General features: G+C 40.2%; 1 protein-coding gene across 1 annotated transcript; it reads right to left on the reverse strand.

Annotated features, from left to right (window-relative positions):
- Window positions 1-14090: 14090 nt before the first annotated feature.
- Window positions 14091-46580, reverse strand: ENPEP (glutamyl aminopeptidase). The gene is made up of 20 exons (XM_068187397.1): window positions 45680-46580; window positions 40667-40808; window positions 37704-37835; window positions 34497-34617; window positions 32228-32382; window positions 31486-31599; window positions 29717-29851; window positions 25849-25914; window positions 24371-24436; window positions 22926-23077; window positions 21617-21696; window positions 19861-19988; window positions 19687-19742; window positions 18698-18848; window positions 17876-17949; window positions 17671-17772; window positions 17390-17560; window positions 15474-15614; window positions 14605-14683; window positions 14091-14350 (listed from the first exon to the last, which is right to left on the reverse strand). Exons 1-20 carry the CDS (start codon window positions 46306-46308, stop codon window positions 14186-14188), a joined length of 2859 nt encoding a protein of 952 aa, XP_068043498.1. The 5' UTR covers window positions 46309-46580; the 3' UTR covers window positions 14091-14185.
- Between the last annotated feature and the right edge of the window lie 25509 nt (window positions 46581-72089).

Below are 72089 nucleotides of genomic sequence, written 5' to 3' on the forward strand. Positions count from 1 at the left end.
ATAAACCAGGACTGGATGTTTTGATATAAAGCATTACCAGAAAATTTCAGTCTGCAACAAGTAAAACCCAACCATGTGGATTAGTAGAGATTAAAACTATAGAAAGTCATTTTCTTCCAGTATTCAATCATGTTTGAAGGTAGCCTTATATCTGCACTCACTTGCACCTACCATTATTTTAAAATTTTCCACTGAAATTTGAGATTTCATTTCTCAACAGTAAAATGTCAGCAGCAGCTAAAGCAAGGCTTTTCTTGCAGGTCGTGACAGAGATGAAAATTGCACAGCCCTCCTCTTCCTCTTCCCTTCCTTGGGGTCAGTTTCTTACGCTGTGATAAATGGCACCTAGATCCAGGCGGATCCCGCTCTATCGCCAGCACGGCTTCCTTAAGCATACCGCTGTGCTCTCTGTACCAGCACGTGGCCGGAGCCTGGGGGAGCATGGAGCACACTTCCATCCAGCCTCCCGAAATGCAGCGAGGGGAGGGTATGGGCTGGGCGTAAGCCATCCTTTGTGTGGGTTTCAGATCTGGAAAATAACAACTGATTTTTGTTTCAATAAGGCACAGAGCCAACAGCATCTCCAGTTAGTTAACGGTGATGCTTGTAATTTTGGCTCATAACAATAATTTAGGTCTAATACATCTGGGAGGTGGCAGTGATGTTATTTCACTTACTAACACACAATTTGCAGCTCTCATCCTGCAAATTGCATCACACAGTTGGTGCTCCATAGAAAGAAGGCTCCTCTTTAGTGGACCAGATGGCAAGTTTAGAGCTTTTTTAAATCAAAAACCCACCAGAGCAAACAGACTCGGTGATGTTGCATACAGAGACTGCTGAGCACATGAAACAAAGACCCAGCTCCTGCTCACACAGATGCACAAGCTGATCATTTGGGCTTTGTGAGGAGGGATTAAATCCCGGTAGCTGTGCCTTGCCTGTGGGACAGCGTGCTCCACGTTACTACACCTCAGGGAGGTCACTTTGGCTCCCTGCTAGTCCACAGACCCCCTTTCCTCCCTCCAGACTGGGCAGGGGGCAAAGCACAGGGATCACATTCCCACATTTCACTCCAACACAGAGTCAAGACGTAGCTGAGCCAGACAGCAGAACCCGGGAGCTAAGCAGTACTCAGGGTCAGACTGCATAAACACAGTCAGTATTAAATCTGTATTATTTGCTTTCACTGCAGTGCCTTGAGTCTCTGAGAACCTTACTGTGCCAGGCACTGTATGAGTCCAGAACAAACTTACCCCAATATAGAATTTGAATAAGGACAGTATTGAACCGTGACAGATTTAGAGCACAGCCTTTAAAGATATCATTAAAAATGTTTTAAACCTCTGGTTTTTTGGAACAACACCATCCCCTACCCCTTTAGAGAGGAGATCTTGTCAGGCACTAAATAAATGTTTACAGAAAGGTGTTTATGACTCTACATTAAATAATAGTTTTAGATGGAAATGTTGACAGAGTCTGAGTGCTAGCAATGCTTCTCAGAATCTCGATGCATCTGGGAATTTATTTCCTTTTACAGCCTATGATAAAAAAAAGGGAATAGCTTATCCATGTTTTAAAATGTCACATCCAGGGCCAACCAAAATGATCTGTAATTCCTGAAAACAGGAATTTCTACTGGAATCAGGAACAGAACATCTACTGTAGATTTTTCAGCAGGAAAAACATTCTAAAAATCATCTCCATATGTCACACAAAATCCTTTTTCTGTTTACAACTCATTGTTTCAGAAGTGGGGATTTTTAACTATCACTGTCTTTTCATTTCTCTATTCCCCTTGTTTGTCTTTGTATCTTAAAATGTGTATTTGCTTGAGAAAAGTCTTCTTAATTTTGACCCACTGGTGGCCCAGCTAAGCGCTGAGCTAATATTGACTAATATTTCAAAATAAATTGCTCCCTCTAGTGAGATCACGGCAGTACTGATGTCTAGCAGATGTGCCTGAAAACTGCTTGAACGTGTTTCTCTGTACCACTATTAAGCAGCTGGGTCATTATGGACTTGATTCTGTGCTTCTTACATAAAACTCCAAGATGATCCCAAGAGGAGACTTGCCTGAGCAAGGAGTGCATGATAAGGCCTTCTGCATTTAAGATAATATTATTTACAAAGGCTTATGCCTCCTACACCATTAAAATCTTCCCTTAAACAACACGCCAATTAACTAGCAGACCTTTCGAGAAGCACACTAGCTTGCCAAATGCTAAAGGCTTTGCTATGAATAAGTTTCATACAAATAATACTGTTATCACAATCTCCTTCATTTCTTTCAGCTCCAGGTTGCTTGAAAAAAACCCAGACAAACATCCAATTTAAGGTAGACCTCATTTCAAAACATGATCGATCTGGATGCTTCAATTTGTTCCCTGCATCCAGCAGCTTTTAATGTAAAAAAGAATCATTAATATGGCATATTTTGTGCCATCTTCAAAAGTCTCCTGAGGAAGAAAAAAGATACTTAAAGTAAACAGCATTGGCATTCTTTTTGTTGCCTTCTAGCCTGTCAGCATGACAGAATCAGAAATAAAGCATTTCATAAGGAAAAGGTTGCCCTTTCTGTCTTTGATAAATAGTCAGGAAACACTTGGGAATAAATCCCAGAGAGGCCAGGACTAGGGCACTGGGACGCTTCTCTGCTAATTTGTGGGAGGCATTCATTAGCAGCATTACCGAAGCCGGCTGTGCAGTGGCCACGAGTGCTGCAGGCAGCAGCTGCCTCCCAGAGCATCCGTGCCACACGGTCTGGGGAGGCATGTGGCACCTGAGGACGGCTCCGCCGAGGCGGCGTCACCTCCCAGGACACGTGGAAAGCATCTCCCCGAGCAAACCCACGCTCGCAGGGAAGTAAAACCAGAAACTGGTGTCTGTTCGGAGCCATCCTTCCCTCTGCTCCCTTCTGCCTGCTGGCAGGACGGGGCCCGCCTGGAGCCCGTGTGCCGGGGCAGCGCTGGGGGCTCTGGGCAGAGGATTCCCAGCAGCACGGCCGACCTGCTGCTGAGAGCAGCAGCGCTGTGAAGCCCTGCTGGCTGCTACAGGGTGATTTCATTAGCGGCACAGCCTGATTTCATTAGCGGGGTGATTGGATTAGCCTCCGATGAGTGGCTGTAGGGAGAGCAGCCGGCCACCCACCCCTGCCCTCCCGGGTGCACCAGCGGTGCGGGGGGCTCGACCCGCCCAAGGTTTGGGTGCTGCCCAGCCTCGTGCAGGGCAAAGTGCGCTGCAGATCATGCGGGGTGGTGGCAGGGCCTTCCTTCTCCCTCCCATGGACCCGCCTGCAATGTGGAGACACAAACTCTTGGCAGGCTCCTGGATTCCTAAGGGAGATCTATCTTCCTCATGATGATGACCTTAGGAGAGCCAGGGACAGGAGATGAAGCCAGAGCCACCCCGGTGCTGGGGGGGTGCAGCTGCCGGGAATGCCAGGCCACAGAACCCCACTTAGCAGTGGCCCAGTGACAGGGCCTCTCCTGCACTCACAGGAGAGGCTTTATACTTCAAAACAGTGAACCAGCAGCTTAACTGGTGTGAGGCGAAAGTGTGGAAGAGGCCTCAGGCCCTTCAGACTGCATAAGAGCAAGGCCACCCTGCCGTGGGAGGTAGGTGTAGGGGAGGCAGCAGACATGCCTGAATACCAGGATCTGCTGTTCAAACCCTTGTGCCTGCAAGGGCGAGCACTGTCCCACCACTGGGTGTAAGGTTTTGTTCTCCATAGCCCATGGGAAGCAAGCCATGAGAAGCTCATCCCTCTGGCAGCTTCTCCTTCCAGCCTGCCTGCCTGGCTGGCTGAGGGAGAGGGGCTGCACTGCTTGTGCCAGGTGCTGCCTTGTGGTGCTGAGAGGACAGGTGCCTGATGCCTTGCTGCTGTCCTGCCTGGGACAACATTCTTGAACTCTCCCTGGCTCTCCAGCCTCCCTCTGTAATGCTGGAAAAGTGTTGCTGAAATGCTGAGGCCACAGATGCTATCATGACTGTGAACCTGGGTTCATTTTCTATAAGCAAAGCTTAGCTGACTGTAGCAATTCTCCAGAGTTCTGGGCAGAGCCATATCTGCAGGAGAGCAGCTGCCACAGGCAGTGGTAGATGAGTCCTGCTTCTGTAAATGAAGACTTAAAGGCAGGTGTTCAGGCTTCTTAAACAAATATTTCCTAACTTCTTTTCAGTGAGGAATAAAAGAACATAGGACTCCCCAAAGCAATGGATTAAAAAACCAAACATAAGCCTGTTTTGGAAATGCTAAGGCCATTGTTGTGGGCTACTGGCAGCACTGTGAGCAGACACTGCCTGGCTTTGCCATTCCCAGCCACACCTCAGGCAGCCAGAGCTTGTTTGGGTCCTGCCATGACCCCTCAGCATTTTGCTGAGCATGAGAACCCCACACAATCACAGGTGCTTGTTTCCACAGTCCCTCAAAGCACAAGTGAGTGTGTGTGTTTATGTCCAAAAAGACAAGTTTGCAAGAAGATTAAATATCTTCTTAATGTCTCAGTTACTATCAGTGAAAAAAGCTAAAAAATACCTAATTCAGAATGATGTTAGGGAGTTTATGGGCATTTATGATTGCTGCAAATTACACGTGCCTGGTTTTGCTAGGAAGCCTTTTTTTAGTTGTAAACAAATGCTTGAGGTAAAATAGCCATCATGCCACAATCCAGCACACCTGTATACAGATGTGTATGGAAGCTCATTGTGACTGTCTTGTGTTCTGAGTGTTTGGCCTTTTGATTCATCATGGCAGTGCCCACTGCTTTTTGAAACATATCTTGCATTTTCACTAGTTTCTAATGACGAGTGGCATTCTTCAGAGGTTGTCATGGGACCACGCTGTTTAACATCTTCATCAGCAACATGGACAGTGGGATTGAGTGCACTCTCCGGCGGTTTGCCAATAACACTAAGCTGTGTGGTGTGCTCAACACACTGGAGGGAAGGGATGCCATGCAGTGGGACCTTGAAAGGCTTGAGAGGTGGTCTTGGGTGAACATTATGAAGTTCAGCAAGGACAAGTGCCAAGGTCCTGCATCTGGGTCATGGCAATCCCAAGCACAAATACAGGCTGAACAGAGAATGGATTGAGAGTGGCCCTGAGGAGAAGGACTTGGGAATGTTGGTGGATGAGAAGATAAATATGACCAAGGAAAGTGCGTTTACAGCCCAGAGACCCAAACTGTGTTCTGGGCTGTATCCAAAGCAGTGTGGCCAGCAGGGTGAGGGAGAGGATTCTCCCCTTCTACTCTGCTCTCAGGATACCCCACCAGGAACACTGTGTTCAGCTCTGGGCCCCCTGTATAAGCAGGGTGTGGACATGTTGGACCAAAACTGGTGTAGAGTCAAAAAGATGTCAGAGGACAGGAGCACCTCTCCTGTAAAGACAGATTGAAAGAGTTGGGGTTGTTCAACCTGGAGAAGAGAAGGTTCTGGGGTGACCTTTCAGCAGCCTTCCAGTAGGGAGACTCTAGGAGGAGCCTACAAAAGAGATGGAGAAGAACATTATACAAAGACATGTAGGGACAGGACAAGGGGGAATGGCTTTAAGCAGAAGGAGGGTAGGTTTAAATTGGATTTTAGGAAGAATTTATTTATTGCAAGGGTAGTGAGGCACTGGCACAGGCTGCCTAGAGAAGCTGTTAGTGTCCCATCCTTGCAAGTGTGCAAGGACCTTTGAGCAACCTGGTCTAGTGGAAGGTGTCTCGTCCTGCAGCAAAGGGGTTGAACTAGATGATCTTTAAGGCTCCTTCCAAAGCAGGCCATGTTATGATTAAAATGTGACATAGAATTAAATAAAATTAAGTGACATAGGAGCTTATTATACAGGTTGGTTGTTAGTTTTTTTATACCTATAAATTTTAGCCTTTATGATTACCATTTTTTCTAGGTTAAGTAGTTTTATGCAATGTTACTTAGAAGCCCCTGTGTGCCTAGTGACTGGTCTCTAAGACTAGCTGGGGCTGTTTTGTTTATTTTTTGAAGATGTATTATAAATTGTTAAGGAGGTGTTTCTGCACGCTGTGTTAAAGCCAGTATAATTAAATGTAATGGCTACCAACTGTCACTAGAGGCTGCTCTTAATACACTGTGAAGAAATAAAAATAGGGAAAAAATTCACTACACGTCCTCTACCTCCCACAAAGTAGGTGTTTTTCTTTCTTGAACAAGAAGAAAAGAAGTTCATCACCATGATGCATCTTCATGATTATCCTATTTATTTCCATTACTAAAGATGTGTTTAACCATAAAATCAATCTAGCTATTACAATTCAATGCAAGGACAAACCATATTTCCCAGACCACCAATTCTCATTGTTTTTCTAGTGAACACAGCAAATAGATCAAAATTTTTGTATTGCATTTTAAGAAATATTTGAGCAATAACTCCTAAAATTATACTCAGAAATTTATGTTTTGCTTTAACATATGTTTTTGGGATATTTCCCATAGTAAAAACTTAATGATACTTCACTAATATGTTTTCTGATGTTTGCTTTTTTCCTGTCCTTAATCTTTCCCACCTGATTTGTCTTGGACAGATTGCATTAATCTCCTATACAAGGAGTCCCGACTAAAGAACAAAAATACCTTCAATATTTTGCAAAGAGCTCCTAAATATTTTCTGCAGAACTGTTAGCCCCTAAGCCAAGAATGTTTAAATAAACAAAACACAAGGTCTGTGTGTGTCACTGGGACACGGGTCTCAACTTGCTTTGGTAACTTAACTGCCTCTCTGATTCCCTGTCCTGCATACTGTTTCCATGTTCACCTCGGCAGCCCGGCAGGCACCCCAAAAATGTCTTTTTCCTGACTAAACCCACACATCTATTAGAGCGGAAGGGGCAGTTTTGATTAAATGAGTTGTTCTTCATTCATTCAAAATGCAAAGATGGCCAAACCTTTCTTGGTCTGCTCAGTTTTCTCCTAGCTGTGCATCTGCAGCATGAGTAGGGGACATGAGGGGGGGTCTGTCCGGGGTTCAGCACAGAAGGCACCATATTGGTGTGTTAGTGTAGCACCTTGCTTGCATGAATACCATCCTTTGGCCTAGCCCTGACTTTCTGCCTGGGCCATGCTACTGCCAGCTAAGATGTGCCCTTTGGTGTTGTACCTGATTTCTCCCTCCTACAATCTGATTTTATCTGTGGCTGACCTTGCCCTTGGTTGCGGTGTTTCAATGTTAATTATGTGTTGGCTCTGCTGCTGGCTGTTCTTTTTTGTAATACTTGGTGACTGATTCGATGTTCATTAAAACCAGCCCCAGCTTGCATCAGCCCTTCTCAAATTGCTTAATTGTGTGCTTCTGTTTTGTGGCTAAGATGATACCTGAGGGGCTAGATTGCTCTGGTTCACCTCCTAGTTTGCAACTGGCTGTCTTTCATACCTGGAGCTTGTCTTTCCTCTGTTGCAGTTGGGCCAGGGAGCTGAACAACCTGTCTGTGAAGCCAAGAGTTATGTTATTTTGGGGCATTTCGTGGAGGAACACATTTTTGTTTGTTTTTCTCCTGAACTAAGGAGAAGGAGTGTGTTTCTATGCAGCTTGAAGGAAGCTTTGTTTTCTGCTGAAGAAATGGAAGCCTGAAGTCTTGTCTCACCTGGCATAGAAATATTCTCTTGCAAGGACTGAGCCTTTTGGTTTGGAGTCCTTGAGGTGGTAGGGTAAAATAAGGGCTGCATTTACAAAAGCATTGGAGAAGAGGAATGCCTCTTACATGCAGTGGTTGGAGATCTTGTGCAGGAAGTGGACTTCATGAATTATTGTTTCTGCCGGAGAGAATTTTAAACCACATGCCTGCCCTTTCAGGCTATTACTCAAACCACTGTACTACTGAATGGTGCTCCTCTACATTTCTAATTACTTGGGGCCTACTGATACAGATCTGAGCTTATTAGCAGCCTCTGTTTAAGGTATCCATATTTATTTAAAGTAATGATAAAAAATATGCTATAATAAAATACTAATAAAAATTACAATCCTGTGTTCTCAGGTGCTCATGTGAAGCAACAAACTAGGAAGTTACTAATTACTTCTGAATCTGGCTATTATTTAGGTACCATGGGAAAATTTAAAAGACCAGGCCCAGTAGAGTCGTGTGGAAGAGTTCACGTGCATTTCTGTGGAGGAGGCAGAACTGAGCCTTGATCTGTTTGCTTTCTTTGCAAGTGCTCCAGCCCAAGAAAAAGCGGGTGGGATGACTTTTCATCAGGGTTTATGTAACTTCAGGTCCATAGTGTTTTCTCCAGTTGAATTTTCTTAAGGAACCTGGGTGGGCCATAATTTCAGTTTGCTGAAAGTGACTATTTGCTAAAATAAATGAATCCAATCGGGTTTTGGCTGCCCACCAGACACCTGGAAAATCTTCCTCTTAGGCAGTCACAATAACTCCTTTGGCTTATGAGAACCTGACCTACAGCTTAACACCTTTTTTGGCATGAGGTACCTCAACTTTTGCTCTGGCTAATAGCTATGTTAGCAACCCTCCAAAATGCATCCTGCAGTTTTTTGGTTTCAGGATTCCTCTTTGAGAAAGACAAAAACCAGCCCTAAGCTGCAGAGCTGCTACAGGCTCTGTAGCTCATGGGTTTGCAGTTCCTGCTTGGAGAGGCTTCCTTGCTGACCTGTGGTGTACAAATGCATTTGACAGTAGGCAAAACAGTATGGGAGCTCTGGAATGGCAGAACCTCATCACCCACATCTGGCCTTGCACTCCTTGGAAGAAATCATATCAGTGACCAGTCCCTCATTCACTGCAAACAGCTAAAGAAAATATTGGGAAGGATATTTAGAAGTCAGTTGGCCATGTCATCCATCTCCAAAGGAAAATGAACCTCAATAGTTTAAGCTGGGTGAAGGTTATGTGGCGGATATAACATTTATAACTGCAACATCTATTTCACATTAACTTTTGCTTTTTACTAAAATAATGACCATGTGCCTCCAGCCTTCCTTTTGAAGAGTTAGGCTCCAGTCCTCTCTCATGCCTGGATATCTTCCTTTCCCTGGGTACCTGTTTCTTGAGACCATCCATGTGTGTTGTTTCAGCATCATTAAACCATCAGCAAGCAGATGTCAGCTTGGTAGCAGTCTCTGGATATCAGTTTGTGAAGAATAGAGGGTCGATATGGAAAGGTTTTCTGCAAGTGATGGATTACTGAAACTACTTACTTACTGGATTACTGAAACTACTGAGTGCTACTTACTAATGGTACTTTTAGATTTTAAGTGTTGTTACAAGCACAATAGACATTTCTGCAGCAACAGAAGTTGTGTCATTTTCTTTTACACTATATTGTGGCCATATTTTTCAGGATTTGCTCTTTCCTTATGACTCTTTGGAATATACACTGGGAAGCTAGAAACTCTCAGACTTACCTGAACCATATACGTTTCAGATGCTTTATAAATATATCTGTAGTTTTTTTTCTTTTTTTTTTCCAAAGCTCATCTTGGAAAAATTCAGGTGTCTGGGCAGCCTTGTGAACCACTGTAGTCCCTGTGAGCTAGAGAATATTTCCTTAGTGTCATTTTCCTATATCTTTCTGTACCGGTTTTCCACATACAGGCATACATTCAACTGCCATAGGTGTGGATGTAAAGTTGAAATACCTCCAGCACAACTGACTTCTAATGGAATACTGGATTCTGTGTAAACACTTGGGAAAACAAACTCAACCTTGTTTGACTAATTTTCATAACTGGATACATATAACCCAAGCAAAGCTTTAATCTGTCAGTATGGTATTGTTGTTGCTAGCAACAGGGTAAGTTCCTGTCCTTCAGACCCTGTTTATCTAGGTGTTCCTATGCCCAGCACAGGCTAGCTTTTCCCTCTCACCTTGAGTCCCAAAAGCTGCTGGGAGATGCCATCACACAAAATGCCAAGAAATGGTACTGGTTATTGTGGGAAGACTTGAGCATACTTCCCAGTCACGTTCCATTTCAACAGACATACTATATGTTTAAGGTGGGGGGGTCTCTTTTTTTTTATGTTTGCATACTCATAGGGATCTTAACTGCTGGTTTAGAAACTGGCTGAGTTGGGGAGTTGTAGACACCTTGGTGTTCTCATTGGTGCTATTCATTTTTTTGCTCTGCAGTAATACAATGTCTTCAGTTGTTTCTTTACCTGAATTAACAAGATAAAGAATTTTCATGCTCCTATCAGGCTTACAGCCTCCTGGGGCCCACGGGCTCAGGCTCTATAGGACACACAGCTGTAGCTGATATGAGACAGATTTGCAGAGCTGGTGTAAGGCAACACTGCAAAAGTTGTAAGTGGCCCCTCTTTAACTCCACCACATTGCACTTCGATTACTCAAGACCGTTTCTCTGCCTCACTGCCTGCAATAGCTTTTGGTGTGGTACAATAGGAACAGCAGAATCTCAAAAAGCTGTGTGGATCTAAGGGGCCAGCTGGTTCTGCACTCCTTCACTCGGCTTTATCAGTAGAAATTCCTTCCTTGCTGATCGAATGACCGAGGGAAAATTATCTCTTTTTAAAACAGTTCACATTTCTTTGGATTCAGTTTCAAATTGGCATTCTTAAGCTTATCACAGACCATTTATAAATGCACCAGTTCCTGACTGAAAGATTTAGCATGTACCAGATTTGTTATCCATCTCGGACAAACAGTCTGAAAGAGGCAAATGCCATACAGTACATTCTCCATGAGCCATTTAAAGGTAGCAATAGCGCTGCATAATCTAGAGAACATTATTTAAAATTGACAGAACCTTTACCCTATCATAAAACCAGCTGCCTTCTGGGGCTTTTGGACTTTCTTCCATGTTCCTTGGCCCACTAAAGATCAGTGTAGAAATCCAGTTAACCTTTCTGTAACATCAAAAGTGTGCAGGTACTAGTTAAAACTCTCTCTGATCCAGTGTGGCTCAGGCACAAAAGCTGCAATTGGTCACAACTTCCTGAACTGAATGAGAATCAAATGACAGGTGAAAATTGCTTGGTTCACTCTTTAAATCTCCTCCACCCAGGTCCATGAGTTCAGTAGTTGTTCAAGCTTGTCCTTGGCTTCTCTTTCTCTCTGTGCTTCAGTAATATGTTTCTGTTCTCTCTCTCTGACCTTTTTTATTCTTTTTACTACAGTGATGCACAGTGCTACCAATATGTGTCTTGTCTGAAACAGTATTGTCTGTGTGACTTGGGTGAAGGCTGCTTTCACTGTAGCTTTCCAGCATCATAGAAAGTCTCCATTACTCCCTGTGTTTTCCTTGATGAAAGCCTACTACTGTAGCTGACAAAGTTTGCCAGCCTAGTCCCACTTGGTGGTAGTAGAGGTTACATGTAACAAGGGATAAGAATATCTTAAAGAAACTTCTTAATCTTGTACCATTCCCATAATAGTCAAACTTCTCTTTCTACAGCAGCTTGTGGCAGAAATATATGAATAATAAAATCAGTTATTTTTGCCAAAATTTCATTAAATCGTCTCTGAAAGGGAAGATGACTGAGCTGTGTGCTTGGATATCTTCATAATGGTTTTGCAATGTTGCACATCTTGGCCATCTGAAATTAAAAACCTTCAATCAAAATATACTGTACACAGAAAAAATTTCAGAGACAAGTGTACTGTTGATAGTCACAGTGATACAATGCACTGTTGGCATTACTTTCTGATGCTATCAAACCTGTTTGTGACCTTGAAACCAAAAGAGTTTTTGTTTGGTTTCCACTCCTTCAGTTCATCAAAAGTGTAAAATAGTGAAGGTGAGTTGTCATATGTTGTACTGAGCTGGCAGCTGCCCAAGGACAATCTGCTCCCTGTCTGCTGCTGGTTGTTTTGGGTGTGGGCAGCTGCTTCACTTTCACTGTGAAGTGTGATTCTTTATGTGTGAATCTGAGCAACAAGAAAAACTGGAAGGAATTGCCTGGCCCTTTGCCACCTCCTCACCTTGAAGAGTAGCTGGTGTCTCTAGCAAGTTGTAACCACTGTTAGTCAAAATCCTGCCATGTTTTGTTTGCAGGAGGCAAATGACTGACATTTTCCTTTGACAAGTCTTGTGTTTTAACCCCAGCTGGCATCTCAGCCTCACACAACCACTGGCTCACTCCTTCTTGGTGGGATGGGGGAGAGCATTGAGCATGTAAAAACAAGAAAACTCATGGGTTGAGATAAAGATAGTTTAATAATTAAAAAGCTAATTAGAGAAAAAGCTGTGGATGCAACTAAAGCAAAACAAGGAATTCCTTCACTACTTCCCATGAGCTGGCAGGTATTCAGCCATCTCTATGAAAGCCGGACTCCATCACACATGATGGTTACTTGTGAACACAAACACCATCACTATGAATGTTGGTCCCTTCCTTTTTCTCCTCTCCATCTCTGTATGATGCATGATGAGCATGCTGCACTATGGTATGGAAAATCCTGTGGGCAAGTTGGGATCAGCTATCTCAGCTGTGTCCCCTCCCACTTCACGCACATTTGCTCTCTTTGTTGGTGGGGTGGTGTGAGAGGCAGGAAAGGCCCTGACACTGTAAGCACAGCTCAGCAGTAATGAAAACATCTCTGTTTTATCAACACTGTTTCCAGTACAAATGAAAAACATAGCCCACACCAGCTACTGTGAAGAAAATTAACTCTATCCCAGCCAAAACCAGCACAACAGGACAACCGACTTTATTTGTCTGGTCTTGTCACAGCTATTTGGGTGTCTAGAGAGAGGCACAAAACAGTACCAGCCTTGAGTGAAGTGTTTCCATCTGGGACTACATACGTTGTTCTGTTGTCCTCTGTGCTGTACCAAGGCCCAGAGGCAAGCACATAGCCTGTACTGAAATTTCTGTACCTTACAGTCATCTCCTCTTCCCTTTGAATAGCATTGCAGAATGAAGGTAAGAGAAGTGCTTTTCCATGCTTCTGTCATCTGATCCAACTGCAGAGTTTCCTAACAGCTGTGCATGAAATCTCCCTGGGCTACGTACTATGGGGTGCTCTGTGATCCTGCTCCCAGGACATCTGGACAGACATTAGCTCTGGCTGGTTGTGGTCTCTGCTCAGGAAACCAGGGAGAAGGCAAGGAGGTGCTCACATTTACTGCTTGTCAGGACACAGCACATAGAAATCAGGGAACACCAAAACCCCCCAGGTTCCAGCTTGGGAGAGACAGAGTAGCCCTGATGCTTTCTCCAGCATCACAAGGGCAGAGGGACTTGGGACTGAGAATTCTTTCTTTGCCGTCTGTAGTCCTGCAATAGACTCAGTTGCAGCAGTGGGACTCATCTGATCCCTCTGGGTGCATTTCCCATTTTTTCTGTGTTTTCTCAGAGGAGTTAATAGATTTCTCCCCCCTCAGAAGTCACTGAAGCTATTACGTACAGCACAGCTCAGCTATGTAACAGCTGTTCTTCTATAACCCATGAAGTTTCATAATTTCATTAGAAAGAGACTGACATTTCATGTAGATTTTTAAATTTTATTTTTCTATAAGAAAAGAAACAGTAAATAATGCATGTCTTGTTTGCAGTATTGGCTGCTACAAATTATCTTTTTTTGTTTTTTTTAAGATTTAGAAATAAGACAAAAATAACCAAGACAACCCTTACTCTAAGCTACAGAATCCCAACTAATAACATTGAAAAAGAAGTTGATAATATTGATCCCTTGTGTACTAGTAGTTAGGCTTCAAAAATCAATTGAGAGGAAAGCTTAACTGGCCTTTCTGTAGTATCAGAAAGCAAACCTAAATACCAGACATAGAATTTTTACAGCTATAAATATAGGGAATAATTTTCAGTCAATGTCAAAACTACTGTTTAATTCCCTTTCCTTCAGGAGAAAGCTCCTATGAGGTGCACTTGGAAATGAATCCCTGAGTATACTGGACATACTTCTGTGCGAACCAAGAAGTAGCTTTGCAGAGTGGCGTGCATAAGGAGTGAGAACAGAGTGATCAGCAAGGACACCACTTCTGAGTGGTGTGATGGCACCAGTTCTGCCATCACTTCTGCTTTGAATGACTTTAAATCTTTGTCCTGTTTGTTCAGGCAAATTCAGTTCTCAACATATAAAGCTATTCCTGTTAAGCAACTACACTAACATTGCTCTGGCAGTGGTCTCCTGAGTGTAGGAAAAAATATTAGGTCTTAGTCCTCTAATGTACCTAGGTGAGAAATCCACATTGCTAAACATCTTTGAAGATTTGAGTGCCTGATCTTTTTCACAAAGTAAGACTTTGAAGCCTTACTGTGCTTTTCAGCCATGATTGTATTTCTTCCTTATTTTCTTTTAGCCATTTGATGTTGCTCTTCACTTGCTCCAGTGTCTGACTCCTGGGCATTTCTCCTGCCCCAGCATTAGGGTATTTTTCAAAGAAATTTTCCATCTGAAAAGAGAAAAGGAATTGATGTGAAGTAAATAATGCTGCTATTGGGCAAGCGGCTTTTTACAAAGCCACAGTCAGGGGTAACTCTGACTGGGATAGATCTATAAGCCCATGCTAGTAGCACTGGAATAGTTTTACAGTTAACTCCTGCTGCTTTAAGCATTTAGAGGACCAAAAAAAAAAAAAAAAAGTTTCCTGTCCAGAAGATAGTTAAATATATTGACTTAAATTCAAGAGAATTGATGTCATCATACCTGCCAAAGCTGGAGCTCAGTGTTGAAGGTTTGGGCAATAGTTACTATTCGACCAAGGTTTCTGTCATTTATAGTGAATCTAGAAAAACATTTTAATAAATTATATTTGATGCAAAACCATAATTATCTGAAGCTTAAACTTCTAATTTTGTTACAATAAAGCAGGTACACTCAAATTATAGAATTTTTCCAAATAGTTGAAAAATAGTACTCCTACATAATATCTGAGCTGTTCTTAAATATGTTTACTAATGGAGTGATCTTTTATGGTGGAATAATTTTTTTCAAGTAATTACTGATTGTCTCACGCTGGAAGTTAGGAATATTGCTGCTCAGCAATACAAAAACTGTCCAGATCACAGCTCTAGGCTTGCAGGTGTTTTCCTTTTGTGCCCTCACCAAGTACTCAGAAAGGAGATGGAAAGAGAGATAGGTCACTTAAATATTGAGGAGAAAAGTTAAAAGGTTTGCAATTACTTCCACTGCTCATCTGTATGTCTGCTGCTTGCTGTTAACCATTAGAATAAAATTTTAAAAAGCCATATTTTATACTCTGTCTACTTGGTATGAAATCAGTTGCAAGAGTGGAGATTTGATTCACTAATTTCCATGCAATAACAAGTTTTCTGTAGCCTTGGTAAAACTTTTTCTCCTTGATGACTATTTACCTTTCATTTAGGGAAAGAATGGTTTTCAAGTTAGCAACAAAGTATTTTTCCACAGCAAATTGATGTAATTGTGTTGAATAAGCTTTCAGTTTTCATTTTGCAAAGGGCAGTGATTATAACTGTACAATGAAAACACAGAACAACATGGCATGTAACAAGATTTACAGGTGGATGTCGTTTCCCATGAGTTCATTAGAGTACCTCTCAACTAAGTACTGCCAGTTCAGTCGTATCCAGTCCCAGGCCATTGTTTTCCCATAGGTGTTATATGAGATGTATTTCAGGACCGTGAACACATCTTGGCTTTTGATGAGGCTGGTGTTGTAAATATATTTCAGATATCTAAGGGAAATGCCATAAGAATCAATGAGAGCCATTTACAAACAGGAATATTATTTTTTTTTCCTGGAGCATTTTAAAGGTAAGTACACAGATCTAAAATATAACTTGTGTCAAGAGATCATTGTATTGAAAGAAATCTTAGTTAGCAATCTATTTAGCAAAGTAGGTAGAGTTTCTGTCTCTACTTGAAAATAGCCAAACCCCATTATTATTTCTATATTTTAATGCAGTAGAGAAAACAAGACTGGACCAGTTAGTAGTTCAGCCTGTTAAGCCAAGCACCAAAAAAAGTAGTAGTCCAGACTTTTCTTACAGGGATCTTACAGGGACCATGAATACATACACAGGTGGTTTGCTCACATTGACATCTGTGCTGTTTGTTTGGAAACTTTTATCCATACAAAATTAAAATTCATTTGGGCAGAGCATGGCTGCAAGTGCTGCAGTTTTACTTCCAGTTATGGGACAGATGGTTTTGACTGATGGAGTGAAGCACACATGTTTGCAGGGAGATGAGCAGCATGGTCATGGATTCACAGCAGCAGCTGCAGAACACCCTTTCAAGCTGTTCTGTGTTGGGATTAAGGATTGTCTTCTTTTTCCCTATATGTACTGGACAATTTTGTTCAATCTGTTTGCTCTTCCATCCTTGTTTGTTATTTTAATAGTAAATTAAGAGACAAGCTTTCCCTGCTTTAGGAGTGATTTTTTGTTTTCTGCAAATATAGTCTGATCTAGCTAATTAATTCATATCTTAATAATGTCAGCCATTAGCTATTTAATGGCTTTAGGTTATGGCTGTTGCAGTTACAAGAATTTAGGAATGCAGCTGCTTCCTACCATTATTTCAATTACTCTAATTCTTATATTTACTCTATCTGAATCTCCTATACTTCCTTGTTTTCCCTCCTTTAAACTTGGAACTCTTTCAAGCAGAGGCTGCTCCATGTTATGATATTTAGATAGGGCTCCAATACAGTGGTGAATGGCCCTGGTGTAGATGGTTGCTTGCATGAGTGCTACATGATACAACATGCAAAGTTATCAGATAAGCCTAAAGTAGCCAGTGTGCCTATGCAGGGCGACAGCCTGGTGAGATACTTGCCAAGTCAGTCAGTCTGCTGGACCACTCTGGGGCAAACTCATCATTGCCATGGCAGCATGAATTCAACATTTTTGGTTCTAGCTTGAGCACTTCTGCACAGCACCTTAGGGAGCATTGCAAGTTCACGTGGATGCCTTCATAGGACTGTTAATAACAATTTATCAAGGCAGTTTGCCTAATTTTAGCTAATTAGAAAGTAGACATCTAGGCTAAGCAAACTGGAGGTAATGGAGGATGACTGACAACACCCAAAAGCAATTCTTTCTATTGATTTTAAGCCCCTTTCATGGTCTGGGATAAGCAGTGCTTTGTCGGTCTGGCCTCTCTTCACTGATTAAAGAGGAAATGAATGACTAATTTTCTCCCGATAATTAACTATTAAGCAACTAAAATTGCACAGGGTGAACACACTGTTGGAAGAGCTGAAGGTTGTTGATTGTGTGCAGCAACTACCATGTCTTCAATATCTTCCACTAAAAGAACAAGGCTTTTCTCCTGCCATAGTACAATCTCAGAGGTGCATGTTAGATAACTGGTCTTGAAAATGTGTTGCATTCCTCATGCTGTAATCTGACCAAAATGACAGCACAGAAGAAAGGATGAGGCGAATGAGCAAACAGCAACAAGTTGCTTCTGTAGGAAAAGAGAAATCTGTGTGTGTTTAAATCACCTGTCCAAAAGGGTGATGTTCCTCACTGATGCCAGGCCATATAGCAGCTTTTCTTTTTCTTGGGCTAATGAAGTTTCTTGGTATTTGTTGAACATGTAATTCCATGATGTCTCATTGGCTGAGTTCTGCATCCCATAGCGATATACTATGAGTCGGAGATTTGCAGCAATACTAAAACAAAGAAACAGTACTTAAATATTCTTCCCCCTTTCCTACTTGAGATCAGTGGTACCCAGTCATATGCTGTGTTCTCACAAACGACAAAAGATGTGAGCACTCACGTTTCTCCTTGTAACCACCTATCAAAGAGCTGAGAAGCACTGTTCAAAGATTCTGTGTCATTCATACTGCAGGCAAAGTCTAGAACAGATGCACGAAGAAGCCTTGGAAAGAGAGAGAAAGAGAGTGAGACAGATATTTTCCTACAGCTAACTCTTTTTTGAATGCATCAATAACATGAGAAGGAAAAAATAAAGATTGTCCCACCTCTGCAAATGGTCTCCAGAATCCTCCCAGCCCAGTTTATCCACAGTTGGTTTTACCAGATTGCGAAAATATTCCTGAGGTAGAAAATTGGTGTTGGTTACATGTGTAGATTTCTTTAAATAATAATATATTTAATGTCATAGTTTGTTCTCCTTCATTTTTTCCCAGAGCTAGCATCTCTTGAATTAAAAGTAACATGAACAGGCACACACACAATCTTTTCAGATCTCCACAGCATGCCAAGTCTGAATGTTTGCAATATTGATGTGCAGACAGGACAAAGCCAACCTGCTTCTCTTCAACCTTGTCTGTGCTCCCAGATGAAGGCTGGGGTACAGCAAGGACATGCTGCCACAACTGCTTTCCAGAGATGATAGTTCAGGACATACTTACTTTAGTGACCATTAAATCATGTTCAGTATTTTAGGTCAACTAACAAACCTACTCACTGCCACATAGAGATATAGCTATCCTTTGTGCTAAGGACAGGCGTTTGAGATTTTGCTGTCCTATACATCTTTATTGAATGCAGGACAGCCTTGACTAATAAATACCTGTAACATGCCTTATGATGACCGATTATAAGAATAATTAGGCATAATGTCTTTTCTACAAGTGCATAGTCCTGAATGCAGAATCCAAGTAATTCAGATACCACTACGAAGCAGCGTTTAGAGGGCTTTTTAAGAGAACAGTAAAGTAAATGTTAATAGTTCAGCAACACTGAAAATCACCTGAACTTCACTATTATTCTTGTGAGAGATTCTGAATTATCAGATTCAGTGGTCCCAAGCCAGATTGGCTTTTATTTTGCTTCATCACCTGAAACAGGGGATAGAGATCTTTATCATCTTCGAGCATATCTGCAAGGTAAGTTACAGCTGATACAGCTCTATTCCAAGGTAAATACTCTGTTTCGTTTCTTAGGTATTTTGTGAGTTCCAGGGGAACAGAGTAATTCACAAGTCCAGGTCTGTGGAAGGAGAAAACATAACTTCTGTTATTTTAATGAATTTGAAGAACTTGCTTCTTCAAAGATATTAGATTTACTATTTACTTTAGAAGGCCTGAAGTAGTAAACTTTGTGAGGGAGAAACTAGTCTGGAATGTAACTTGGAATGTTTTTTCCAAAGAGATAACCAAGGATTGCTGTTGATCAATGCCTAATTGTAGGAGTTGTGCTGTTGTGAGAAGACTGCTAGCATTGTGCAGCAGCCCAGTGTGCCTAGAAGTGGGCAGTCCTTAACTGACTGACATTATTATCACAAAAAAAGAAAGGAATTGCTGGTTAGTGACATCCTGAAAGGCTGAGGACATAGTCTTAGAGGCTGTTACAGATTGCCTAAAATTTATCTGTGTCAGCATGGCTGGGCTCAAGATCTAGAAGTTTCCAATCAAGTTTCTAAACAAACTACTAGCTGAGGTGGTAGCTACTCAATGCCTTGGTATGCATTGTAGGCATGCTTCTGCTTTTCTGGATACCTAACCTCTTCTGGAGTGCTTCCATTGTTGTTAATTATATGGAGAAAACATCCTTTTCTAAGACCTGTGCAATTAAAGCCTGCTTTTTTTTTTCTCGCCATAGTACTGAAAGGCAGCATTTCTTGTGATTGCAATGGTAATGCAAGTTGACAATGCATACTTAAATGCACCCTTTTTGGAGGACAAGATAAAGCAACAAAGAATTAAAGCTCATACCAAAGTCAGAAAATTTCTTTCAACCATCTGCATTGCATGAATTCTAATTATTAGCAACAAAAAGTGAAAAATTCATATTGAAATCTCTAGATTTTTGTAGAGAATTAATTTACCTTGCTAAAGCAAAAGCATCATCCAAAATCCCTGCGCGATCAGCAGCTGAAAAACTCTGTATGAAAAGAGGAAAAGAGGGATCAAGAATATACAGATTATTTGCAGAAAAACCCCAGCCTCTACAGACCTTTTATAAGAGACCCACCAGACAGGTTAGAAATTACATCACTCACTGTGTGGTTTTGGAGCAGAAGACGGCTTAAGCTGGTCCAGTTTTGACTATCATAATTCACCCGAAAGAATCCAACGTGGTCTGGATTAATGTTCAGAAAAGTATCAGGAGAAGCTGATATTCTAATTCCTACAAAACAAACAGTCATCAGTTTGTGCGCCTTATATGATGCAGATCTCACTGGAGATTCCTTGATTCCAAAAGTGTTATTTGGTTTTAATGGATATCAAAATAAGGTCCAACCCTTAATTTCATTTATTTCTTTATTTCTAAATGGCTCTGAGTAAAGATGAATTATTATGGATTTTGATGAATGCCAGCACTTGTCTTAAAACAATGAATTGCAGTAATTACTTGGGTAGCTAGTTTGTTAAATTTGAAATGGAGGTCATTGTAAGTAGGATGAGGATGGTGAGATTTAGTGTCATTGTAAGAAGTAAAAAATTGTAAAGAAGCAATTATTGTAAATATATATTTTTAAACATTTTTCATCCTCATGTGCACTATTAAAGTTCTTATACTTTATCCTCCATTAGTTTCATTTTTCAGTTTGTTTCAACTAACTTTAACTTTTCTTTCCAGTACTCTTCTTTGATTCAATTTTTGTAGCTGTTGATAAAAGATTTGAGACTTTATCCAAGCATTCATGTTTAAGGATTTTCCCATTTAAAATAAATACTTGAAAAATGTTTTTTCTCAGAAGTTTGGCCTGGTCCAGTTGGTGATGCTAGTTATGAAAATTTTTCTATTTCCCGTTGAAAACAATGGTTTTGAATCTGTGTTTTGAGGGTGGCTGTAGTTAAAAGCATGTTTCTGTTTGCATGTTACATATAAAATATTTCTAAAGGGAATTTTCCCTACAGTTGCCGTTTGCCCTGCAAGACAGAAATTTCACGAATGTAGAAGTAAGCATTTAATCAAGACTTTGCAAGTTAATAGCCCCTTGAAGCCCTCAGATCATGTGGAAATCAGAGAAAGAAAATTTCTTAATTTCTTTGTGTTAACTTCTGACTTGTATCATGAAATAAGATACTTTTTGTTCGCTTTTGCATGGATACTAAAAGCAAGCAGGTTAAAAAAAAAAAACAACCCAGAACAAAAGACAAATTGAATTTAAAATAAGTAACAAACAAGTACAAGAAAATATAAGCCAATTGTAATATTTCTGAAATTCAATGGGATGTAATTTAAAATCTGAAAAAAGTCAGTAATTTTTCCCCACAATTTTGTCCACTGAAGATGTATTACAAGAAATTCAGATTTGACTGCATAATATAACAATGATCAAAAAGAACCACGTAGGAATTTTCTCATTTCTGAAATCAGCATAAGAAAAGATGATTAATCATTTGTAGTTCTTTTTCTTTAATTGAACTCAAGTGGCCAGTTTACCATGCCACACAAGCATTCATCAGCCTCTGACTTCTCTTTTCTTGGACTGGACAATGGCCATATCTAAGCCAAATTGATTTTAGTGCATTATAATTAAGAGTATGCATAGATGTTTCCTTGAATAGGACTGTATTTAAACAGATGCTTAAGCCCTATACGGAAACTGAACCTAAATTGACATAATGTTTGTACAGGGGAAATAGTAATCTTATCACTGAAATTACTAGCAACTGCAGTACAACCAAGCTGTGTGCTAGCTTCCACATCTGAAAACTGGAAAGTATGAAAGTTCATTCTGTGCTCTGTTTTTTGCAAATGATTTAAGTTTCATCCATTCAGTATCTTTAAAAGGAGAAGACATTTACCTGTAGAATCTGATGCATTGTAGAACATATAATCTGATGAATCACCAAGCTTAAATTTGACTGGTATATTCCATTTGTAACTGAAATTATTTAATGGGAAAGAAAATCAAATTACATTTGAATTTAAATGGTAAAAAAAACACCTGCAATATGTCTTTGTTTGTTTGTTTATTTTAATGCTTACATCTTGTTTTATGAAGCTGACATGTGCTTATGAACATATACATTTACTAAATAATGTCAGGACATATACATTTACTAAATAATGTCAGGCAATATTCTAGCAGTATACAAAGCAATTGATTTAATACAAGATTATTATATGTCAATAATTGGTGTCAAGGTTAATGTTGATGTGTCTAGGGCTTTGTGCAGATACTAGTTAATCTTTGCAATGCTGACTTGAAATAAATGGTTAAGTATTACAAAAGTTTTTTTACAGATGGAAAAAAATGAAAGAGTTTAAACAACACTGTGATACAGTTATTAGGGCCTCTTGCCTTTTCCAGCCTATTTTTCTTCTCCAAGACAGCCCTAATTCCTTCACTAAAAAACAGTGGGAGGCAAATGCGGCCTTACCTCTTGCTCCTCAGCTCCTTGTATACCTTTATTGGGTAGGTGCAGATTCCTCACTCCAGGGCATGCCCAGGACAAAGATGAGAAATTTGGGCAGGAATGGAGCCACGGCACAGCCTGACCAGGACTGTGACCAGGCAATCAGGGATGTGGGACAACAGAGCATGCTGTGAGCCTAATGTCAACCACCTGCATGGGGCTGCTTAAATTATTAAGCCCTTTTGAGCAGTCAGCTGCTCTTCCATATTAGTATATTATACTTCATCCCAGGGAGATTCCCCCTTGGTGACAAATGCTATGGGAAATACATGTCATCTTTATAACCCTGGGTTAAATTAATGGTCACCAACTTCCAGAAAAAAAAAAAAAAATTAAAGTTATGGTATCTCCTCCTAGCTCCAGGAAGAAAGATTTATTGTTTTGTATCTCCTAAATAAAATATCTTAATAGATGTATACTCTTCTGGTTTTACTATCTTTTTATGGAGCTTACTACGATGGAATTTGAAGAATTCAAATTTGAAGAGAGGTATTGTGTTTCCCAAGAGAAAAACTGTATAGGTTATTTGGGTTTTGTTTGTTTATTTGTGTTTTTAGTGGGTTTTTTTTGTTTGTTTGTTTGGGGTTTTTTTTTAGTTTTTTTTTTTTTAACTTGTTTTTGTAAATGCATTTAATGAGGCACATTTTACTTAGTTTCTACCTGGTTTGTATCTACATTTGCAGTAGGAACTCACCCAAGATCAGAAGGGGGATGAGAAGCATTTGCATTGGGATCCAAAAGAAAACGTTTCTGTGTGAATACTGAATTATATCCCATCTCCAAAACAGGGTAGCCCATCTGCCTAGTCCATGTGTCCATGACTTCCTTCACAGGTTTATTACTTGCCTATGAATGACGGAAGAAGGTTGCAGTGAAAATGGAAAATCAGTCCTAAAAGGAAAGAAAGTCTCTGGTATTAATAAAAAGAAAGAGGCAGAGGAAAGAGCACGTTCAGGAAAAAAAATCCTCCATTAAATCTTTTTATGGTGCCTATCATTGAAGAAATAAATATTTATTTATTTCCAAATAAATAAATTATTTGGAAACTGGAACATCCACAGAAGAAATGAGAAATGTGTAGGCAGGACACTGGCCAGTAACATGGACAAGAAATACTAAGGAACCTTTGAGGGCTCTTGCATGCTCAAAGATCTCTCCATTTTTTTCTGACAGAAAAACTGAACAGGACAGAAAAGACACAGTGGGGTTTTTAAAGCCAGAAGCCTCCTTGCAGTGTGTCCTGTTTTGAGTGTGAAGGAAGAGCCAGTATTAACCACCAGCAGCTGCACCAATGTAAAATTTTGATTCATTCTGCGAACACTGAACATCTGTCCTAGGAACTGGAGCTGGAGAAAGCTGTCACTACCTTCCCATAGTGCCACCTGTGAGAGAAGTGAGCTAGGGTCACTTCCAGTGTTTCCTTCTCCAGGTGAGGTAGATGATGTGAAGATGCAAGGCACTAGAGAGAGACAATAAGAAGTTCTGCTGAGTAGGAAGAAGTCTGGGACCAAAGAGAAGACTGGAACTAGAAAAGAGAAACAAAAGCACAATTTAGACTGTGTGCATGTCCACAGGGTTGGAAGAAAAGGAAATAATATCAGGGAAGAACCTGGCAGTATGCCAGTGTAATGGGGGGGTAATGAGATAGATGGAAAAAAATAGGCCAGCCTCAAGGAACAGGAAACATCAGAAAATGGTGGCACAGATGATGACCCAGCTGGGACTCAGAAGCTAGAGAGGGATATAAGCACCAAAATTACTTGGGAATTGATACTCCTGAGGGCTTTCAAACACCTGAATTTGGAGAGAGAAAAGAGACAGTATGGGGTGCATGATGGTGGATGAGAGGCGTTTACACACATGAAATGAGTTTGAGTTGCAGGGGGAATGTTTCAGTAGCAGGTTGTTTGTTAGCAAGCCCTCCTTTCTCGGTTCTTATCCCACTCCCACAGCCTTATGCAAAAAATAAAAAAAAAAGAAAGAAAGAAAGAAAAAAAGAGAGCTGTACTGGGAGGCTGCCTAGCTTGTGATCTCTCATTGACAGAAGAGCTACAGAACATTACAAGTTTGAGAAACTGAAATCAGTGGGTGAGATATGAAACATTTAGTAGCAAGGGTTTGGGTGGATGCAAAACATACCTCTTCCAGAGCTTCCCAAAATTGTTGTGTCTTGGCATTCTGGAAATGGTATTTCTTCAAATATGCCTAGAGAAAGATGGAAAACTATGAAAATGCTACAGTATAAATAGTGTTTCTTGTTTGCCTATGAAAACAATACACATATTCAGTTGTACAGGGATACAGAGAGTACCTCTCAGTTGCACAGAGTATCCATACATGGGTGGTAGTACTGTGGGTGGGAGATTAAATGGGGATCAGTATTCAGCTGATGAAATTCCTTTGCTGTCCAATGCATCCCATAACACCAAAAGTCAGCGTTTTCCAGAGCGACTTCTTAGTAAGAAATAAATTTGTATTTGAAGAGTTCTTTGTGTTTTGTTTAAATGGACACCACTATACCCTGTTGCAAATTTTTGACTAATGCAAGAGGCTGTTTAGCAGGAGGAAGATATTTAATGAGATTTCACTACCTGTGGACTAAGAGTGGAATTAGCAAAGTCTAGTCACCTCTAAGTTTTGATCAAAACGATTGTTACACTGAATGATGGTGTTCAGCAAAGAGTTTGCAATGCTTAAACCTTATTCCCATCCTCTGTCTTCCCTGGCTGCTTGGCGGGTGTTTTCCTTCCCTGTCACCTGCTCCCGGTGGTGTTCAGTCAGTAGATGGTGCTGTTTGTTTCGCAGTTGGCCACAGCTGCCTACCTTAGTGCTCCTGAAGCCTCTGAGCAGAAGGGAAGGGTTAGGCTCTTGGAGACAAGGTGGCTGTATTTTCCCGTATTAGGTAACTGTTCTGATTGATTATGTGAAAGGGGAAGTACAGGAAAATACAACAATATTGTAGCAGCCCATAAATAGCAGCTTTTCATGAGAGAGGGAAGTAAGAACAAATGTGGTAAGCCTGCGCTGCAATGCCTGTTTCCAATGTCTGTTCAGAATAAAACACAGACAACCTTTCTCCTTCTGGGATGGCTCCTTTCTCCTGTTTTGTCATTTTGCAGCACCACGTTTTTTCCTCCATAAGAAAGGACTATGAACTGTGCAATATAACCCTTTTCTTCTCCCTACTGACGTTCTAGGGCTGGGTGTCCCTGCATGAGGGCACGGGTGAGCTTATGCCTCTAAGAGTGTTCCTACACAGCAGCCTTGTGTGGGTTGGAGGATCGTGGCCTTAGGAAGCCACAGACACACTTTACAGCAGAATGAGGGGATCCCAGTTGACAATAGGATAACAGTGGGTTAGAGGAGGTTTTTCTACTAAAATCTGTCAGGAATTTAGGTCCTCACTGTCTGGTTATCAAATCTTTATGCAGTTCACATTCCTGCCTCTGTGGGAGCATGGAACTTCTTCCCCTCCATGTTGTCCACTCAGTATTGAAATGCACTAAGTACTTCTGCTACCAATACCAGGATCTCTGATATTCACTTTTTGAATAATGGCTTTGCTATTGTCACATGAAGATGGGCTGTATGTCTGGTGGGTTTGGTGCCACCTTTACCTGACAGCCTTTCTGGAAGAGCTCTGGTGTAATCCAGTCTTGAATCATTCTGAGGATCGATGCACCCTGAGAACAAAGGGAAAGGGGAGAAGGTCAATCCACACTGCTCTAACACTGACTTCCATTCATCTAAAAGGCAACGTGGGAATGAGTATTTCATAAGGCAAAAATAGAAATCATCCATCAGACTAAGGATGTGCTTTTTCTACTTCCTTTGTGGGATAGCATGCCTACCTGGTGGAGCTTAAATCTGGATGTGAGAATCAGTCTTTAGTTGTGATCAGACACTTGTTCCTCTGTTCAGCTCCTGAGCCCTGCTGCTGCAGCTTACTGTCCTGCCACTCTACCAGTTTGTGTGAGCAGAGCTCCCTGTTTCATGTTGAACAGGACAGAGGTGAGGGCAGCTGGGGAATACCCCTGTCAGGGGAACAGCCTGAGAGGGGCAGTGACTTCAGATGAACACACAGCAGGAAGGGAACTCTAAAAATGCTGCAAGTCTGCAGCTTTAGAGGTTAGGTATGCCCTCTGAAGATAAGGAATGAGATTTGCTGAGGACTAGTGTAAGAGCTCTGCCTCTGAAATGGGGCAGATTTGGGATCAGAGGAGTTACTAACTTGGGCATCACAGGAATAAAACCAAACAATTAGGACCTTGAAAGAAGAAAGAAACAAAAGACAGGAGAGAGAAGTAGAAGAACCATGTGGAACAAAGAACAGAGTGTACACAAAATGATGAAGAAAAAAAAGGAGTGCAAACTCCATCTAAGATGCAAAATACAATTTTAGGATTAGCATGTTTTCATTTTCTGAGCTATATCACGGAGCAGTTGAGAGCCTAATGCTATGAATGGTTTAAAAATCCAGTTGTCCCATAAAACCAAGAATATTATCTGAATTCTCAGTAAATCCTGTTTCCTCTATTTATGTGTCTGAGAATAACAACTAGATGAGTCATGGCAGAGGGACTGTTTGAACAGATATGCCTCAAACTGCTTTCAAGTCTATTGTTGGAGAGTCAAAGTGGTCAGCAGATGACTGTTTTCTGATACAGAAATCTGATGTGTTTGCCATGGAATATGTTCACAACCAATTCAGTAACATTTAGAACAGATATCCATTAGTGGTAATCCTAAAGCTGCTTAATGATCAATGGTGATCATAAGGCCACGAGTATGCACTAGGGAACCTCAGTTCCTCAGCTTTGTCTCTCAGCCACTTCTTATCTGGTATCACCTCTCAGAAACCATCCCCTCCCATTTATACTAAAAGAACACCAGTATCTTAATAACTTTTCTTTCTTACAACTCTTTGGGGAGGCTCAGGAAAGTGACCTTAATTTGACTAGCTGACGTTCTCTGATGGGGGTATAGCAGGGAGTCTTTTATCAACTCCCACATAATTTCATAGTAATTGCCAAGTATATGACAAGGTTTGTTTGTGGCAGAAATGTGGAAGATTAATCCTAAACTTCTGTAGCTGGGAAGTTCCAAAAATGTGGGGGTCCAAAAACAAATTTCTAAAAGTACTTATTTAAGACAAAAAACATCACTGTTACTTTAATAAAACCTTTCAAAATAAGGGAGAGGATTAAACTGGGAAAGAGATGAGGTGCAAATACTTTAGAAAAGCAGATAAAAACAATTATATACATTAATTATTTACTTACCAGCTCTACTCTAGTAGAGCTTTCCTAGGCATATAATGCCCTATCAATCCCACAGCAGTTAGAGGATCTTGTACAGAATACACTGCAATGACTCCATAAACCCTTAGGCAATTCATCAGAGTCTTAGGATTGGATTGGTCTGGTAAGACTAACAGACAGCATTCCAAATTATGCTTTATTTGTTTAGTGATGAATATTATCATGAGAAGATGGTTTTGAAAAGAAAAATACAAAAGAGAAGCCAAAATAAAGCCAAAAAGAAACAAGCTAATTTTGTCATGCATTTATATATAAATACCAACAGTAATTTGAGCTAAATCTACGCAAAGACTTTCTCTTTCAAGCCAAATTATAACCCAAGCCAAATTATATCCCAAGCAAACTGTTCCCAAACAATGCACAAGTCCTCAAGTGTGTTTGCTTTAAAAAAATGAGTTCATGTAGTAATTATCTAGGCACAAAGAGATGAGTAAAAACTAGGATTTTTTTTTCTCCATTGTTTTTACAGACCCTGCAAAAGTATGTCTGTTGCTTAGCTCACCACTAAAATACATTTTGATCCAGAGTATTTGATTTAGCTCTGTATATTTTGTGACTTTTGTTAGTTTGATTTAAAAACAGTGTTACACAATGCAGGTTTTTACATGGTTTATGGTTTGACTGCGAGGCATTTATGATGCAATAAATACTGGTTGTATTGTTGGATAGAGGACTTAACAATTGAAAACAGAAAACTGATGGAAATGGATGGATCAAGTCTAGCTAATAAAAGTAGTATCTGTAGTTACAGATTGTAGCACAGCTGAAGCTAAAGTCAATGCAATATATACTGTATGTTTAGCTGATAATGGGAGCTTGGAGGGAAAGCAACAAGCGGTATTTAATAATGCTGGATTTTGCGCGTTCAGTGGAAGCTTGTTACGGCATCAGATAGAGAACACTGACAGAGTCATAGAAGAAGCTGCCAATAAAAATATAAAGTATCAGGTTCACAAGCAGCATGGGAGATGGCTGGTTGAGGAGAAGAGTGACAGGGGTGTTTTCTCCTGTGTTTCTTTGGGCTTGTCTCTTGATGCACTGCAGAAAACAACTGGAGGGAACAATGTTGTTGAGGCCCCTGAGTCAAGAGACTCCTTGGTTAGATATGGGGGGATACCTGCTTTGTTTCACGTCTAAGGCTTGTCTAAGGACAAAGTGGCTTTGGCTATATCCTATATGGAGGGAGACAAGCTGGCCTCAGCCCCCTAGGCTGGGTCTTCAAAGTGATGATCCTCAGCATGGCTGCTGGTGTCCCTCACGCCTGGACCTCACAGCACTTTCCCACAAGCGCTGATCTCCAGGCTGCCGCCCCACACGGCAAGTACTACAGAGACCATGGGCTCCCAAAGGCCTCTGTGTGCCCTGGTCACAACTGTGGTCGATGACTCCAGCATTCCAGTGTCTCTCTGCTCAAGCAGACCCAAGGTATCCTTCCAGGTAGCTCCTTAGGGAGTCTTTATAGGCACAGGTCCTCACTGCCACACTCTGGGTTGGGATGAGCAAAAATCTTATCAAATACTTAATGGAGTGTCTACTACCTCCTGGGCTACAGACTACTGTATTCCACTGCATTCCTGAGCTCCACAACTTTCACTGAAAGGTGGAGCTAACTTATTTCCCAATTTAAGCCAATGCCAGTAGAGGCTGGTGTAACCCATCTTTGTTAAGGTTTTTTGGGTGGCTAGGATACTGCAAGCAACTTGACATAAAAAGTCACTTTTCTGTTTTCATTGCTTGGTTCCCTGCCTTGCTTCATCAAAACAGAAGTTATACTGGCCCGCAAGTATGATGGGGAAGTGACAGGAAGGATACCTGGACACCTGCCCTTGCCTCCTCTGCCCTTGTGTTAGATTATGAGACTTGACATAACAGGGCTGCATCAGCACAAGGTGATGGGAGAGGGATGTGATTAGTACCTGGTTTAGTTTAATTTTAAACCCAGCACTCTAGTGGCAGAGGCTGGTGAGACTGTGCTTTGCCTGCATCACTGCATGCTGTGAGCAGGCCTGCATGGTGCGCAGGGGCTGCAAAGGCTCTGGCTGCACTGCTCCTCTCACAGCTCAAGTGAGTTGGGAGTCCTGATTATGAGCACCACTGACTTTTATCTCCTCTCCAAAGTTGCCCCTTCCTTTGCATCCAAAGTCACAACAGAATGATATCCTACCTTACTGTAGGATATCCCATCAAACACAGAGGTGATTTCGGCTGGAGATGACACATCGGCTACAATTGGGTGGGAAGACAGCAAAGAGTCATCCTTCAGTACAGGAAGCACATCCTCAATTAAAACCTGTTCAAGCTGAGAAAAAGAAGATATTAGAATAGAAACAAAGGGCAGGAGTATATGCCTACTTCTCAAATAAGTAGCTTGAACTTCACCTTCTCTAGGCAATTTGAAATAGAATGAAGTTTCATGCCTCTAAAGAAGGACTTGCAAACTCTTGCTTTACATTGAGAGGGGAGGGATACAGCTTCTCCTTAACTAAGATAAATTGCCTTTTTCAGATCCTGTTTTCCTGTGTGTATCATAACACAGACATACCCATACCACCCTCCCTTGCCCCCAGCAGGCAAAAAGAGTAGTCTGTGTTACCAATTTCAGAAGTGTGACCATATTTACAAAGCATTACAGTCTCCTCTTCCAAAATAGGAGCTGGGTAGGAGGGAGGGAGGAAGGGAGGGAAGAAGGAGGCAGGGTTCCCCATCCCAAGGTTTATAATTTTTTTTTTAATTGATTTGAATTAAAAAAAAAAATATTAGGTAGCCAGCAGTTAAAATCCCCTTATTTCCTAATCAATATTGACCAAAAAAAGACTAAAATTCAATTTAGCTTTCCTCTTCTAATACTCACTAGGATAACATTGAAATGTCTTAGATCTTAGATCAACATAGTATGTAGGTAAAAAAAGGTCTTTAATATTTTAAACTCAGTAATTAGAACATTTCTTAGTTAGGACCACAGATCTTCTGCTTTAAAGTGTAGAAATGACCCAGGGATTTTTTTTATTCTTAGCCTCTCTGCAGGGAGAGAGGCAGGGAAAGCAGCAAGTAGGCACTGTCTGTTCTAAAGTCACTAGGTTCAGGAGATAGTAGGTTTCAACAGGTTCAATGTATGCAAAACCTACTCTGCTCCCTTCCACTGGCATATGTTGTGTATGTCTTAGCACCCAGAACCTCATTACACCTGGACAGCTGGGGAAAATATGTATGCTCTGGGCCATCACATCTGTTTGGGAGGGGAGGAAGAAAGGAGCAAGAAAACTCCCATTATTCACAGAATATAATGCATATTTAAGGCTAACTTCTTTGCAACACCTGTAAAGCATCTGGAGTTGGCACAGTTAGCACTTCGGCTATCCACTGTCATTACCTATTTTTGCACTGTACAGAATAGAGGTTGTCTGAGTTGGAGCATTTGAAAGGACACTTACAATGCCAGCAGAAGCTGAATGGAAGTCAACTGTTTTCTTTGATAATAGCCCAAGCTGTGGAGACAGGCCCAGGTTCCCAACACCTTACCAGATCAGATAACGATCCTAAGTCCCATGAAGAGAGTACAGCCCAAATAAATAAATACAGAAAAATCTCCATCTTTCAGAGCTAGACCTTTAAGCAGCCATGCAAAACTGTTAAGGCTCTATCCAGAACACATCCTCGGTGTTATCTGCCATAATAACCGAACACTTGACACACTTGTTAAAAAAGAATGACTCTTCCCTGCAGACCGAATCTTCACAAAGTTTACTTCAACTAGCTTCAGACCATAACATAGGTAGGTGAAAAACTTAAACCAACTTTTTCTTTATGTTGCACCACACTATGTTAGTTTCCTATAAATATACTTTAGTCTTCATCATCCTTGTCCAAATTTTACTCCCTTGCAAAATGTTCCTCCCAGTCCCTGCCAACCCTCCACAAGGCAGAAATAATTACCATTTCCCAATCTGGTTCTGATGCATTTGTTCCCAGGAACTCAAAATAACTGGCAAATCCTTCATTTAACCACAAGTCATCCCACCAGTCCATGGTTACAATATTTCCAAACCACTACAATTATAAACATAAAGACGTAGGTTTAGATAAATGGTACATGTACGTTTCAGTATCTCACATCTGCATATAGAACATTGATTTGCTTACTTTTCTTCCTGCTGCCAGATGAAAATAATCATAATTCTGGGGTTTGAATAGGAATGAAGGCCTTGCCTTGTGTTAAAACATCACTTTTATTATAAAACTACATATTACTCGGCAGATTGCTAATGATTCATGTGCCACTGAAAATATTTTTAGTTTCTTCCTCTTGATTTGATGATTTCTGCTTTTAACAGTATGTTTTCAGACAGCCTCTACAGTGTATAACTGTTCTTGTTTGCCTGCCCGAAAGAGACATCTGCACACGTAAATTAGTTTCTCTAAGACATTTTAGACAGATTTTCATAAACAGGCTGACAGTCTGGGGCCAAGCATCTAACTTCCTGAGAAAAATTCCAAGGCAGTAGTCATGGTATTTTAAAGCTCTAACAGGGATCTGTTTTAACATGATATTTTGCAATCAGATTTTGAGCACATGTAGAAGATCCTGAGATTAAGTTGATGACAGTATTTTCAATTTTAAAATGTTGTGACTATACATTTGAAACACTGTAAAAGTGACTCATGTCCTAAAATATACCTGATGAACAAGCTCATGGGCTATCACAGCAGCTACTCTCTGTTTGTTGGATGTGGCTGACTCCTCAGGATCATACAGCAGGTTTGTTTCTCGGTATGTGATCAGTCCCCAGTTCTCCATAGCACCTGTCCCAAAATCTGGAATAGCTATTTTATCTGCATTAAAAGAAAGAGACAACAATTACCACTGTATCCTTTAAATCAATTAGCTTTTCCTCTCACCATGTATTTACAGCCTGTTTTGCTTACTATTTATGATTCTGGCTAACTACTGGGGACTGCAGGCTATGATCTGTGTTCAAGAAGAGAACTGGACTAAAGCAAGCGCCCTGGATCTGCTGAGATTAACAGAGGTAGGATCAGTTGCACTTGCTGAGGATCTGTCCTGGGAGGTGATGCTATGCCATCTCCCGGGAATGTGCTTATCATACATTACTTAATTTTGGCTCCAGAAATTAATACTACTGTCGGGGGATGTGCTGTAGGCACATGAATAGAATAATGAGGCATGACATTGTTTGTCACACTGTTGTATTAAAAATATTTATTGACACGTTAACTGAAGTAAATCTCCTCTGCAGTGAACAACAGCTGCTTCTATGCCTGGCAATTTGTGGGGGGTCACTCATTTATGGTCAGTAATCAATACAGGTTTAAATGAGAATTGCAGAGTCAACTAAACTGGCATTTTCTTCTGCAAATAATGACCACAGGCTTTCTTTGTGGGTTACTGAAAAAGTACAGATGGATTTAAAATTGAATAGAATGAAAACCCCTCACCCCACTCCAACAGAAGATAGGAATGACTTATTTTAAATTAAACAACTTGACTACAGAATCAAAGCTGATAGTTTGGCAAGGGCTTCAACGACAGTCAAAAGGAGGATACAAGGAGAAAGGTAATGACAGAAGCCATAAATCAATGTGAAATACGATATTTAAATAAACCATTATGCAGAAACATATCTAATTCATCAGGTTTGAACTGGATAACTTCTAATAATGAGGGAAAAACATGGCAAGTCAAGGTTAGTGATCCAACAAATAGACATTCTGGGTAAAAGAGTATAGAATCTACAAAAGTATCTATCCTGTGACACTGCTGACCTGAACATACCAGCCCATCCTGTCACACAGACAGGCCTTTATCCAGATGCTGCCATGGTAAAGTCATCAGGCTTTCATGACAGCGAAAGTTTGAATATAGAGCGCAGGTGAGATATAGGGGACCAGTGTGTGAAGGAACAGCATATTATACTGGTTTCCCTAATTCAGTTGTCATTGAAATGCAAACATATTTACAGTAAACTCAGGTGCTGTTTTGAAAGGAGGAGGTAAAAGTCTTTTGTTAAAGTAATATAGGTTAGCATGATAGATACAGGTACAAATAGCCAACAAAAGGTTTGCACAGCATTATTAATTGTCTTCAAAGTTTTGGGGATTTTTCCCCCCCTGTATTGTCTTGACTTGTTTGCAGCTAGTATTTTTCCATCCTTTTAAGTTCATGAACTAACTGAATTACCTCTTTGAAGGTCTTAGGAGGGAGAATTTTCAAAACTCTGACTGCACTCCCAACTTGATTATTATGCATGTTAAACTGCGTGAATCAGATGCAGAGTCCAAATATCCCAAGCTAAAGGATGCCCACTACCTTCTCTTTGCTTGTTTTGTAACCATGGGCAAACTTTGGAAGTGTGCCCGCTCTTATTTAGTCCCAGATCTTTATTTAGCCCAGCAGTAGAAACTCCAAATTAGATGCTGGACCACATTCATCTTTGTAAGAAGTGGATATACACCCATTTTGCACTAAGGTTAATAAATAATTTGACATACTCTCTGGCAGTTTACATCTTCACTTATCTCACTGCTGACTTTTGTCCAGAAGTTCATATGAAAGCGGTACATATTTTTCCTGAAACTTCTGGCTCTGTTTTAACTCATGATGGTCCTTTGCTGATGACACCAATGCTTGCCTTGATTTTCCACAAGATGCTTTAAAATAAACATGGCAGGACCAGTTCTTCAGTTCACCAAACTGAACTGTGAGAACTGGTAATAGAACAGTGACTGAGACCAACTCATCCATCATGACATTTAGAAACATCTTGAACTACACTGGTACAGTTTTAAAACATCCTGACATAGTAGCAGCAGTTAGCAACCAAATGCTTTCATGCTGTTTTCCACCAAAGCACAGAGACCTGTAGAAGCAACATAACCATAAAATTAACAAAATTAACAAAATGAAAAATATAAATGTTAATAGTTACCCAGTTTTGGAAGAGAGTAGCTCAAATTAAAGTACTCTTCAAAGAAGTCGAATACAATTTTTGTTACATTTGCTGCATATTCTGCCGTGTGTATTTGCTGTGGCTGGGCATAAACTCTCAGCTGTAAAACACAGAGAGACAATTAGAAAAGTTTTCAATTAAAAGGAATCAGGTGTCTAACATTGAAAAGGCATTTAGCATACATATCAAAAACAACAGGTTTTCTCTGAGACTGGTCTGAACACTGAATTCTGTTCCCTATCACATTTATTCAACAAAGTTTTTCAAGTGTTGTACATAAGAGAGACCAAGCCAACATGTGCACACTTTCCACTGTTTGTCTGAATTGTACACTGGCAAGACCCATGTCCAGAAGCTCACAGTGGCCAAGCCTCGAGCAGGGCCTGGTTACATACCAGCTTGTACTTCCCCATGGCCTGGTTTTCCCAAGAAGGAAACCTGGGCAAGCACAGTCAAAGGGGATCCACTTGTTCTGAGCAGTTCACTGATCTTGACAGATCCCATCAGATCAATCTCCAGGAACACATCTGTATTGAAGTCTGTCAGAAGCCCATAGCACCTTATTTTATTCAACTTCATCATACCTTTCCTACGCACTATCATCATGGTTTCCTCTTGTCCTTGTATGTTTAACGATCTCAAACCCACTGAAGACCATGCATTTACTAGATCTGTGACCCTTCCCAGATATGCTGTCCCATGCAGGTCGAGTGGCTGTTTGACCAGGACCTTGGGCCACACAGCCACTCAGTCACAGCTTTGGTGCCTTCTGGGCTGCTGCACCCCAGGAAATCATAGGCAAAAATCAGTTCTCTCTTTTAAGACCAGGCAAGTCTCAGAAAACTGGCATGTTTCGTAGCCCTGCATGTTTGGTGTGATGAGTGACCATTCCTGTGCTCCTCCTGTATATATGAATGCAAAAAATGATGCGTTGAATGTTGACCTTTCTATCCCTGAAGCCTGGTGCCTGGGACCACTTTGGCTATTGCTGTCAAGCAGTAGGAAACAAGCTCTGGAGGACTAGAATCTTTATGGCACCCATGCCCATGATGAGGAGGCCTGTAACTTGAAAAAACCTTTTGAGAAGTTATCTTCACACTGTGAAGACAAAGTATGAATTCAGAATTCAAGAAGCCTTTTGGAGATCTTTCCCTCAATCTCTTTGTCCCAAAGCCTGTTGGAGCTGTATGTAGTCTGTTCTCTTCCCCGCCCCTGAAAATCTCCAGTGTGGATAAGAGATTTCTATATGGAGTGAAGTTTCTGGTTTTAGGAAAACAGATCTATTTCATTTTGCCAGCTCCATGACTCTTATGAATGGGACACATTCATCTGCTACACTGGTGTGGCTTATTTACTCCTTCAGTGTTACAGCCAGGAGTTTAGGGCCAAAGCTGAGCAAAGGAGCTGCTCCATTCCAGGAACTCTTTTGGAGTCTGAAAACACATTGATTTCAATACTATAAATTACACTTCTTCCAATGAGAGGGGAGGATGGGAAAGTGTTCAGCAATAAAGCTGGAACAAAAACAAAACAAAAAAAACCCTCCAAACAGAACCAAAACAAAACCAAAAAAAGCTTATGAAATTCAATCAGGAATACATTCCAGCTAGGGGATTTCCCCTAGGGTCAATTTGCAATTACAATCTGCAATTTCCACTTCTGTAAGCTCTTTACCCCATTTAGCAGTCTTCAGTCCCCTAGCTGATCCATATTAATGGTTTTCAAAACCTTCAGCCTGCACTAGAACTGACTTTGGGTTTCATTTGTATAATCTCCGTGATTTTTCAAACCAGACATTTGGTACCTGACAGGTAATCAGCTCAGAAGCATTGTTTCCAGCTGTAGACACATTTCCCACCACTCATTTCATTAATGTCTTTGTTAGGGCCTTCAGAGTGAATGGCAGAGTTTTAAAAGAATTTACTATGTCATGTGAGTTGTATGCTCTTGCATATGTTTATGAAAGTAATTTATGAATCAAGTGGATACTTTTCTTTTTGAATGAAGGATTTATTGTTAGAAATTTACACAGCAAACTATGGAATGTTCTTTTTAGTAGCTGATGAATTGAAATATCTTTATTCAGCTGGTCTTCAAAGTTATTGGACAGGAAGTCTTGGAAAGGCTAGAAGAATAACTTTCTATATATATGATTAAAAACCCTAAAGACAGTCTAGTTTCCCTGGGGAAAAGATAATTTTTAATGATGGATCTTATGCATGTATTTTCTATTGGTAAAACTATGCCCATGTTAAGAGAAAAGAAAGTTATGATTTTAACCTCACTTAAACCCCAAGTTTTCTAGTGCAGGCAAGTCCTCAGACATTGTTTAGTGAACAGGGTTAATAAAATATGTAGTAACCTAGGCCTGAATTAGAAGATGTTTCTTCAGGCAACCTCTGTACTGACATGAATAGCCCTGCTTCTACACACATGCACTTTAATTACCCTCTTTCAGTGAACACTCCTTTCTATTTAGAAAAGCTACAACCAGTCAGGAACATTGTGGGCTGTACTGTTTTGCTTGGGGAAAAAAAATTAGTGACCTCAGGGCCATGCTCCAGAGTGTGGCATGGACAAGTAGTGAATGTTTAACTTCTGTATGTGGAAAACAGTGTTACACACTTCTTCGGTACATTTTTTCCTTACTGTACGATGTTCTGCACAAAAATCTAGACAAATACTGATTTTTAAAGGAACTGAATTCTATAGTATATCTATTGAGACCAAGTAGTCAAAGTTCTGTCCCTGATAATGAGTGGACCAACTATGCTGAAGAGCAGTTGGTTAATAAAATTGTGTGATTGGGTGGCCTAAAAATGTACTCCTGTGAATTACTTAGCCAAACTGCAGAGAACTAAGAATATTACATCTGTATCTCAAACCAGGCTTCAAGTCAGGAATGAGTTTGGAAAGAGTGTTCCTTCCTCACCTGTGTGCTGATATGGAAGGTACTAACTGGGATCTCACAAAGATGGGAGACAGGGAAGGACTGCAAAACACTGTATGTAGTCAAGGTCAAAGGGACCACTGTGAACACATAATCTGATAAAAAAGGCTGCATAAAATAAGCTACAGGAAAAGGAAAAATATGTCCCTGTTTGTATAAAAAGAGATTTTAAAGAAAAAATGCAAATCAAGGCACATCTGTCATCTGAACCACATTCAGGCTGCAGAAGGACTTACAGGTTTTCCACTTTTGGATTTTCTCTCTACCCAGGTAAACTGGTGCACTGCAAAGCATACCAAGTAAGTGCTCATGGGGACTGACTTCTCAAAAGTTGTTCGATTCCAGCCATCACCGAGCTGTACAGTTTGCTGCAGAAATGCAAAAATAATCGAATTGATTTTTGAAATTGCAAACACATGCATAAGAAAACAATATTTGTATGAAGACTGCAACTGCATAGGAGCAACAAATCACCTCACCAGGTCCACCTCTTCTGACATTTCATTGCTGAAGGCATGAGAACAGACAAGGTATTTTTCTTCTGCAATACATGAAATGGTACTTTGCTTTTTTGGCACTAAAGAGGCTTACCTTGCTCTAATTTTCATCAGGGATTTGAAATTGTTCACATGAACAAAATTTTGCCAACAGGAGTTTTCTGTGTATGCCGTGTCTTGTTCTTGCAATAGTTGCATAAAATAACATCACTTTAGATAGAGAAGGGAAGAGACTGAATTCTCCCCTCTCTTAAATACCTGCATCATGTATTTACGTCATGATGCAGGGATGCTACCTGGGATATAGACCAGTCTAATGAATCTATCCTGAACTAATTCAAATACAAATGAATGGTGGGTTAGGTTATTAGGTGGGTTGCCTAAATATACATAAAATTTAGTGCTGATCATAATTTTTATTTTCCAAATAAATTTCAAAAAATCCTGATTTTCCCAGATGGTTTTCCCTCTAAGTTTGTTGTCAATACTAATTAGGAAGGGGTAGACACCAATCTCTTCTTTCCCATGACCAGTGACAGAACTTAAGGAAATGGCATGAAGTTGAGTCAGGGGAGGTTTAGGTTTGATTTTAGGAAAAGGTTTTTCACCCAGAGGGTAAAAACTGGAGCAGGGTCCCCAGGAAAGTTGTCACAACACCAAACCTGACAAAGTTCCAGATGCATTTGGACAATGCTTTCAGGGACATGGTGTGACTTTTGGGGTGTCCTGCACAGGGCCAGGAGATGGACTTGATGATCTTGATGGGTCCCTTAAAACTCAGCTTATTCTATGATTCTATTCCAAACATATATTTCTTTTATCCTTTTTCTGCTATAGTGTGAAAAATATTGTGCTTCTGACTGGATGACTAACTTAAATAGAACAAAAGCCAAAAGCATATAAAAGACATTAGCCTTCTAGAGATACAGTGGTTCATGAGATTTGTTTGTTATAAACACAATATAAATAAACCACTGACAGTTAATGTTACAGGTAATATGATTCCATGAGCAAAAACACATATTCACAGACATTCACAACCCCTTTTCAAAAAGGTATTCACAATCTAAATTTCCATTATTTTACCCATTTTGACTCTATTTTGATATCTTTTGTTATTTCAACAAAATCAGGAATTGAGTGGGAAAAAATTTGAAGAAACTCTAGTGAAAAATGTAAATGAAATGTACAAGATTCTGATTTTGCTGATCTGATTTTGCCATGCTAATTATAAAGCTCCACACCACCCAAATTACAGGACATGTAACATACAACAGGCCTTGCCTTTACAACTCTTACATTTCCATCTGTGGAAAAGATCTTTCCCAAAGCTCTTCCACTACTAAGACCAGAGCTACTGACCTTGACCAGATGAAAAAGTGCATTGCTATAATCCCTTAGTCAAACCTCATTATGAATTCAGCATAATCTACATTTTCTTATTGGTATTTATTTTTTAGCAAATCAATTAAGGAGGAGTAGTTAGCCCTCTGCGAGCTTATTATTGTAGGTCCATAACAGAGGCAAAGTCCAGATGTCAAGGTGTAAAGTAAATCTCAAAATGCAATAAATCTTGATAACATATGGTATTATCCCCTTTCTTGCTTGTATTCTCACTTATCTGACGTCTGTGAGGAAAGGTACAACAATCTCCCTTCATGTGTTATTCATCAAAGTGCCTGGTGGTCTTCTAGGTATCATAGAAATATTTTTAATAACAATGGGTCAGAGCTTTAAAAGTGCAAAGGGTATGGATGCATCTGCATCAGCCTGGTAATAGATATCTCAGCTGCCTTGCTAGGAGAATAAGTTTGTGGGACTCTAAATAGAAGCAGACCTTTGTTTTCTGGCTGGGGGAGTGATTGGAAAAATGCAAATGCCAACAGCCTGGAGGCTGGAAGCTCTTTTTTCTTTTCTTTTTTTTTTTTTTTTTAACTTGGCCCTTTATCTCCCACTTCAGAACTTATTAGTAGAAATTATACAATAGACTACCCATTCAGTTGAACTATTCAGTAGAAACTGTCTCATCTGATAGCCATTCAGCCTTCTTCCAGAAGGCCCAGAGGTAGATAACTGATGCCATTGAATTTCATGCAAAATTTGGAATTTGACAGTAGATCTAGAAATGGATTATTTAGGAAATTATAGACATGATGGAATGACAAATATCCACACCCATGAGCTGACAGATGAGGTTTCAGATCCTCCATTATTAAAAAGAATAATCCTAGTCTTTCTGGCTAGCAGGATTCTTTGCCATTATGTTGTGATAAGCAGACCCTTGTTCTGGACCATTATGTAGTTTTAGTGATTATTTTAGACTTTCCATCTGGGAAGCAGCTGTCTTTCAGAGTACTTGTTCTCTGAGCCTACCCAATTTGACTGAGAACCTGCCAATATCTATTTATAGTCAGCAGGGGATGCTCACCTAGAATATCTGAGCAGAGGGTCAGCTGGCTAACAACAGAAGAGGTGTTTCATTTTTGCTTTGGATTTGACTCTGTGCTGCCATGTTGCATGCTAGTGGACCACTTCAAGTCCTAACCAGCCAACCAGTTCTGTTCATGGAATGTTTATTAAGCGTGAGTTTTCCAGTGCCTGAGTGGTAGAGTCTGTGACCATGACAGAACCTGGCAACCCACATTATCTCTCAGTGGCTCTACAGAGCCGTTTCACTTAGGCAGCAGTTGGGAAATACATACCTGCACTGGCATGTTTGAAAGCGCTTGGTACGTATCTTGATGGATGATGGATATGGAGTAAGTTGCCTTTTTGTTTGGCTCGTCAAAGCAGGGAAATGATTTCCGTGCATCTGTTGGCTCATGATCAGTAGCTGCAATGCTCCTGAAACAAACAACACATTGGCAAGGCTTTATTATACGGTTTTGAAATCTTGTCTGCAATTTCTAGGCTTTTTTTTTTTTACGATTTCACAAACAAAATTCAACTACAAATATTTGTGCATATTTATCCATTCATAAAAGCAGGTGACATCAGAAATGCACGAGATGACATTGCATAGTCAGTCTGTCATTGACATCTTCTAGGTTTCAGAGCAAAAGCTAATGCAAATTGCTTATCATCAAATATTTTTAGGAGCCAGGCAATAAGAGAGGCATGACCTCTCATGCAAAGTGAAAACTTTGCTCTCCCCCAGCTAAGCTGTCCCATTGATTTATGCACCTAAAATAAAGAACTGATGATATCACCTAAAAGGAGTAAGTCACTCCAAGACTTGTTTACCCACTACAGCATATCTTGGGATTAGGGTCTTGAACATCTCCTGAAGCAACAGCTTGAAACTGTGCAAATGCCAATAAATCTCATCTTGCTTGTGTGTTTCTTTTTCTGCATTTATCACATATAGTTTTCTCCTGGTGCTCTTATGCTCCCCTGACTCCATTAGTGAAACTGCTGGAGAAAGCATGGAAAGTTCAAGTGAACATCCTGGTACATAACTGATGCTATAGAAGCTGTGTTGGGGGGATCAGAAAGTCATCTCAGTTATGCACAACCAGCTGGAGAAGCTAGACAATAGGGGTCATGTAAAAACATAAGGTGAAGGTTGTGAGCGTTCATATTGTGCTTGCTTCTCTCAGTGACATCAGGCTCCCACATCAATGACCCACACCAGTGGCAGAGCATATTCTCCAGTGATTGATGGTGAAAGGGATCACAGATGCTCCTTCAATTAATCTGGAATGTTGAGTATTTTCTGACAGCACTTCTACAGCTGCTCCAACTATATTAAGGTAGTTTTTCTTTCCAAAAAGTAATTAAAAGTGTGCATCATAAATTACAGACCTGAAGCAATCCTACAAGCTCACTTGACAACCAATTTTTCAGTGTTTCTGTTGCCCTTGGCATTTCCCTGTGATGGTTAAATACTAAACTGGTCATTAGGAACTTGTAGCAGCAAGGGTCATTTACAAGCCTGACAGAGGTAATATATCTGGGTTCTCTCCATTCATATTCCTTGGATTAGTAGCTCAAAAGTTCATGGGCAGAAAGCATAATGAACATTCACTTTAACATCATTTCAGACTCAACAGAGTTTCTTTTGCTTGGTGCATTCTTTGCTGTCATTCTCTACTTTTCATAGGATTTGAGAGCTATTTCACAATTAACTCCAAGCCTCCAGGGCAATGCTTCACAGCTATTGGATAAAAACTTGGCCATATATTTTGACACATTTATGTCTTGTTCCTACAGACTGATAACATTGGGATACATCTGTTGATTTATAAGGTGATAATCCATCTATCCTCATATGTTTGCAGAGGCAGACAGACATTAGGAGTGAAAAACTTCAGCACTACTCTTCCTATAGGCTAGATGATGAAAACTCCAGACTATGGCATGCATAGAAGTGGCAATAGAAACATGAAATGTCATAATTCACTTTCAAATGACATAATGTAGTTTTTAGATAAGATTTTCTTCACTGCTTGGTGGCTTCTGCTCTTGATGTCCAGACCTTTAAATATGAACTAGAGTTGACAGTTGTAAACATCATAGTAATAAGAAGATCTCTCTGAGACTGCCTCCAGCTGTTCTCAAAATAAAACAGTGCTGCATTTAGAACTATGATGAGTTTTCCCTTTTTTTCCCCTCCCCTGAAGTACAAGTTGTTCGTGTCAAATGACTTCCTTACTCCCTGAACTAATTAAAGCATTTTTCTCCTAGTCTTAAAATTCCAACTTCTTCTGAGAAAATTTTCTCCCTCAGGAAGAAAATCAGAAGTGTTACTTTTGTACACAAAAGAAAATTCTTCCATTCTCTATTCAATAAAATTCTAAATACATCTCTGTTAGATATGTGCCAGCCTCTTGTTCTCTTACAGACAACAGAAGGAATTCCTAAAAAAGGGAAGCCATACCTTGTCACTAATAGAAGTGCAAAATCAAAGCTAGCTGCTGTGACATGTTAGTATTATTTTTAATATTAAGGAAAAAATACAAGGGGGCTTTAGCACATTCCTTGAGAGAAACCAATGCCCTGAATAACCCAGTACACCAGCCAAGGACTCTTCTTTTGCTCCTCTCCGTAAGATCTGAAAACAATACAAGTGTAATGTAGTCATGCTCACTGCATCATGCAAAGTAGGGAAGGACTGCTATTCCTTTTTCATCAATGGGGAAATGAAATGTTCAGACAGAGGAACAGTTTTACCAAAGGACTTAAGTGCTTACGGCTAGATCTGGGAACCCACAGAAGCATCTAGGCAGGCCTATGTACAAAATCTACATTTCCAAAGTTTCTGCTTTCCTGCTCCCTCCCTGCATGTACACATCAATTTAAATTGTCATGATTCCAAGGTATCTCACAATCTGCTTCGGGGCATGTCCAAGAGCACCTTCTTCTTGATGGGGATTGTGTGATCTGTCTGAACAGGATCCCCAAATGAGGTGCTCCTCTCCCTAAGCCTCTCAAGGATCCCAGACTTAGAGGTGTGTTCAGCACATCTCTACCTGTTTTCCACAAAGTGTGCTGGGAGATTGGAATCTAAGCAACAGCAGAGCCTGGACATGTGCCCAGTTTGTAAACCAAAGGCCTTATAGCAATGCTTTGGCAAACCTTTGCCTTCACAGCTAAACATTTGGGGAACAGCTTAGCCCTAGGAGCTGACTTTCAGTGTTATTAAGTCTCTCTAAAGGTGCCACTGCCTCTAACACTACACAGAAGGGATAATAGAGTTGGTTAATTATATATTGGATCTCCTTCTCACCTCAGCTCCCACCTCTTTAGCATCCACTGTTAACAGACTTGTTTGATCATTGCTGTTACCTGATCTGATTTGTATTTACTTGCAACATGACAACAGAACTACTTGGGTTGAAATTTCCCAAGGGTGGTGTGTACCTCAGGCAAAGGCAAAATAAAATGCTAATTCCAGTCAGCATTGTTTTTAAGTAGAAAGCTGGGGGAAAATGCATTTTTAATAAGTAATAAAACACTTCCCTCACTGTCCTTCCTCACCCCATCCTATCCCCTACCCTCTGCTGCATAGCAACAACTTGGCTGTTGGTCGCTTTACTTTCAAAGCTTTACTTACCACTACCATGTACATCACCTCTGCCACCCCCACAAGCAATCTGCCCAAACTCAATCACATGAAAAATATTTCAGAATTTACCATTCAGTCCTTCTTATTAAAGCCCTTCTCAAACCTAACACACTCACATGCACAAGCTCCTTTCTGCATTGAGAATTTTCAGACTGCTGGCTAGGATCATCCTTGCAATTGTCGTTTCCAGCATCCCATTCAAGAAGTAGGAATAGTCAAAGTGAGTTCGCATTTTATAATTTTTTTAGCTTTAGAGTTCTCCTTTCTTCTTGGCAGCAGATGCTTGGCCCTTGTCTACCTATACTGTCTGGATTTGAGGGACAGGCACTCACCTCTCCTGCTCTGCAACTCAGAAGACCTGTGTTCTGATCCTGCTCTTCTGGGGTTGTGACAGACCTGGGGCTATAAATTTAATATCTAGATATCCTTCACCAGTGAAAAGTAACACACCTCAACTTAGAAGGATGCTAGGAGGTTGCATTTTAAAACTGCTGTGGAAATGTCAGATGCTCAAAGTATGAAACCAAAGCTGCTTAAAGTATAAAACCAAAGCACCTTTGAAGTCAGAGCAATGCTGAGGTCATAGATGGAGGAAAACAAGAGGAAAAGAGCTGCCTGGTGTTCAAGCTGTTCCCTACATGACTTCTCCACAGGAAAAATCAATGCTTGCTTTATCCTCTATCTCTTGGATCCGCTGCTGCTGCTGGTGCCTGTCACTGCTTCTACTCCTGTCAGTGGCTGAATGGAGCTGATGAGACTCTCACTCACGACACCATTGTCCCAGGAGGGCAAAGAAATGCCATGAAAACAATCAGTGTTTGTCTCCATGTTCCTGCTACAGGGCCTTGTAAAAGTCTAGCCAAGTTTATCTCCCAGCTGTAAAGGCTGGAATAAATCACTTCAGAAATGTAAATATCAGAAAATGGGTGAGTGTCTTCTTCCTACATTAACTGTGAAGAGAAGCATTTCAGCAGTGGGCAATGGTTTTTTCAAGCTTCCACCTTGAAGCAGTACAAACCTGGTAAGTGGAATGGGTTAGCTGAACTGGTAGAGGCTTCATAATCTTTCAATAACTGTTGATATATTAATAAGGATGAGATGGAGCACAAAAAAAAAGAGTAAAAGATGACCCTAATTGTCTAGACTTTCCTACATATAATTGTAACCAGCTGCAAAAGAGACAGGGAAGTTCTGGTTTGAATATTCCTCAGGCTTACATCAAGGAGGTATGCTATCACGAAAACTATCAGAAGAACATTTTACACCAAAACTGTTACCTTGTGGATAACAGGAGAGAGTGATGATAGTTGTATGCTATTTATTGTACTATAGAGGTAAAAACAGGCCTTGATCCCTCCAGCTCCTTGAGGGAGCCATTCAGTTCAAAGGTAAGCTCAGAGCAGTAGAATTTGAAAAAGTTTTTCAGAATAATAGTAATAACAAACCCCTCATCTCTCCAGCCCACATTCACTAGTCAGAAGACAAAGGGCTTTGACAGCATCTTCCTTAGGGGAATGAGAAAACTAAAGAACAGCCCAAAAATGTCAGTAAGTTGGTGAGAGCCAAGACTGGAAAGCTGAAACAGGAATAGAGCAGGCCTGAGCAAGTAAAAATAGAGAAGAAAGCTTAATAAATAAAACTGCTTTACTTGATCTGTCCATTCTCAGTATAGGTGGTCCTATAAAACCCAACCAGCGAACCATTCAGCCAGCCTTGAAACTTCAGGGTGAGCACATAGGGATCACTTTCATCAGTGACAGGGAGCTCTGCTGCTGCCTTCATCACAATGTATTCTTGTGGCTTGTACTCAAAGCAGTCATTCACAGCAATCTGCTGTCCTGAAGATTTACGGAGTGTGGGTATTTCTGTAACCTTGGTGTCTCGCAGGTGAAGCCACAGAGAGCTGGTTGGTTTTTCCAAAGCAATAGATATACTGACTGTCCCACTGTAAGTGTCTTGCTTCATTTCAGGCTTGATTTCCAGATCATAGTGGACAGGCTTGACATAAGTGGGCAGTCTAAAATCTCTCCAGTCTCCAGTGTCATCATTCTTGGAAGGACAGGGACCCAAATCCACTGTGGGAGGAGGCTGTTCCGTTGTTGTCGTCTGATCTGTTGTTGGTTGCTCTGTTGCCTCTGGAGCTTTAGGTCTGCTCAATCCCACACCAAGCCCCACAGCAAGTCCTACAACAACCACGACTCCACAGATGATAGCCACATGCTTTGTCTTCATGCAGTACCTCTTGGACTTCTCATACTCAAAATCCATGCCCTCCATCTCTGCTCCTGGATCTGCTCTCAGAGCAAAACATTAACCACAAAAAAGCTTATTAGTCACTTCAGCACTTGCATTCAGTAAACTCAGCAGTCTTGGTTAGTATTTTAATTGTGTAGCTATAGCTGTTCTCTGCCTGTCTCCAGTACCCCGCTTTCCACGAGACACTCAATTAATTAAAGACAACATGCACTTGCAGGAAACGTGAATGATCAAAGTGCAGCTGGACTGGGAGACGGAGGGAACTCACACAGAAGAACATTGTTTCTGCCGTGTGCCCCTTATAAGCAGTGCAACCCCACCCCCCAGCCCCTCCTGTTCTGGCCTGAGTTAAATATAAAACAGTGCTATGTTAATCAGCAGTCAGGAGATGATCAGATGCCAAAGCTCTGTCAGCAGCTTTCAGAAGGAGTTTGCAGATGGAGGTGTAACTGCTCCAAACCCTCAACCTTCACCACTACCTCTTTTTTCAACTCTGCTGAGTCTTGTTTAGGTTTTTGAGGTTTGGGCTGGTTTGTTTTTTTTTTTTTTCTTCCGCTTACTAACAAAGATTTCCTTGAATTTCCACCCTATAGTTTGTGAAATGACATCTCAAGACTTGCAAAAATCACATATATCTTTCAGCTGTTTCCCCTCTTCTGGGCTCATTTACCTTTGCCGAGTAACTCAAGGCAGTCACAGACAGATGAATGCACAGTGGAACAATAAATTTTGATCACTGCTTCAAACTTTAAAAGTTGTCTAATTCCTCTCCCCCTCATAGGGCCAGTTTTCCAGGAGATTGACCATAACCATGCATGCAAGCTGGTAGCCTGAGACAGCATTGCTTTGTCAGTCAGCACAATTAGAGTGCTGCTTGTGAACCCTTGCTGTGAGGGACACTTCTAAGTATGATTTATGCACTAAAGATCTAATTTACCATTTATTGCTTGTCATCACAATGTGGCACTTCATTGAAGCAAATTAATTGAATAGAGTCTGATTCTGCTTGAGGGAACTTATTGTAAATAAGGCCTTGCTAAGCCTGCAAGCAAGATGTTGCTAATGCAGTATGAAACTGAGCACAGTGGTCATCTTGACCTTGTTTGAAAGTGGACTAAAGGAAAATAGTGTAGAACAAAAATGTCAGTCCCTGCATCTCTTAACCCTATTTCTCCACTTATGTAGTCCACTTGAGTAGATTTTTTAATCAGGCACATCAGTTTGGCTTTATGCCTCCTGATTTAGTTTATTAGTAGACATAATATTAGGATTATTATCACTTTTATTAATATTAGGATTACTCTAATATGATTTTATTAATATTAGGATTATTATCCTATTAGGATTATTTTCACTTTTTACATCAGTTACAACTCTCTGACTACTCAGCCTTGCTCTTCTCCCTTCCCTTCCCTTCCCTTCCCTTCCCTTCCCTTCCCTTCCCTTCCCTTCCCTTCCCTTCCCTTCCCTTCCCTTCCCTTCCCTTCCCTTCCCTTCCCTTCCCTTCCCTTCCCTTCCCTTCCCTTCCCTTCCCTTCCCTTCCCTTCCCTTCCCTTCCCTTCCCTTCCCTTCCCTTCCCTTCCCTTCCCTTCCCTTCCCTTCCCTTCCCTTCCCTTCCCTTCCCTTCCCTTCCCTTCCCTTCCCTTCCCTTCCCTTCCCTTCCCTTCCCTTCCCTTCCCTTCCCTTCCCTTCCCTTCCATTTTTTTTTCAGATGGATGAAGTTTCACCTCAATGGATTGATTTAGGTTTTAGAATAAGTTGACACATGCTTCAAGTGAGATCCACTAAGATGGGTATTTCACCCACTCTGTTTAGAAATTGATCTGTTCATAAGCCACACCCACACTTCTAAATACTATCAGTCACTCCAGGGAATTTTAGCCACCCACTTCGCATCAGCACGCTGCTATTTATCTATCATCTTGTTTTAAAGACAAGGGCTTCCTACAGGAACAGAAATAAAACGGTTTGGGCTTTTTTGGGGTTTTTGGTGGGGTTTTTTTGGGTTTTTTTTGTTTGTTTTGTTTTTGGTTTTGTTTTTTTTTTTTCAGATAATCACATTAACTCTTACTGACTAATTTTCAAAAGTGAGAGGCTGATGTGAAAAAAATGAAGCAGAAAGCTAAAATCTGTTTCACATTATGCTTGTTTTTATTGTTTCCCATTTCTTTGCTGTGATCAAAACTAGATATGACATGGGAAACCAATACCCTTTGATTGAGTAATTGAGTAAGAATTCAACTTTTAGCAGCAGGGCCAGCACTGAAGATCATAGTCTTAACATTTAAAACCATTTCATCTTTTCTTTTGTTCTGATTGGGCAGGACAAGGAAAAAGAGTTACAACAGATTTTAAAGAAGACATCTTTAGCCAGAGCAGGCTATATGTGATAAGAAAACAAATTGTCTTAATTTCAGACATGGCTTTTACATCACTCCTGTTTATATTTTCCTAAGCCACGAGCTTTTCTATTACATTTTTAACCCGAAGATGAAAAATGCTGTTTGAACTTACAGATTGCAGAGCAAGTTAATTACTGTAGTTTCGAAGACACTGGAAGATTTCTTCACTGGTAACCATTACCTCTTTCAGGAAGAGCGAGAAAACAAAGGTGGATGAGCTAGTCCTAAGCAGCAAATATATATGTATTTCTTATCCTGAGCCTTGAAGACAATACTAGTACTAAAGTCCATTACAAGCTGTCTGCCAAGAGCAGTAGTGTAGTTATACACAAGTTGTAGCACTGATCTTCTCGTTGTAATAACTGAGATTCCAACCTAGTTTCAGCCAAAACTAGATATATTTCTGGTATGCGTGGCGATGAGCAGGCTTACTCCTCCCACATCCGAAACGTGCTTTGTCACTGACACTCCTGCAGCCAGCCAGCGGTGCTACAAGCTCCCTGCTGCCAGTGACCCGATAATCGTGTCCAAGGATATACAGGGCCCAAAGCGATAATTCCTCCACACAGGAGCAATGCAGGAGGGCAGAGCTCCCAAAAGCAGTGCTAGCATTCCCCCTGTTTGGCTCTCTCCAGGCAGAAGGGGGCAGGGAGCAGGATCTACCCCAACAGAGAGGAGAACACAGTGGCCTTCATGAACAAGGTATAGATACTTTGTTTACCCTCTCCCCACCCACGTAAGATGGTGGATCTGAAAAGTCAAAGAAAGCTTCCCCCAAACTGCTTCAGCACAAGCTACAAGCATGACTGCGGGCAAGTGTTGGCCAAGCTTGGATTGCTTCAATTGCTTTACTTTGACTTCCAGAAATGAGATTTAAACAGTCTTTATAGTCACCCGGGCACTGCTAACACCTGTTATAATTTGTTTGGTGTTGATTTTTTTATCCAATCAATTTCACTTTAAGCTAGGATTCAATTCCCATTTTGCACCAGAATTGCCACAACTAGCTTAATGCTGCTCCTTTGGATACCTAAAATTCAGGGAGTATGGAATCACCCTGCTCGGCCATGACATTGCTGGTGTGAACATGTAGATGCTTGTAGGAACAATACCCAGATAACTTTTCAGACAACTACCAGGAATGTAATGAATGCTAATTTTTATCCACAAATTGTCAGCCATTTATTCCCAATGCAATTTCCAATTTTAAGTATGGAAAGTGGAATAAAATTTCTGCAAGCGACAGCCAGAATCAACACTAGGAAAGGCCTGCTCCAGGCCTGCAGGGAGATGTCAGATACTCCGAGGATATCCTTAATTGAAGCTGACAATGAGAAAAGAGCTGCTCTGGAAAGCATCAAAGACATGAAAATAAATTAAATATATTTAAAAAAAAAAAGTAAAAACTCCACTGCACTGCAACTCACAACAAATGAAACTCCTCTGAGCCAAGTCATCTTTGGAATAACATGAAAGACTTACTGGGCCAATGCCAAGGAGCTCTTTGTCTCCCTGTGTCCAGGGACTTAAAGGCAACACGAGGGCAGCAGAGTCTAAGGACCTCTGATTCCCTTCTTCTCTCTGTGGTGCCCTTACTGCAAGATTTTGGAGTAATAAATGGATCCTTTCTGCCTCCAGCAGGAGGAATTTGTCTCTCTTCTTGCTAAAATAACACTCCTTCAATTTTTCATTGCAAAATAAGAAGACATGAAGCAATCTGCTGTTGTCACTGCTTTCTGGCACAGCTGCACTTGTAGATTTCTCCCCTGTGGCCCCCTACCAAAAAAATCTTCAGGACATTAATTTGAGAAATATGAAACTGGTTAGAATGTTGTTCCACCAGGTCAGAAACAAATATTGTCAGAAATCATTCCCTTGTGCAGTGTTTTCCTGTATCTGTAATGACTGATTTTGTCTCTGTCTTTTGGCTTTGACTCCTCTAGTAATCATTAATCCCCTAGAGTTCACAAGTCTTAGTATTTACTGGCTTGTGGTGATACTTGTTCCACTCACAATCTTTTCTATGACAGTTTTTAACTCCAAAACAAGTTCTTTTGGTTTTCTGTTGTTTTGAAGTGCAAATGTTTTGAACTGACTTGAGAAAGTCGGGATTTGTTTAGCCATAATTGTTTTCCCATTCAGATCTTCAAAATCTGGACTCAGTTTGTGGGATACTGTTGTGTGCAGTGCCTTGGGAGGACTGCATTATTTCCTGCTGCAGACAGGCAAGCTCTGTCTGTAAAACACCAGCTGAAGTGCAGTGCAGCCCCACAACTTATTCTGGGTTCTGCTGTATTTCCCCAGCAGGTCAGTGCTAGAAGTATTTATCACTAGGGTTGAGGCTGAGGGGAGTTACCTCAAAGCCTGTTCTCAGTGAAGTACTGTGAGTTACTGTTAGCAGAAGCTCTGCTTCCTTCCTCTCTTCATGTTTCAAGTTCCTGGATGCAGATTCTATGCCTTGAAATGTGAATGCTGTCTCTTATACTATTTATGTAAATAAAGCAAGTCAAACTGCATTCATTTGTTTTGCTCTATCATATGTTCATGATAAGATATTATGTATCTTACTAAACAAACACTTACCATAAAATCATAGGATGGCTTGGGTTAGAAGGACCTTAAGGATTATTTCCAACCCTCCTGCCATGACCAGGGATATTTTCCACTATGTCAGGTTGCTCAAAGCCCCATCCAACCTGGCCTTGAACACTCCCAGGGACAGGGCATGTCTCACCAACCTCACAGTGAAGAGTTTCTAATATCTTATCTCAGCCTACCCTGCCAGTTCAAAGCCATTACCTCTTATCCTATCCCTACCTGCCCTTTTAAGAAGTTCTTCTGCAACTTAAACATGATGATATGGTTTGATGTGTTATTTTATCATATTCTATTATACAACTTCATCTTCCACTGCATTACTACCAAGATGAGATTCCTTGTGTTCTTCCATTCTAATCATTAGCCTTTAATACAAAACCAGAATAGTCTGGATGCAGTGAATGCAGTTCCAACTTCCCAATTCTACCATGTTTTGTGATTTTTAGAATTTTGTACCCTTTTTCTTGTCAACATTAGCCATTAAAATTGTTACAGTTTACAGCTGTGCACTCTTCACCTTCCAATGTCTTTAAAAACATGCCTGAGGAGAATTCTACTGTATCATCAAAATATGATTTAAATCATACAGACAATTTTTCCAAATCACCTAACATGTATCTTGTTTAACAAATTCCTAAGCACAAGTGAGAAACAAGCTATTATGGTGTAACTTCCAGGATATATTGGCATACCAGCAGATCCATGGGAAAATTAAATACTGCATTTTAGAAATTCCTTCATGAACTTTTGGAGGCATTTTATCCTCTAGAATGAAGAACCTGCTTTCCACTCTCTTGTTTTGTGAGTGAGGGTGATGTCTTACAAGACCTCCTCTCTCCACTTGCAATTCAAGACACTCCTTTTAATCTCCCCGATATGAGCTGCAGTTCCCTGAGGTGCCACCTCTGCCTTCAGGCACGGTTGTGTCACTCAGTAAGCACTTGCATTGATGCGTTTCTAGGTCTAGAAAGCAGAGCAGAAGAAGGAAAGCATTTTGATGGAGGAGACATTTAAGATTTCCTTCCTACCTTGACTGGCCCCAGCCTGAAACTGTTAACCTTAAGAGCAAACTTATTTGTACTTGCTTTCTCCTTTGAAAGTCAGGGGAAGTTCAGAGGCCAAAGGAGTGAAAATGAATCATCAGTCAGCCCAGTAGTGGTGTCTGCTCAGCATGGAACAGTCAGTACTAAATCCAAGTATGATACTGTCTTCATTGAGCAGGTAAAGGAGATTACTGTGGAAAAGTGTTTTCAGTTGAATGCATGTTTTCACTTACAGTAAATTGTGGGTTTCTCAAGACACAGTGGAAGTAAGAGAAGTCATCAAACTAACTGGCAAGGTAGAATGGATCAATCAATCATTCGTTCAATCACTAAAAGAGATTAAAAGACTGAATCTTGCACTCTTGCAACTGTATGCACTGGGGGCAATTCTGTAACAGCCAATAGCAAACTGTTTGAGAATCTGAAAAAGAGCAATACTATATAACAGCAGTGTAAAAATAATGTGTAGCTTAGGTTAAGATAGCTTGACTATACCATCATATGATAGTAAGGAAACTTATGGGACTTTCAAAGATAGTAAAGTTGGCACAAATTAGAAGGAAACCTTTATGTTATTCTCACATCTATCTCATTCATGGTAGCATTCATAGTGAAGGGTCATAGATGCTGTTATGAAGCATCTTATGCCAGCCACTTAGAAGCAGAACAGCAGACTGAGAAAATTTCCTATCTCTTCTGCTGTGTAAATTCACATGATCCTTTGCTGCTGAAGCTGCACCAGAAGTTATTCCAATTTTCAGAATAAATGATTGCTCATGTGATTTCCAGCACTAGGAAAGTCTCTTAAACAAAACCAAGTTAGTGAAAGAGGATACAACAGTTTAACATTTTTGCTTGGTTGGAGATGTAATCTAAGGGGAATTGTCTATCAACAAATATTTACTTCCAAGTCTGTTACCTGTTTCATTTTCTTGGCCGGGGTGATGAATCTGATGAAAAAGAAAACAATTGCTGTTGCATAAACTGTTTCATTTACTATTATATTAAAAAAATCCTCTTTCCTCCCCTTTACAAACAGGATTGTGGTTGTATTAAGGCATTTCAAAATAAATCAAGAGATTGGAGGATTAAAGAAAGTCAAAAATTATAGATATGGCTCTCTTCCCTTCCTCCGTCCCAGTTGAATCTCTTTGAATGAAAAATGGAAATAGAACAAGCTATGTCTTTGGGACTTCCACCACATTTTCTTCATCTGTTTTGCCCTACATACAGTATGTCTCCCTCTCTTGGACTAGATCTGTTTCCATCAGTCCTTACCTCCCCATACCCACGAGCAACAGGTGCTGCAGTGGCTGGGGAGAGCAGGAGATAGAGAGGGATCAGTGGACTGATTCCCAGGCAAGTTCCTAAATCGCTCCTCACACACACTTTCACAAACAGGGGTGTATGTGAGGCGTGGGGAGGTGTATGCACTGGGAATACCAGGATAGCACGTTTGCCTGAAAGAGGTGTCACATGAGGAAGAGGGCTCTGAAATGAACAATATTTATTTGATGTTATTTGGGAGTCATGTCCTTCACTGCAGGCTGAGCAGATACCATTACTGGGCTGACTAACGCTTCAATTTCATTTTTTCCCCCCTGAATTTTTCCCTGCTTTTAGAGGAAAAAGCAGTCCTTCAGAGCAAGAATCAGCCAAATACTTTCACACAGAAAGAATATTATTCTTTTCTGTTTTAGCAAACCCAAGCTGATCTGGGAGTACATTTTTTTTGGCCAACAGTAAATCCTCATATTTAAATTTTTTTTTATTATGACCAGCAGCATTTAAAATAGGTGTTCCTACACAAAGATAAGGTCATCTTTACTCTTCAGGTATATAACTGATTACTTTGAGCTTGTGTGCAGCAGAAAAGGTTGCCAAGGACATAAATAAACAGACCAACAAACATTAGCACTTGATAAAGATTGCACTGAAGAAAAAGAGGCACAAGCAAAATCAAAGAAACACAGGAATTTGAGATCTTACAGATGATGAGTATTTAGTCTTCTTTCTAAAACCAAATAAGGACTTGCATCCTTTATATCCAAAACCAAATGAAGCAAAGGAAGCTTACCACTGAGGAAATTATTAGTGTCTTGGGCTATCTGGATTCTATTTGAGGTTTTAACCTCTTGTACAAGACCTTCTCCACTGATAATCAGATGCCAAATGAGATTGGATCATATGCACCAATTCACTTTTAATTAAGGAGGATTGCTGCCTCTGCTGTCCATGGAGAAGTTTAAATGATGGTGTTTTACAGGATAAACTACAGGATGTACAGCCAGGTATTTCCTGCAGGACCTTATTTCCTTTCTTACTATAATTTATGGTTTTATTTTCCTTTTCCTCAAATGACAAAGATAGACTTTAACAGGAACCTACCTTTACTTCCTTCCAAGATCTTCTGGCAATACAAACCACAAAAAAATACCAAAAAACCAGAAATGATACATCAAAATAATAGAAATTATAGATACATGTCCATAATTTATATCCATGATATATATGAATAATAACGCTATATTTCCAGCCTTTTTCCTAATGTCTTTTACAAACACATAACACAGTTTGTATATGCTGTTTTTAGGCTGTTTCTGGTTCTTTCTGAAGTTGAGAATATAATTTCTATTCACTGTAGAGAGACCAAGAAGTAGAGCAGAGAATTGCAGGTCTCCATTTATTAGTAGGTCTAAGGGCTACATTTAGACATAGAATGTTTGATGAGTCTTCAAAGAACTTTTTATGTATGTACATTCAAGAGCAGCCTAATGGTTTTAGACAGAGCAGAGGCTTGGTCCTTGCCCAGAGACTGTATCTGCTAGTTTTAGATAAAAGAGAAAAGTAGGGCACTAAAAAATGAAAGGGGGAGTATGAAATGAAGTGTAAGGACACTTACATCAGCATAGCCATGTGGGCATGTAGGTATGTGCTATTCATTGTGCTTATTTGTAATCCAATATGTGTAATCTGGATTACATATAATTCATATTACTTGACAGGTTCTCATTCTGTTGGCTTCCTTCTCATAATGACACAATTTTAAATGAAGCTCTTTTAAATTAAATAATTCCATTAAAATGTCTGCTCAGCCGAGAAGAGCACTTCTTGGACTCTCAGACAAAGCAATCGCCATCTGAACTATCAGAACTCATATCTGTGCAGTCAACAGTATTTTCCAATATTGAAGAATCTGTCTAAAGATTAAAAAGTCAAAGGACGAACTGTTCAGCATAGTTTTACAATGACCATATATTGCTTTTCCAAGATTAGAAGATTATATCTGAAGCATTTACTTAGGATAACAATAAAGCAAAGTGCAATCTATTGAAAGCCTTCTCACACCTTTAAGTTCAACATGACTTTTAGAATGGAAATAGGTTTTTTGAGGAAGATACACTACTACAGTGGTATATGTCATCAAAAACCTATCTTAGAGAAAAAACTGTAATAATTTTCTTAATTTTATGTAAAAATTTGTACATCAGGTTGACTATAAGGGCATCTCTGTACAAGATCTGAGTCTGTCTACTCCAGCTGGAGGGTCAGCTATTTCCTTCCTAAAGCTATGCCATTGTCTTCTTTTCATGTATTTTGGTCTGTAATATCTCTGTTACTGACTTTGATGTTCAAATCTTCACACATAGACCATAGGAGAGAAAAATGGGAGAAGAAACTAAAGTGAATTACAAGTTATGGAGTGGCTCAAAACAAAGCTGTCTTTGTACTGTCTTTGTAACAAAGTTGTTAATGTAAAAGAACAGTGAAGTTTATTTCCATCCCCTAGTCCTTCCTTTTTAATTTTCCAGTTGTGCATTGTCGCAGTGCATCTGAATTGCTGATATTCTGGGAATATTTCACCTAGATTGCAAAGGCATGCTGCTGACTATGTTGAACATTTTAATAGTGCTGTTTTATCTATACCAGGTAAAAACCTCTCAGTGATGGAGATGGAGAAATAGAAAGGCCTTTTTCTGCTTTGCCAAGATGGAGTTTGGCTTTCTTATCTTCCTGTAACAGACAGCGGCACATTTAGTACAGCAGAGAAAGCAGAGTTCAGAGCTTTGCCTTCAGGCAGGCTCACTGGAGTTTAACATGCTGCACAAGCTGTTCCCTATTGTCCCGTGGCACTATTTTGGCACACACTCATCTGAGACTCCCAGATTCACATGAACCATTTTAACAAGCAGCCCTGTTTTTCAAGTGCTTCCTAGTGAACTCAAGCATCCAATTCAGCACTGAATCTCCATAAAAAAATAAATTAAATAATGACTCCCCCAACAAACAAAAAAAAAAACCCAAACAAAACCAAAAAAACCCCAACAAAAACCAAAACCTCCAACCATCAAAACAATGAAATTGTAAATTAATTTACAAGAAAATATAAGTAGTAGAAAGAAAAATCAGTACATGCTGATTTCAGTACATACATTTCAGGGTTATCCTGAAAGCTTGTATGTATTACATGTTGCAGCTTCGCACTCCTGGAATCCTATGAAACACAGTGTTGCTCCCTTGACTGGATCTAGGCTTACAGCCTTGCAGCCTCATTTTAACAGAAATACTCTGGTTATGCTTCTCTGATCATTGGGATTACTGCCATTGCCACATTTAGCTAGGTGTCTGCATTCACCTTGTGCCAGCCCTCTCCTGCAGTATAGTAGGGCTCAGGACTTTTTGTCTCCTGGGATATATTGAAATAGTCCTGAAGAAAAGGGGAGTTGTTATGTTACTTTAGGTCATGCACATGACCAGCAGTGGTGTCCAAGCAAATTCTCTCGATGCCCGTGTGCCTTTTACCTGATGACTGTAAATGCAGGGCTCCATCATTCCTCCAGAAAATAAAATTTAGCACCACAGCCTCACCCACGGCAGAGCACCCAGTGTAGCAGGGATTAGAGCAGTTCTTTAGGGCAGTGCTGATCCTACATTCAGCCCTGTATCCCAGGCCCTCTGATTAGCTAAATGGGGTACTGTCTGTGCCAGTAAGAAATACTGTCTGGTCATACTCTTTGCTAATCAAGTGCTTGGGAACTCGCTCAATTCAGACAGACCATTGTTTCTACTATCTCTGATTTGTTTCTGCAACACTAAATATAATGTCTTCTCGAAGCATTTGCATTCCTCTTTTGTGGTCAGTAAAGCCCCTCACACATCAGTGCCTTTATTAGGGGAAAATTTATAAAATTCACCCTCTCAGGTGTTTTCCAGCACAGGTTCACCACTTTAGTAGTGTCAGAAATCACTGTAGCAAGAGAAAGAAAGTGCTTTTATTCAGCAAATCACTAAAGCCCCCTTCTGCCTGGGAACAGCATGAACTAGTCTCTTAAATACAGTTCTAAATCCCTTTCTGCTAGGATTTACAGAAAGAAAGAGGTGAAGTCAGGCAATGACCAGGGAGCAGAGGAAATGGCCTCAACTGCTCTCAATAAAAGTTCTGGGAAGAGAGTGGCCAAAGGAGGTGATGGCTAAAGGAACTTGCTTTCTAAGGTGAGGCCTGGTCACTAAGATTTCTATATAAATGCAGTGGATGATGGATATATGTAAAAATATTTCCCTGGTTAGGCAGTTAATGAAGAAATCTGGTTGGTTTTGGTTAGTTTATTTTTGGAACCTGCATGACTCAATGCCAGATGTGTAACATTTCTGATTCAATTTCCTCTTCCACGTGCAGCCTCTCGTGTTCATCTCCCATTAATGTAAGAGCTGCCAGGACCAGACCTGTGTTTATGCCTGTTCCCAGAGCTGTGTGATTATTTCTACACCTTATATAATCAAATTCCAAAAGTTGTGAGTTAAGTAACCCCAGCAGCATTGGAAATATGGCTCTGAGGGATTTTTCTATCAGATTATGATTTATCTCCCTGTTCCAGAATGTGGAATTCCATGCTGCTTTTGTGAGCTGCCTATCTTGTAAAGGTACTTTTGCTATTCTCATGAGGACAAACTTCCATTGTCTTACTCTGTGGCAGCTTTATTGCTCATTTATAAATGGGAACAGATGTTTCATTTTCATACCAATGAAGAACAGGTGTGGAGAACAAAATTATTTCTTCCTTATTTAGTATAATTTCTCTTTCTTCACACTAGCTTCACAGTGAAGATAATCTGCTCCACTGTTGGCCAGTCACTCAGACTGGAGTGGAAAAGCCAGGCTGTGCTCCTCCCATCCATGCTGCCTGAGGACAGATGGATTTAACTCTCCTGTTCTTTTCTTCTGCCCAGAAGTATGGAACAAATGAGTTTGCAGCTGTATGAAGGTGGCAGTGAGGGAATCCTAATCAATGTGCCTAGTTAAGCAAATTATGTCAAAGTCCTGTCCTGTTTTAGACTTGGGCTGATAGATCTGCTGTATTTTGCTGGCTCTAAGTGCAGCACTTAAACGGAAACTGTGTATTCATTTTCAAGGGGGTCTCTGTACTATAATATTGCAATTAGCCTTCCAGATAAACAGGTTAATAGTTTACTCAGGATTCAGCAGTACATTTTGAAATGTTAGAAATGGTTCTATCATATTACATCTAGTTGGACTTTATTCTTTCATCAGGAGTGGCTTTATTGGTTGTTAAATTGCACAGAAAGAGAATTAGTGTTCTCACATATGGAAAAGGGACTGACTATAAAAAATAGACTAATATAAATGTTTATTACCACAGAACGATTTTGAAAAGTGACCTTAAGCTAAATAACCTCAAAGTTGTAGGAATGAGGCCCCAAGTTTCAAATGCTGTTTTGTTTGGGAGATTGCCCAGCACGTGCCTGATAACTTCAGTGGTTTTAGGTACATCCTTCAGTGTTGGTTTCTTTTTCTTTAAAAAAAATAAAAAAAAAACAACCACCAGGCTAAAAGGACAAGCTCTTAATGCATCTATATGACCATCTATGAGAACTCGTGTTCTCATATGAACAGCAGAAGGATAATCTTTCCCTGCCATCCCATTCTGAATTTAGGTGTTTAATGGTGCTAATACTTAAGGTGTACTCAGTCATTCTGGTTCCCAAATGTACTTTTGTATGAATTGATCTATGGTGCTTCTTTTTACCTAGATGTTTTTAGAGCCAGACTCCAACATTTCATTACTACATAATTTGAACTGTGCCACTGCTTGTGCCTGATATCAGTAAGTTATTTCTCTGTAATGAAAAAGGACCCATGTCTATTATTCTCAAAAACCTGATGTACACAGGGATCATTTGCAAGACTATATATAGGCATCCAAAGTTTAGCTGTTCAGGGCCTCACTACTTATTCTGGTGCTCTCTAAGAGAAGTTCTGCACTATCTAGCACAGGACTGTGAGGTTCCATTTCACACTTTGATGACTCTGCTTATTGTTCTCACTGTAGTGAGACTTACTCAGTTGCTTTCTTACATCATCTGAAGCTGTTTTCCTCAATTCTGTTATGCCATGACTGCCTTTGTTCAATCTCTGAGCCCTCATCAACAATATACCTGTACAGTACTTATTGTCAAAGCCCTAATTTTGTCTTATTTTGTGTGTTTTCCAGTGGGCAGTGTTAATGCTTCTTGCATGAACTTTCAGGAGGGAGCACTTGCAGAAGCGAGTTGCTTAGTGGAGATGCTTAGAAGCATTTGTCCATGTCCAGGGCTAAAGTATTGTCATAAGTGGCAGCTTCTGGCTGGTGGGCAGTACAATGATTAAACTCTCATTCATTAGGGAGCAGTTAATAGGAAGATTCTGCAGGCTTTTTCTGTCAGACAACACATAAGGTAGTACAGCTTGCCCTGTCATGAAATGCTGGGTTCCAAGCTGGCAAAGCATGTTGTTCCTGTGGGTTAGCAAATCAGAAATATTGTAAGTAGATTAATTTTCTACTGGAAGAAGATGGATTTCAAATAAAAAAAGACTTGTGTTCAAACTGATCAGCTAAGAGGATACTGAATGAGAGTATAACCTGAGCAATGAGCAGAAGGAAGGAGTGCCATGAATAATGGCAATGTACATTTTATAGAAGCAACATGTTTTGCACTCCTTCAAAGAAGTAATTAAATGACTTGACAAGCCATTTTTTTTTCTAAAATCATGCTATTGGTGGTTAGAACAGTGCTTATTTTTCATATTCTTGAAGTTTCAGTGCAAAAAGAATCAGTTTGCCATAAGTTTATTGACAGTTATTAGAAAAACATTCACAATTCAGGAGACCTGGATACTGTAACCTCTTAACAAAAATTAAATCCAGAGCTCCCATAAGATATTCTCCTGTTATTACTATGACTGGGTGCAAGACAGATGTTACAAGGCTTCATTTTCCATGACCAGAAAGTTGCTGGATTAGTATTTAACCTCATCTCAATATCCTTCACTGGATAACTCTCTATCAAAAAGAAGGCCATGAGAGCTCCCATTAATATTATGAACAGAGGAATCACTATCCTTTGAGCCATTAGTAAAATTGGTGCAGCAATGTGACTTTTGAATTACTATGTCCTTCCATGGTATGTATGTGGCAGCATCACTATTACTGGCATCTTACAGCTCAGAATATGAAGGCTCGTGCTGAGATTAGGTACATTTATGCAAGGCACTTAAAAACAAGCAAGCCAATGAGAACTTCAAACTCTTAAGTAGTGTCAGCTGAAGACGAGGGATTAAAATGTTATATTATGGAATAAAACAGAGCATAGCCTTGGAGTTTGACTACATGTTAAGTATTCCTGGCAATATTTCTTCATCCTGGAAGCATCTTAGATTTAAGATTGAAATCTCGGTCCCTACTCCATCTCTAATGGAAAGTTTGCAAAACTTTGTGTGGCCACAGAACAGATATTTAGCACACTTCAGGACCAGCAGTTTTTCCTCAAACCCTAATTATTTCCTTTGCTACAGTTTTGTACTTCAGAGTAGGCTGGTTTTGATGTCAAGGAAGAAGCTGTCATTCCTCAAAGGGAAAGTCACAGACTTCCTGGTTATCGAGCCAAAAACGTATCATCCCTTGGGGAACGTCCCCACCCTTAAAAGGGAGATTTCTGAGAGAGCACCAGAATACCACCTGGGTGCTAACAGTGGTGAGGCAGGGCTAAGATCTAGCTGGGAAGTTCATCCAGAGTTTGAGAGTCCTTGGCCAGGCACAGGCTATGACAGAGCTTGAAGAAGGGAATAAGGGAAAAGCCCAACCTGACCCTAAATAGGGCCCCTAGAGATGTGGATGGGGATCTGAGGTGGGCTGGTCAGGGCCTCAAAGGCCAGGTAGTACACTCAAGGCCTGACACAGAGGTGAAGAAAGGGCTTTTGTTTCTTGCAGAGTATTGAAATGGCTAGTGTGTGTTATAGCATGGCATGGTGACACAGGTGAGATTCAACATTTCTAACATTGCTCTCTGGGATTTTAGCTTTGCTAAAATGCTGATTACTATGATCAGCAGCAATGATTTCAAAGCAAGGATGGTAAAAAATAGTTGCAAATAGAAATGTGCTTAGCAAGAGATTCTCTTAAGAAACTCAAAGTACCTTTAGCCTGGAAGCACCTGCAAAGATCTAAATTACAGATGAAACACGCACCAAAGATAAGAAAAAGCAAGGACAGTAAAAGACATGATATGCAAATTACTTAGATAACAGTTTGAAAATTATATGATAGTTATAGCATGGTTATTGCATATATGGAACAGCATAGCAAAAGGATTCAACTCCTTACCGATACCAATACCGTAACTTGGGAACCAGCATTCCCACTTTGGTGATAATTTGTGGGGGGTTGGACACAGCTGCATATGGACACTCAAGCCAGTTCTGAATAATGTGGTGGTCAAAGTCACCTACTTAGTATGCTTTACTAATTAACCATTACTGTATATTATTATTATTATTATTATTATTATTATTATGTAGGTGGAATTCGTTAAAACATAAATATCTTTCAAAATAACTACTTAATCATGGCATAACAATGCGGCCAGTAGAGAGATGTCCAAGTGAGAATAAGAATTCAGAATTCCTTCTTTGTAACCTTGTGATCTTCGTAGACCTAGAAATCACCATGAAGTGTGCTTTGGCTTTGATTCTGTAGGAAGTTCAAAGAGTTGGATACAGCAGCTGAGCAAGTGACTTGCCACCTTTGGTACCCAGCTCTGCTTTTCCTATCAGTGAAGCTGAAAGAGTGTGTGAATTCACAGCGCAGTTTCTGTTGGGCTGCAGAAGTGGCTGGTTTGGCTTACAGGAAGAGCTGCTCATCAGGGAGCCTTGGAAGTTGCAAGGATGTTGAAAGCACATGGAAGACATAGCTACTGCAGAGCTTCTGCGAGTACACCACATAATTAGAGACATCTGTTCTGGGGAGGAAAACACTTTTTAATCTCTAGGGTATGTTAAGACCTCAGGGCCACAGGAAGAAAAGCTGCACAGGTGCAGTAGGACCTATTCAATTCTATGTGTGGGGGATACCTTTCGGGGAACTGCGCTGCACTCACTGTATTAGCAACATGACTTGGAGAAGAGGGAATTACTCAGCTCTTGGTATGTGCAGGAAGAAAGGACTACATGGATCATTTCTTTCAAAGGAGCTCTCTGAGGGCTGTGATTCTGACACCCAAATGCAGTAGCTGAGGGAAGAAGAGGAAAACAGATCCTGCATTATCCTAAGGGTATTTATTTGACCTCAGCTGCCTGCCTAAGAGTTGAATTCACCGAAAATCTGAGCACTCAGAAGAGTGCTGAGTTTGTTTGTGTGGCTGGGAAGGGGCTGAGGAGACTCTTTGCTGGTGCTGGTCACTATCCAAATGGGAGGATGATCTCTGAACAGAGGTGAGTGCCACAGAGGTACAGGAGCTTTTTGCTTCTTGCCAACAAAACTGAGATGCTGATTATTTAGTATGGCTGTGGAGTAGCACTGAATATGCTCCTTTGGAAAAGGTAAAACTGGGGCTCCCTCAAGAGATCAGAATAACCCATTGCCCTTGTCTGTATGTTGTGTTCCTCTTGAATGCTACCCTCTCTCTTACACTAGACCAGCTGAGGGAAGTGTTGACCCTGAATCCAAATGGATAGCAAGAAAATCTTGTGGAGGCAGAGCTTTGAATTTTTACAGGTGTTGCCATACTAAGGCTTATCGTTAGATTCTTTAGACACAGCACAATAAATACAGGGATATTAGCAGATGCAGAAGGATATTTTCTGTGTGGTAGGAGGTTACATATATACTCATAGCATCAAGTAAATTTTTCTGTACTGTCTAAACCAAGATGTATTCTAGGCTGAAAAGATGCAGTGATGTTTGATTCAGACAAAATATGTCCTCTTGGATATTCTTGTGTTAAAGATCATTATTATTGGTAATACAGGTTAGTCTTAAAAAATTTAAATGCAGTTATAAAAACTTTAACAGAAGTGCAAGAAGTTCATCTTAGGAATAGCCTGTGCTATTGTAACACTATGAAATAAAGAGGGAATGGTGAGACCAGATCAGAAATTAGAGATTTCATCTGTAGTGTAATTTGCTGCTGACATCAGCTGGCAGGGAGGTAATAATTGACAGCATGAATGCAGTAAAGATTATATGATTTATAAGATATTTTATTGCTCTTCCCGTAGTGTGACAACCTTTGACCAATTTCCCCTGGTGAAACCAATTTAGATAAAAGAGGATTGCAGCAAACTTTCTGAGGCAAGTGTCTATTTCTTTTTCAATCCACTTTCTTCTTTTCATTGTCTGATTTTGCAGCCTAAGGGCTTGCAGAAGTTTCATTCACATTGCTCATTTTATAGCCACATTCTTTATGGTCAGGGCCTGGTGTAGAGGCCAGCCTTTTTATCATCAATCATGGGTTAATCTAAAAACCTGGAATCCTGATCACAGTGGTATGAAAGGGTCAAAAAAGGAATTACAGGTATATTTTTGCTTTTGTTTCCACAGACCTCAATAAAAATTATTCTCCTTATATTCAGCGGGGTTATTAGCACCTCCTAGGCTTCCACATCTTTAGTAGGTATTCCAGATGGACTCATAGGGGTATCTCCCTGAAATAGGCAGCACTGTGACATTTTTAGGAGAGATCCAGGTCCTTTAAATACTGGAGAGGAGCCAACAACTGATGGTGCATTGTCAAGAAGCTACATTTTTAAATTGTCAAAATGCCAGGAATCCTTCATTCTGCTAAGGGTTCCTTGTCACAAAGCACTGAGCAGAATTCTTGTGTATCCTGAGATATTGCCAGTGAAAGACACTGGGTTTCCCAGTAGTGCAGAGGCAGAAGCGGATAATGCTGTACCCGGTGCCAGTATAGATCTGGTGGTCATGTAAGATATGAACTTCTAAAAGAGTGAGGCTAAAGGCCTACTGTTACAATAGCAAAAATGTTACAATTCTAATACTGAACTGAATGGATTTCATCACCCTCCATACCGAAACTTTGTATGTGGAATTCCCTTGCTGCTAATCTGCGGACATATAAATGAGGTGAGAATTTCCCTGAGAACTCTGAAAGATCTGGTAAAAGAAAAATGCTTTTGTCACAGATAATGCCTTTTCCATCAGGTTATGACAGCAAGCATGTCCTAAAGCAACCTCTATGGCATACAGTGGTCTGGACATAGTGGCATATTCTGGCAGTCTACGTGGCAGTGCATACTTAGCTGTTGGATCTCTTGTGGGTGGACTATACAGCCATACCCCTGGAGGCAGACTAACAAAAATGATTTGTAATAATTATTGTGACCATAAGTATGTAGGATGGCACTGAGTATTCCTTGCTGTTCGTGAAGAATAGAGCTATCCTAGTCATTTGTTGGTCAGTACACTTTGAATATTATGTATCTCCTGTAATAACAAATATTCCCACTTGGATATTTTAAGAAACTCTTTTCCTTTGGTATTGTATGACATTTGCATAATTATCACTGAAATTTGTGGCAGATTCAAACTGTCAAGCCTATTTACATTGCAGTGGAAAAGTATTTACTGATCTATACAAATGCTACATTTGCATGTGTAAGAGAAAATGCATACCTCTTCAGTTTGCTAATGAGAAGAATTGTACATCTGGTTAAAACTTTGTCAGAGGCAATACCAGAATTTTCCATATCCCATTAATGTATGGAAACCTTTTTTCCTGCTTGGAATTTCAGCTAACTCTGAGAACATGTTGTTGAGAAAATTGTGTGGTGCCAGGATTTATACGAAATATTAAACCCCAGGCTTCTGAGCCGTTTACTTATAATAGTCACGGTCTTATTTGGCTGGCCAAGTAACAAGTACAGCATTAATACAGGATTTAAAACTAGAGGAACAAAATAAATGGGACACTGTCCTGTTCTTTAAAGAGCTAAACATTTGAGGCCTCAAAAATAGTGTCTGAGAGAGGAGGTGCTGAGTACCTGGCTGAATTTAGTACCGGGACACTCAGCTGCAGTTGCTAAACCCCTGACTGATAAATGAGATGCAAACCTGCACAGAGCATCTCAGGTCCTGTCAGGCATACTGGCTGAGCCTCAACAGAGATCCAATGAAGCAGCATTGGTGCAAAGCTGACTTTGAGAGACCATAATCTCAAACCTGGAGGAGCACGGTGGAGCTATACCCAAAGGGGTCTTCAGAAGTCTGAAAAAGTCCGGATAGATTTGGTACATGTCGGTTGGAGCTAGGATGCCACCTGTCAACAGAGAGATTCAGCCTTTGGCTTGTGCTCTTGTGCTAACTGCACAGGAGAAGAAATCAGAGGACTTGGTTCCCTGTCAGTCCAAAGAGAGAAGCAGTGGGACACTAGCTGCAAATGAGTCCTCTGGTCCTGCTGAATGCAGAACGAAAACAATCCATTCGGTAATTACAAAAAGAAACTGAATTACAAGAATTAGCCTGAAGAGGCAAATGTTCAAATCTCAGGGTTCAAGTTGCAACCAACACGGGTCTGGCTTAGACCAGTGTTTTGAGGTATGTTAGGTTCTCTTTGTCTTTGGAAACTTCCACGTATACTTGAATTCCAGACTCACTTCTTAAACTAGGAAGGCTAGAGGTTCAGTCATATAGAACTTGACATTCCTGTTATAAGGAACTGATGTGCTGAGTAAGGCCTCAGTATCTATGAGATTTGAAATAAAACAAACACCGCATCCTTCTGAACTGACAGCCCTGCATGGTCCCAGACTTCATGCTCTGCTGGTTGCCTTTAAATGTCTGTATGATGCCTTTAACTGGATAGGTCAAAGATAGTTATCAAAATGCCCTGGTCAATTAATAAAAAATGTGTGATATAATCAGAAATAATTCTTTGGTATTGAACTACTTCAGAAAATATTCTTGTTTAGGAATTTTATTTTGTACCAACCTCTATGCTGAACTGAGATGTTTGATCATTTCACCTTAGCTCTCTTAACATTTAAAATTACACCTTAGGTATTTTCCTTAGTGGTCTTCGAAGTAAAAATTAACTCAAAATGTCCAAGAAGTAGATAACCAAACTGTGGAAAATGTCTTTGTAATAAACACATAGAAGGATGAAGCTACTTCTTGGCCCCAAACACCTAATACATTCCTTTCTTTCATGACTCTTATTTTTTAATAAACGCATCTACATCATTTTAGCCATTCCAGCCAAGTCCAAGTGAAACATTAGTTCTTTTCTCTACAAGAATATATACTCAAACAGTTATTTCTGTTACCTGTGAAAAACCCTAAAATTTCATTCTTTCTCTCATGGCTAATAGGGCTTTTAAAAGCTCTTGTCACTTGCACACTACACCACTATATTTTTATCTTTAAATGGTGCCTATAAAATTACATATCATTCATAAAAATTAGAATCATAGGGTCTTGGTTGTAAGGGATGTTAAAGATCATCTAGTTCAAAGCCCCCAGCCATGGACAGGCATTTCACTAGAACCAGGTTACTGAGAGTCCCAAGCTCCAGCCTTTTCCTGAAATGGATGATTCCTGGGTCCAAGTTTTCATCTCTTTCATGTCCCAGGCAAGTATCTTGAGCAGCTGGAACAGATCAGTATTTCTATAGATGTCCAGAGGAGGCTATGTGACAGCTGTGACTTGAACATGAATGAAGAAATATCAATATTTCTGGGGGTTCAGCTTATTTTTACAGTAGTGTGTCTTAGTCCGTCAGGAAAGGCTTCTGCCAAAACCTATCTAATAAATAAATTACTTTGTGCAGAGAACATTTACTTCAGATTCCTTAGTCAGTAGCAGCTCTCCCCTCATGGCCCAAAAATTCAGTGAAACTTAAACTCACAAAAAGAACCTCTGGCTTCTCTGGCCCTCAGGATGTTGGGCCACTGAAGCAGAATTATAACATACATAACTCAGCATGCTAAGCTACAGATGAAGAATGAATAGCATGAAAGGAGAAGAAAGTGTGAGGATGAGCTGTGCACATGGGCCATGAAGGTTACCAATGGACTCTTTGTGGGGGTGTGCAACTGAGAGTGTGACCTGAGCATGTATGAAATGGGACAGGACACTGTCTTAGGTGCCTACAGCACCCTTTTCAAAAGGGTGTGGTAACTGCTGTCCAAAACCAGAAGGAAGCCTCCTATGATTCAGTTGTGCTTTTATTTTACAGAAGAATTCCAGGTGTTTAGAGCTTTTCTAATTATCCTAAAATTTCCTCAATAGCTTTTTATTGTAGGGGTCAAAATCCTTGATTTTTTTTTTTTTTCTTGGAAAGATCTTCTTTTGGTTCATTTCTAGGGTCAGTATTAAAGCCACCAAATATGTAGACCCTAAACCAGAAGATATGGGAAGGAGCTAGCTTCTACAACAAAGTGAGTGGAAAGCTATTTCATCAAATGTAGGTTCTAGCGAATTAAATGGTTCAGCCATGCTCTGAGAAAGCAAATTTATGGTCAGGTTGCAGAACAAGGGTTGGTTTACTTGACTGTTGTGATTTTCCCACACCCTTTGGTCACTGAAATAAGACACAGTTCTCTGATGCCTGTGACATCAAACCAGACATGGTCGGAGCTATCTGAGAGCAGTTGAAGCTCATTAGTGGAACTTTGTGGTGTGCTTATGTTGCCTATGTCCCTCTTAATCAGAGAGTTACATTTAGCACTTCAAGAGAAATGCTGAGAGTGTGGCTTATCTCTCCTAAATTGCCTGAGTGACAGGTATCTATACCTTTGAGGAGCTGACTGACCTGGAAGTAGAAGCAAGGTTAGCTTGAAAACATACAAATTTTTAAATTCAAGTATCCTTTTCCTCTACTCTTGCAAGACTTTTAAAGAAATAGTTGAATACATTTATTCCAATTAGACATCAAGTTTGTATTTGTTCTGGGAAGTCTAAAGGTAGAAAATGATGAAGTGCAAATACAGAATATTAGTACACTTTTAATTTTCTTAGGATGCTGTTGTGCTTGTTCTAATATAGACTTGCCAAAATTTGACATTTAAATAGCGTGCTACAGTCATAATAGACAAACAAAATAAATCTGGAGATACACAATGCTTTGAGTCCTCAAGTTAATGTCGTATGCATGTACTTGTTGCACATTTTCTTTTTAAAAATAATTTCAGACCTTTTCAGCACAATTTTAACTCATGTTATAAATCAGCAAGTTTCTACCAAAATTTTTCATGGAGAATCCTATACAAATATATAAGATATGTATATTTTTAACGCCTATAGAATGCTTAAAACAAAATACTTAATTACAAGGATTTCAAAAATGTAAATATCTGAAAATAATAAATAATTACTTTGAGCTTAAGTTCTATGATTATTATCTATCTGTCAATGAAATGTTTATAATCTACCACTAAAATAGAGCAATTAAATTTCCCATCAAGAATTGTGTTCCATTAATTCCACAGCATTTTTTTTTACTTCCACTTAATTTAGTGGATACCATTATTTAATCTTCCCTTCTAAGCGAAGCTTCTCATCTATTGCTAATGCTTCATGGAAACAGTTCAATAAACTGACCTTGCACCTAAAAACCTAAACCAAGAAGGTTCAGTCACCTTTTCAACAAGATCAAAAAATTCTCTTGCCCACTTGTCTGAGCAGGTCAGAATCCAGCAGCGTATGAGCCAGAGCACAAATCCCAGGTTGTCTTCTCTTCCTGAAGTGTTCCATTACCATACTGACTGGAAAGTGATCAGTATTTTCATAATCTCTCACTTCTTACTACTTTTGCTTTTTATATCAGCCCAGCTTGTGGCTAGGAAGTTATTGTGATGATATCATGCAGGCACAATAGGGATGTGCCAGAATATGGTATTTCGGGTATAATTGCAGTGCCTTTGACAAATCATTGATTTTAAATGTCAGCAGGGATGTATCTCTGCTGGGAGATGAGGCCTACCTCTTACATATGTGTTGAACTCATTTTTCTCCACTCCCTGCCTTCTCCAAGCTCAACAGAAAGTCTGTGAATCCCCTTCCCTTGAAATACAAATTAAGATGTAGACCCAGAGGCCAACATTCCTGTATTTCATTTTTCAAAACTTGCAGAGCACAGGTGCCCTGGAGGGGGTGCTGCTCAAATGCAGACAGCAGCTTTAAAGTACCACCTGAGGTGGAATTCTGCTGGACCTCAGCCTGGGGAGCATGCCAAGTGGAACACGCTGAACTAGTGTCACCATGACTATGCTGCCTTCCAGCCCTTCTGCCTGCTTCCGAGGCTCCAGGAGCCATGGTGTGCAGGGAATGGCAGGTCTGCTGCCCTCCATCCCCTCCTGACTCTTGGTTCTCCCTTGATTCCTCTGTACATGGTATCTGGACAATTCTGCAGCCTGAACTGCTATTTTTTTTCTGCAACTGAGAAGTCAAGCCCTTGTCATGAGTAGCCTCACAGACATCTTTTTTTACTTTACAGAAAAGTAACACATGGCCACAGAAACCTAAATGATCAAATCCACACTTCTCTCTCAGCAAAGGGGAAGAATAGCGCACAACTCCTTGCCAGCAGAGCCACCCCGCAGGGAATGCTGCTGTCAGTGCAGTGAAGACCTGTCCCAGGGCAGCATGGACTGGCATCAGGGGCCAGAGAAACCCTGAGGAGCAATTAAGATGGTTCAAAAGTACACGTGTCTTTCCCCAAGGCCAGGACTCACCTTAGTACAGTCCCAAGCTGACCACATGGTTTCTGTCGTCCAAGAGCATTTACTCAACATGCTGATGTTTCTGTACACTTATGTCTGTATTGGGAAAACCAGGACATCCTGCTGTGCTGCCAGTCACCTGAACATGCAATTCTGGTTACTCTCAGATAAATGCCTGCTGCTAAAATCTTTCTCCTTGGTGACAAAGCTAACCTTGTTCAAACTTGCCCTCTCCCAAGAATGTCAAATAAATTCTTCCAGAGCGCCTCTACCAAATCTCTCACTGAAGCTCTGTATTCCATGGCAAGGAATTTGGGTGCTTCTATCCTTGCTTTATGTAGCTGTTATGGACTCTGTTTGACCTGCAAGTGGCAGTATGTGGCTTAAAATGCTTCCTTCTTCTATAGCTCTTTATCATCCAGCTCAGTGACTTTGAGAGGGAAGGATAATTGAAGAGCTGACTGAATTCCCCTGACTAGGAGCTTACTTAAACAGTCTGCTTGTCTGAATGGTGTCACACTGCTTCCTATTATTCCTAATACTGCTCAAGCGTAGGAAAAGATTTTGAATTGCTTACTTTTCTCAAGCTTTTAAAGCTGCTTTTTACAGTAGTCAAAATATTTCTTTCCCTGTGTGTTTTGAAAGCTTATATTTCCTATGTTAATTTTAGAATAGCGCAGCGTGGCTCATTTCTACATAATATTTGGATGTCATCTTAAGTATACTTAGAGAAGTAAGTTCATTCAGTCAAAAAGAAAACTTAACTTGTACACACGTTTTCTTTTGCAAAACTGGTGTTCAAATTCTCAGCAGGGATCAATTCTGCTAAAGGTTTCCTGGGTTTTATGCCAATAAAGTGATTCAAGCTTAACCTATCAAGAAGAGAAAAATAGACTCCTCTGCTTTCTTTTGAGAGACATCAGCCTGATTTGTTTATTTTTGGTTGTCACCCAAACTTGAAAATAATATGAGTGACACCTTGCAAACCTCTGTTGTGCAGATGGAGTAAGAAAGCAGAATTTATACATTCTGGGTTTTATTCTGCAGTCTCAGCCATGAGTCAGCCCTCTTGAGGACTTGAATGATAATCATAAATGATGCTCTTCTCTCTGCTTCCCATCCTCCCTCTGCTTTATGCATAAAGGTGCTATGCTTATGCCTTGTCAGCTGCAAGTCTGGTGCTTTTTCACAGGCTTTAAAAATAAGTCTTAGAAGAAACTATTCTGTCCTGTTTGGCTATAAAGGACACTGAAAGTTTCATATATAGCATGTCAAGCATAAAAATAATTGCTGGAATTGCAATGTACAAGTACGTATTGTTCCGAAGTAAAATCAAGAAATGTCACAACTAAAAAATATTACTCTGGAAAAAAAAGTCCTTGCTTTAAAAAGTAGGGAAAAACAGCTATATCAGGGGAAATACAGAACACAGAGAGAGTTTTGTTTATAAGTCAGCCTTTTTATGGTACTCATCAGAATCCCTTTAGTACCTCATAAATATTAATTAATTTATGCTCATAACTCTTCTATGAAACATGGAAATATTCTTTCCTTCAGTTTAGAGAAGGGAAAATGGGCCAAGGAACAATTAAATGCATAGCCTAACATTATAAGGATCACCTGTAGTAGAGCAGAATACAAATGCAAATGCAGGTTTCCAGAGTCCAGGCCACACTTCTAACCACTGAACAAGATTTCTCTCAAAGATAATTTTTGGTATCTCTCACGGGGAAAAAATATCAGCCCCAC

The sequence above is a fragment of the Anomalospiza imberbis genome, chromosome 4 (assembly GCF_031753505.1).
Source record: "Anomalospiza imberbis isolate Cuckoo-Finch-1a 21T00152 chromosome 4, ASM3175350v1, whole genome shotgun sequence".
Lineage (NCBI taxonomy): Eukaryota > Metazoa > Chordata > Aves > Passeriformes > Viduidae > Anomalospiza > Anomalospiza imberbis.

Coding starts and splice junctions, on each gene's coding strand:
- ENPEP (XM_068187397.1), bottom strand. CDS start 46,308: ATGGAGGGCATGGATTTTGAGTATGAGAAGTCCAAGAGGTACTGCATG. Junction 29,852..31,485: donor CAGAACCAGATTGGGAAATG/GTAATTATTTCT, acceptor TCTTTTTCTCAG/CTTGAACAGGTTTTAATTGA. Junction 17,950..18,697: donor ATCTCTATCCCCTGTTTCAG/GTGATGAAGCAA, acceptor TTTCTACCTCAG/GAATATTTTCGCAATCTGGT.